The 72,089-nt window shown below is 36.3% G+C and overlaps 4 protein-coding genes across 10 annotated transcripts in view; 3 read left to right on the forward strand and 1 right to left on the reverse strand.

The window, feature by feature from the left end:
• Positions 1 to 247: 247 nt before the first annotated feature.
• Positions 248 to 2,828, forward strand: LOC127969414 (5-hydroxytryptamine receptor 7). 2 transcript variants are annotated; one of them, XM_052571337.1, is made up of 3 exons: positions 248 to 637; positions 794 to 953; positions 1,584 to 2,828. In XM_052571337.1, exons 1-3 carry the CDS (start codon positions 514 to 516, stop codon positions 2,335 to 2,337), a joined length of 1,038 nt encoding a protein of 345 aa, XP_052427297.1. In that variant the 5' UTR covers positions 248 to 513; the 3' UTR covers positions 2,338 to 2,828. The 2 variants fall into 2 exon arrangements, with proteins under 2 accessions (XP_052427297.1, XP_052427296.1); XM_052571336.1 differs by having other exon boundaries at positions 248 to 953.
• Positions 2,829 to 14,706: 11,878 nt separating this feature from the next.
• On the reverse strand, positions 14,707 to 38,745 carry LOC127969224 (kinesin-like protein KIF20B). Of its 4 annotated transcripts, XM_052571046.1 has the most exons (31): positions 38,622 to 38,745; positions 38,287 to 38,393; positions 38,106 to 38,195; positions 37,797 to 37,916; positions 37,547 to 37,685; positions 37,178 to 37,362; positions 36,994 to 37,051; positions 33,261 to 33,458; positions 31,578 to 31,689; positions 31,421 to 31,492; positions 31,198 to 31,347; positions 30,910 to 31,072; positions 30,556 to 30,816; positions 30,330 to 30,466; positions 30,012 to 30,141; positions 28,904 to 29,108; positions 28,766 to 28,827; positions 28,545 to 28,664; positions 24,870 to 25,906; positions 23,861 to 23,999; positions 23,644 to 23,766; positions 23,498 to 23,555; positions 23,271 to 23,393; positions 22,352 to 22,455; positions 19,095 to 19,265; positions 18,771 to 18,965; positions 18,356 to 18,430; positions 18,111 to 18,249; positions 17,862 to 17,998; positions 17,206 to 17,322; positions 14,707 to 15,170 (listed from the first exon to the last, which is right to left on the reverse strand). In XM_052571046.1, exons 2-30 carry the CDS (start codon positions 38,386 to 38,388, stop codon positions 17,218 to 17,220), a joined length of 4,710 nt encoding a protein of 1,569 aa, XP_052427006.1. In that variant the 5' UTR covers positions 38,389 to 38,393; positions 38,622 to 38,745; the 3' UTR covers positions 14,707 to 15,170; positions 17,206 to 17,217. The 4 variants fall into 4 exon arrangements, with proteins under 4 accessions (XP_052427006.1, XP_052427008.1, XP_052427005.1 ...); XM_052571048.1 differs by lacking the exon at positions 14,707 to 15,170 and having other exon boundaries at positions 16,980 to 17,322; positions 18,771 to 18,962; XM_052571045.1 differs by lacking the exon at positions 14,707 to 15,170 and having other exon boundaries at positions 16,980 to 17,322.
• Positions 38,746 to 38,817: 72 nt separating this feature from the next.
• LOC127969225 (ribonuclease P protein subunit p30) lies at positions 38,818 to 49,885 on the forward strand. 3 transcript variants are annotated; one of them, XR_008156240.1, is made up of 13 exons: positions 38,824 to 39,099; positions 40,084 to 40,139; positions 40,219 to 40,275; positions 40,356 to 40,421; positions 40,517 to 40,585; positions 40,708 to 40,797; positions 41,157 to 41,273; positions 41,351 to 41,380; positions 41,472 to 41,509; positions 41,606 to 41,685; positions 41,892 to 42,000; positions 43,144 to 43,242; positions 48,775 to 49,885. XR_008156240.1 is itself a non-coding variant. In XM_052571051.1 (12 exons), the coding sequence occupies exons 1-12, from the start codon at positions 39,030 to 39,032 to the stop codon at positions 48,777 to 48,779; spliced, it is 777 nt and encodes a 258-aa protein (XP_052427011.1). In that variant the 5' UTR covers positions 38,818 to 39,029; the 3' UTR covers positions 48,780 to 49,885. The 3 variants fall into 3 exon arrangements, 2 of the variants coding, with proteins under 2 accessions (XP_052427011.1, XP_052427010.1); XM_052571051.1 differs by lacking the exon at positions 41,892 to 42,000 and having other exon boundaries at positions 38,818 to 39,099; XM_052571050.1 differs by lacking the exon at positions 48,775 to 49,885 and having other exon boundaries at positions 43,144 to 43,260.
• Positions 49,886 to 51,538: 1,653 nt separating this feature from the next.
• LOC127969172 (polycomb group RING finger protein 5-B-like) overlaps positions 51,539 to 72,089 on the forward strand; it is a 20,579-nt gene continuing 28 nt past the window's right edge. The window contains exons 1-9 of the mRNA XM_052570945.1: positions 51,539 to 51,700; positions 55,158 to 55,434; positions 61,103 to 61,199; positions 61,715 to 61,770; positions 61,862 to 61,921; positions 64,347 to 64,492; positions 65,021 to 65,119; positions 65,458 to 65,547; positions 67,865 to 72,089. The exon at positions 67,865 to 72,089 is cut by the window's right edge and continues 28 nt beyond it. Coding sequence (XP_052426905.1) covers positions 55,323 to 55,434; positions 61,103 to 61,199; positions 61,715 to 61,770; positions 61,862 to 61,921; positions 64,347 to 64,492; positions 65,021 to 65,119; positions 65,458 to 65,547; positions 67,865 to 67,912 — 708 coding nt within the window. The 5' untranslated portion in view covers positions 51,539 to 51,700; positions 55,158 to 55,322 and the 3' untranslated portion in view covers positions 67,913 to 72,089. The remainder of the gene's footprint in view (positions 51,701 to 55,157; positions 55,435 to 61,102; positions 61,200 to 61,714; positions 61,771 to 61,861; positions 61,922 to 64,346; positions 64,493 to 65,020; positions 65,120 to 65,457; positions 65,548 to 67,864) is intronic.

Here is a 72,089-nt window from a genome sequence, read left to right on the forward strand (position 1 = left end):
GTAGTAAAGCCTTCAGGGAAAATAAATTGCTTTTATTATTATAAACTTGGACAAAATCCTTATGTAGATTGAAGTTGAATGTATTGTGAATTTGTGATGCTTAGCCTATACTCCCTTTTTCTCTTAGATACACAGTACACAGATAATGCTGTCCAGTTTGACATCCCATGACTACAGTCTTTCACAATCACGCCCATAAACATCTCACGTCATTACGCACAGTCAAGACGGCAGTAAAATACTCCAAATGCCGTGGAGAGCGCGTAGTTCGTTCTGTGAGCTTTAACTTGACAACTTGAATGGCTCTTCTCGTGTAAATGGGAGTGGTAAATTTTCTTTCTTTTATCACATATAGAGCCAGAAAATCGGTACAGCGTATGCGTATTATTATATATTGTGTATTTAACTGGGACTTGGATTTCTAATGGATAATGAGAGCAATATATTTTCAGAACCAATGATAGCTCTGAACAGCCAATATGATCTCTGACGAAGGATCGCGTGCGGGCACTCATGACTAGTTTGTCATCTGAAGTGATGGACGTGCGCTTTCTTAACAAGATGCACGACACCTCTACAACTTTGCCGACGCTAAGTTTCATGGATAACGAGACCAGATGCGGAGAGCCGACTTTGAGTTACGGACATGTTGAGAAAGTGCTAATCGGAGGGGTTCTGACATTGCTTACCTTTTTAACAGTTTGCGGGAATGTGTTGGTGGTCATATCAGTGTGTTTTGTGAAAAAACTGAAGCAACCTTCTAATTACTTAATCGTTTCTCTGGCCGTTGCAGACCTGTCGGTTGCGGTGGTAGTAATGCCGTTTGTCAGCATCACTGATCTCATAGGAGGACAGTGGATCTTTGGTCGTGTTTTCTGTAATGTTTTTATCGCCATGGACGTGATGTGCTGCACCGCTTCAATAATGACATTATGTGTCATAAGCATAGACAGGTAGGTCTCCCAGATAGGTGATGCAATAAAAAATAAATGGAAGCATAATTTGATTAAATTAATCAGTGGTAGACTTTATACAGTGTAAATGTTTCATTTAGTCTGAATGAAATTTTTATTTCATTTAAAATTTCTCAAGGTGGTTTATTTTTGAAAATGAGTTTTTGTATAGACTCATATCTTAACTTGACTACAAATAAGCTACTGAACATTTTCACAATTATAAACTAGAAAAATAAAGGCACAATTACTTTTAGTGGGTTCCTATACCTGTACGTTTCACAATAGAACAGGCTTTTAAACAGCCTAATTTAAACACATTTTCCGGAAAATGTAAACACTAAAATATTTATCTAACAAAAAAACAATTTATAAAACCAGCAAAAATGCAAAACAAATGTCAAACCATCAATAAACTATTTAATTTTATAGCTATTAATTCATTATGACCACTAGCCCTGGTCTCTTTTCAAGGAGTTATTTCAAGCCTAGATCGTACTATTCCTAAAAAGGACAAGGAAAGTCATCACGAAAGTGCCCACATTAATGCATTCTTTGACAGGGATGCACTTTAACAGTTCTTTTTTTATCCTTCTTTCATTTTTCCCCTGCTCCACTCCATTTTCTCAGGTACCTGGGCATCACTAAGCCATTGACGTATCCCGTCAGACAGAGTGGAAAGTGCATGGCCAAAATAGTGCTGTTTGTATGGCTTCTCTCTGCCTCCATCACCCTACCCCCACTGTTTGGATGGGCTCAGAATGTCAACGATGACAATGTGTGTCTGATCAGCCAGGACCTGGGTTATACTATCTACTCCACCGCTGTGGCCTTCTACATTCCCATGTCTGTGATGCTCATTATGTACTACCGGATATACAGAGTTGCAAAGGTGAGTGCTGCCAAACACACAATCGCTGGTTTTCCCAAACCCGAAGATGAGGAAAGCGTGAACTGCGTGACTGTGGTCCTAAAGCTGCAAAGGGAGGTGGAGGAGTGTGTAAGCTTTTCAGGCTTTCTCAAAAATGACCGTAAAAACATCTCCATCTTCAAAAGAGAGCAGAAGGCAGCGGCCACCCTCGGGATTGTTGTGGGGGCTTTCGCCATATGCTGGCTGCCCTTCTTCCTGCTTTCTACGGCGCGGCCGTTCATCTGTGGAGTGCAGTGTAGCTGCGTGCCTTTGTGGGTGGAGAGGACACTGCTTTGGCTGGGCTATGCCAACTCGCTCATCAACCCTTTCATTTATGCATTCTTCAACAGAGACCTCAGGACCACCTACCATAACCTCATCCGCTGCCGCTATCGCAACATCAACCGCAAGCTATCGGCAGCCAGCATGCATGAGGCTTTGAAACTAGCTGAGAGACCTGACCTGGTGCTGTAGACTGTCTGTACCCTTCATGTCTCTCTAGGGACTGATGCAGTCACAAGGAGGCTGATAGACGTTTTTGATGTATTCCTTATTGCTCTCGCAGAGGAGCTTTTCAGTCACTTCAATTAAGTCAAATTGCAATAGCTTCAATTACGTGAAATTGGAACAGTTGTAAAGCTTCTTGAAATGTTTATAAAATGCTTAATAAATTAGATCTTATTGCTGTAAAATGTGTTTGATGAAGGAGCAAAATAGTAATCAAAATCAAAGTGCGGTGAATACACAGTATCGTGTTCGTATTTCATACGGTATTCTTTGTTGTTTATTTCTGTGCTTATATTATGTGTGACCCTGCACCAAAAAAATCAATCATAAAGGGTCAATTAGGTTTATGCACCATCTGAAAGCTGAGCTGAATCCACGGATGTTTACTAGGACAGTACAATATTTGGCTGAGATACAATTATTTGAAAATCAAAAATCTGATGGTGCAAAAAAAAAAAATCAAAATACTGAGAAAATCACCTTTAAAGTTGTCCAAATGAAGTCCTTAGCAATGCATAATACTAATCAAAAATAACGTTATGTTATATTTATGGTTGGAAATTTAATAAATATCTTCATGGAACATGATCTTTACTTAATATCCTTCTTTGGTCACAGATTAAGTTAAAAAGTATGGTTTACTAATAAATACTGATAAACTTAAATTGTGGCACCATTTACTCACCCTCATGTCATTCCAGACCTGTATGTCTTTCCTCAATAAGTCATATTGGACCCCATTGACTTACATCATATGGACAGACATACATACATACATACATACATACATACATACAAATATCTTTAATTGACAGCTTTCGAACAACAAGCTTTTTTATTTTATTTTGGGGTGAACAATCTCTTTAAGTATCTAAGTATGCAATTTATAAAGCATAATAGAACACTAGAATAAAGTATAAGGTGTATGATCAATCATTAAAATATCTAGAACACATCACTTCATTGCAGTCCCGTCCCTTCTGCACTCCAATTAACCATCAGTGATCACCACTAATAATGCGACAACAAGCTGAGCGTATTATTAGAAGCAAGGCATTTATTGTCTTCTAGCTGTGAGAAAGACGGGTGGGCAGGTGCCTTTAATTTCTGTCAGCATGCTTGGCCTACAGATGGTAAACAACACATCAACATGTACTTAATGGCCATGCAGATTCGACATTGCTCGATATGAAACATCTGTATGCATATGAAGTTACAATTAACATTGTAAGAAAAAGTATTGAACATGAATGATGAGATTAAATAGGTTGTTAAAAGATGTGGTAACAAAAATATTAGTTTCGGGCCATATCAGAGAAAACATAGCAGACTGATCTAATTGTAAGTCAGTTAAGCTTTAGTACTATATAATAAAAATTATATTAAAAAAAAGAAACCTTTTTTTAGGTAGAAATACTTTTCCAAATACATTTTAAAGAAACTATTACAAAACATAAACAATTATGAATATAATAATATAAAATATATAATGATATAAAAATATAATAGGTGAAAAAGTACATTCACTTTAAGTGAGCCTGAGTTGACAGCAAATCCAAAATAAAAATAAAAATTTACCTGGACAAATAAATAGTTAACATTGACAGATGGTGCATAAAAAAAAAAAAAAAAAAAAAAAAAAACTTTAATATTGACTAATTTTCATTACTGTCCCTATGTATTCCTACCTTTAAAAAAAAATGCCTGGAGGAGAAAATATGGAAGTGTCTCATTAAGAGGCTGAGTTCAACAAACAAACTGCTGAGGTCAATTAATTAAATAATAATAAAAAAATTGTTTGTGCTTTATTATTTGGACTTTTGGAACATGAATTCACATTATGCTTTTATTGTTGGCCTAATACTCAATTGTATAAGGATTTGAAAGTAATGCTTTGAATGCATCCATCGTGAGGACACATATTGTCCTTTGTTCTAAAAAAGAAAAGGAAATTAATGTCATCAGCGGAATGTTTCAAACATCTAAGGCTAAAAAGCAAAGGATGTTAGGAGTTATAAACTAGGCCACATTGCAAAATCAAAGAAAAACAAGAAATCTTTTCCAAGTGTTTCAGAAAATCTATACTGGTCACAAGGTTTTGTTCTCATGTTATATACCTGAACTGAACATGAACGACTGTTCCATAAATTGTACCTCTTTATGAATGCTGTGACACGCTGCCCTGCTGAGTCTTTCAGTCTTGTTTTTCCATCTATGGTGGCACAGCATGAGGACTTGTTCCTGTCCATTTACCAGGGGGCTTTTTGGAATCAATGTACCTGCAAATGTATTCAGATTTAAAGTTTCAATCTGATATGCAATTGCGGTGTACTTTATTCACAGAGGACATATGTCAGTTTAATATGGTAAATTATGATGTTAGAGTCTATAGTCTATAGCTGAATTCTAGACATGTATAGCATCATTTTAAAATGTTAACTTTAACATTGGCAGTGACCACTATTCTATGAGCTTTGATATGGTTTAATGCTACTTGATAACATTGTTTTTTTATGTTCTCCATGCAGTCTGGCAAAAATAATCTGAATATCTGAACAATAACAATGTTTGCAAGGCAGCATTGTTTTAACATTCATCGAACATTCTTTTTTTTTAATGTTATGTTTAAGAAAAGTTCAATTAATTCAAATTGTAATTGACAGTGTTGGAACCTTTGAAGTATTTACATACTTAATTGCAATCGGTATTCTTTCTTTCATCTGTTGTCCTGGCATACATTTAACCATTTATAGCATATAATGATTTGCACAATGTCCTGAGTGTCCTTGCAACAGTCTAACAAAAACTAAGCCTAAAAACTTACTAAAACCTTTATTAAACATTATTAACATGTTTACTGCCTTGCAGGCATTGGTATTTGCTTTCAGAGATGCATATATAGAGTTTCAATATGCAGCTTAAATTAAAAAGAAATGTATGCATTTTTGCACAGTAAAGATAATGTATTAAATTAATTTTGTGGTGAGGTTTATATTATCAGACATACACTGGTATAGCAACATTAATTGCAATATTTTTTTCAATCCAAATACATTGATTCTTTTAAAACATGTTTGTAATAAGTGCAATCAATGAAGATTTCATTTAATTAAATGGCTGTATTATCACAGACCTTATACATTTTAATATATCCAATCATCTGTTACACCCCCTTTTAAATTTGGCCATCTGCAAATAAATAAATAAATATTTCAATAATTTATTCCACTACATCAGTGCAGGGAAGATTTCAAGGTGAATCTATTGACACCAGTTTAAGAAGCACCGGCACACATATCAGTTCAATCAGAGAGACACGTCCTTCAACCTACACCGTTTACAAAGGATGAAAGAGTGATGTTTTCCAGCCTGGTAAGATACTAAAGATACTGATCTTCTGTATGGCTATCAAGCTCTGGAAGCTACATTCTTCATGCATTACATTCTACTGACAAAAAAAAAGAGATTTTCTATACAAAAATACTTTATCCATCCATAATATTTGCTTATTTTTGGTGTGTTTTATCATAGACATATCACATAAGCACTCTCCACCAGTTTTTATGTCTTTGAATACAAGTGTAATGACATTCATTCTACCTATAGCATCACTATAACTGCAATCTAAACTTACAAAGGAAAGTAAGAATAACCCTGTCAGTGTTCAAACCCCTGTCTGCTGTTCTTCAGTACACCATCGGGCCCAATCAGATTCCACACAATAAGCCACACCATGTGAACATGATTTCCGCCGCTAGCTCTGAAACAAAGTCTCAAGACTAATAAATCACAGTCCTGACGGACAGTCCAAACGCACACACATTAAGCACCCTGCATCCCATTTTGGCAAAAAAAAAAAAAAAAAAAAAAAAGAAAGTTATGGTACCTGAGATTGAAGCTTTCCTCCTGGCTGTAATTGGCCAGCTGTCCTGACGTTTAAAATATCAGCCTTTGATACAATCAGACTTCATCTTTAACAGAACTAAACAATCAGTCAGGAAGAACACCTCTGAGATTTCATAGAGAGCAGATTACTAAAGAGTCAGGGATTAATAGATGACAGCAATTAAGAATAAGTATAAAGGAGAGAGGGACAACCTCTGTAAATGCTAATTGATTTGTTCAACTGTTATATGTTTCAGTGTTTAAATGTTCCCAATTGGAAGGAATACAATTGTCACAGAAACTGGCTAGGAGCGGTAGGGAATAAAGACGTGAGGCTTAATTGCTTCTAACAATGACTTTAAATAGAGAGACCATCAATATTCTGTCCATGCTTTCTGCTGATAATATCGTAAAAAAATAAATGTAATTGAAAAATAGCAAGGCAGACATGATTTTGATTTTGAGAGAGATTTTAAGACGCACCCTCAGGGATTTGATTCTGGAGCCGGGCCTGTGTGTCAGGTTTACGGTCTAAATTGGAAATCCTCAGAGGATCTATTCACACGTTTTTCAATGAAGTCTGAGAGTGCCATAAATCCTTAAAAAAGAAGAAAAAAAGAGGTTATCTTACAAGCTTCTACATTCAAACATGTATTACTTCAGTCAGAAGTGACTAAAAAATTACCATTAAAACTTGTCTTTGTTTGTGCAGGTTGTTTTGTTAAATAAAGAACCCTGTAAATCATTATAATCTTTTTGTAGGTTGTCTATGTTTATGTGTGAGAAGGATGATTGAAGTGAGAACGTGTGGGGTGCCAGCCTGGAACACAGGGTGAAAACTCCAATAAAATGACACAGTTGGCTTTCTTTTCAAGGTTACATCTCATTTGGGAATTCTTTAAAATTAAGCCCCCTGATGACATGGCACATTCAAAATCAGGATCTTCTTAGTCAATTTTATACCCACCACTGTTATGACCAATGCTTGGGTCAGCCAATTCATTCTCGCCGTATTTTTATATCTAAATGGGATGGACCTCACTGTAAGAAGCACAGTCATGTACTGCGATGTTCAAAAAATTATTCATAGATTCTTATGTAAGTCAATCTCTCAACTTCAGCAAAGGCAAATGCCACATTAATGCAGCACTGTGGCACTCCAAGAAATAAATTAGGCAATGCCAGATATAATTCTTTTTTACATCACTTCATTCATTTATATATGCTGTGATATGTAACAAAATTTGCTTCACGAGAGGCTTTATTGCAGATTTGTAATTGATTAATTAAAATGAGTAATTAAGAGAAGAAAATAGGTTAATAGTGGTTCGCTGATTGTGCATTAATTAATGTGAAACTGTTCATTTAAAAATCCCTGAATATTACCCTGAAGTGCTGAGAGACCCATTTTTTATGGCCACTGGTTGAACCAAAAACAAACTAGTTAAACATATATATATATATATATATATATATATATATATATATATATATAATATATAATATATATATATATAGTAATTTAAAAAAGCTTTGGTGCCTGCTGCTCAGCTGTTTCACAGAGATTACATGCTGACATTCGAGGGTGCAAAATGAAAACCAATTCTCAGAAACAAATTTTATTAATGTCCATGCACAAGTACAGTGTATAGCATACAGCCAAAGACTAATTAAATTTCAGAATTCCCTATTCACTAACAGACTTGCTTGTCTGGTATTGCAGTTGCTTGAGCAAGAAGAGATACTACTAGACATCCAAAAAGCAGTTTGCCACAGGAATGATGAGCAACTTGTTGTGCTGAGGGATCTTGCAATAATTTATACAGAAATCCCAGTCTGCAAAAAGTCATTTCAGGGAGGTATCCCGAATACCCCCCCCCCCCCCCACCCCCCTAAAAAAAAAAAGGAAGGAAATACATCTCAGCTGTAGTCACCTTCTCAGTGAGACTTTGCCTATCTGAATGGGAACACTTCCCTGCTCTTAGCCTCCCTAACAAGTTGTGGTCCCTAAAAGACATAGCATAAAATTTTATTTCTATAAGCTATAGGCCTATGTAATTATTCGGTAATTATGTTTAAATATGTAGATTACTTTTACTATTTATATAACCTGTTTATACAATTTATGTAAACTGCTTTTATTTATTTTCCATTGCAACTTTAAACAGGTCTAAAGAGTTTGTTGTTTTCATGTAGCCTTGGCAACTAGCCTGAATAATATGCAGATGAAGTGAAACTTGTCAACTCACCTCAACATGCCTTTTGCAATCATTTAACCCGCCATGGGCAATGCTTGAGCAAGACTGTCATTATGTTTTACATATATAAAACAGGGGTACACTTTCGTGTAGTCTGCCGTAAAATGTGTCTTGTACTTTTTTTTTTGTGTCACTTTCCCTCTGCCATGGTGCTCCTGTTTCTAGAGAGACATAACTGATTAATTTTGTTTGGGAGAAGAGATAAAAGCCCGCCCACACTGACAATTGATTGGTTGATTTGCAGAAACAGGCCAGTCAGGATGCTCTCTGTCTTACATGCGCTTCGCACACACGCACATCAGCACACACACGCAAGTATTGATGGGCATTTCGGCTCTTTTTTGTGAGCCGGCTCGTTTGACTCAGCTCACTGAAAAGAGCCGGCTCTTTTGGCTCACAAACGGCTCTTTAAAAAACAATAATGTTTTGACTATGATTGGTGTGAAAACTATTCTAATTAAATTATTAAATTAAATCATACTCACAATTTCTTTAAAATGCATTGATTTGTTATGAAAAAAAGAATACTATTAAACATTTGTATTTAAATTACAACTTTTGAATGTATAGAAACAACATTACAAAACAAATACAATCTGAATTTGAACAACATAAAAGAACCCATATTAAAGAAAAATAAATAACTGAAAGGATTAAACTGGTCCCTCTTTTTGGCATGTTACAGTATTGTTCAAAATAATAGCAGTACAATGTGACTAACCAGAATAATCAAGGTTTTTAGTATATTTTTTATTTCTACGTGGCAAACATGTTACCAGTAGGTTCAGTAGATTGTCAGAAAACAAACAAGACCCAGCATTCATGATATGCACGCTCTTAAGGCTGTGCTATTGGGCAATTAGTTGAAAGGGGTGTGTTCAAAAAAATAGCAGTGTCTACCTTTGACTGTACAAACTCAAAACTATTTTGTACAAACATTTTTTTTTCTGGGATTTAGCAATCCTGTGAATCACTAAACTAATATTTAGTTGTATGACCACAGTTTTTTAAAACTGCTTGACATCTGTGTGGCATGGAGTCAACCAACTTGTGGCACCTCTCAGCTGTTATTCCACTCCATGATTCTTTAACAACATTCCACAATTCATTCACATTTCTTGGTTTTGCTTCAGAAACAGCATTTTTGATATCACCCCACAAGTTCTCAATTGGATTAAGGTCTGGAGATTGGGCTGGCCACTCCATAACATTAATTTTGTTGGTTTGGAACCAAGACTTTGCCCATTTACTAGTGTGTTTTGGGTCATTGTCTTGTTGAAACAACCATTTCAAGGGCATGTCCTCTTCAGCATAGGGCAACATGACCTCTTCAAGTATTTTAACATATGCAAACTGATCCATGATCCCTGGTATGCGATAAATAGGCCCAACACCATAGTAGGAGAAACATGCCCATATCATGATGCTTGCACCTCCATGCTTCACTGTCTTTACTGTGTACTGTGGCTTGAATTCAGAGTTTGGGGGTCGTCTCACAAACTGCCTGTGGCCCTTGGACCCAAAAAGAACAATTTTACTCTCATCAGTCCACAAAATGTTCCTCCATTTCTCTTTAGGCCAGTTGATGTGTTCTTTGGCAAATTGTAACCTCTTCTGCACATGCCTTTTTTTTAACAGAGGGACTTTGCGGGGGATTCTTGAAAATAGATTAGCTTCACACAGACGTCTTCTAACTGTCACAGTACTTACAGGTAACTCCAGACTGTCTTTGATCATCCTGGAGGTGATCATTGGCTGAGCCTTTGCCATTCTGGTTATTCTTCTATCCATTTTGATGGTTGTCTTCCGTTTTCTTCCACGTCTCTCTGGTTTTGCTCTCCATTTTAAGGCATTGGAGATCATTTTAGCTGAACAGCCTATCATTTTTTGCACCTCTTTATAGGTTTTCCCCTCTCTAATCAACTTTTTAATCAAAGTACGCTGTTCTTCTGAACAATGTCTTGAACGACCCATTTTCCTCAGCTTTCAAATGCATGTTCAACAAGTGTTGGCTTCATCCTTAAATAGGGGCCACCTGATTCACACCTGTTTCTTCACAAAATTGATGACCTCAGTGATTGAATGCCACACTGCTATTTTTTTGAACACACCCCTTTCAACTAATTCAACTAATTGCCCAATTGCACAGCCTTAAGAGCGTGCATATCATGAATGCTGGGTCTCATTTGTTTTCTGAGAATCTACTGAACCTACTGGTAACTTGTTTGCCACGTAGCAATAAAAAAATATACGAAAAACCTTGATTATTCTGGTTAGTCACATTGTACTGCTATTATTTTGAACAATACTGTATATAGTCAGCATGAACTATCTCACTAGTTATGTTTTGTATAACTAGCATGAACACACACACACACACATACAATGCTGATCATATTTTTATTTTATGACAGATTTGCATTCAGAAATGCAAGCTGCCTTACTTTCGAGGGGCTGATGATCATTACAATGATTCCAAATGCGGCTGTGCTTCCGACTCATTTTCCTGCTTTTGTTTTGTTTTCAAAAGCTGTTGTTTTTCCTCTCCTCTCCTCTGAGTTTGACACTGTGTGTGTGGTGTGTGTGTGATGGCTTGGCCCCTCCCTCATGCCGTATAATTGGTTGAAACCAAACCTCGATTGACAGGAACAGAATGTGAGGCTGATCAGACAGTCGAAATATATATTTTTTGTTCTTTGAATAAGTCAATTATTTTAAATAAAATAAAATGCATCAATTATTTCATTATTACATAATGATTTAATTTCTATAGGCTATATATTTTTTTTTTAAATAGAGTCTGCTCTTCAGATATGCGAGCCAGCTCCCGTCGTTCACCTACAAGAGCCGGCTCTTAGAGTCGGCTCATTCGCGAACGACCCATCACTACACGCAAGGTCTCTCGCTCCCTCTCCCTCTCTGCTGTGCGCGTGCTACACGGTTTGAAACACATTATATGTTTTAGCATGCGCGCTTTTGCTCGCTCGGTCTAGATTCCGGGAGATTTTAACTAATTTGCGGGTCTCAGGGAGCCGCTTTCAATATGCGGGAGACTCCCGGAACTTCCGGGAGACTTGGGATGTCTGTATTGTAGTAATGTTGTCTCTGGTCGTCTGATCTGTGTGTGTTCATGCGTTCAGGGGGTGTGGCTTTGGACGGTGATTTGCAGGAAGGGTGGGACGTTCACTTTCAGTGCTATCAATCAAAAGGTAGAATTTTACAAGATCTCCTATTGCACCTTTAAAAATGAACGTTAATTTTGTTTTACTGACTGATTACCATTTTTTTTTATCTCTTTATTGAATAACTATAAGTACATATTGTGATTTCAGAGAGATTGGACATGTCTAATTGAAGAAAACATGATATTAGCACATCACTGCTGAATGTAATGTTATCTTAGTTAAAGTCAAATAAATGTTATCCATTTTTAATGTCTGGAAAAGTAAAATTCACAATTTTAAAACCCAGTATTTGTTTTTAAGTGATTAAAAACAAATACTGTCATTGTTTTTAAGTGATTATAAGCGTAAATGCACATGCAGTTATAAAATGTATAATTCAATTTCATTTAATGTTCCTTATGGTGGTTAGATGTGCTCTGATTATATTTAATGATTAAACAATAGTTTAAAACAAGACATGGTTTGTAAAATTGATTATTGAGGTACACATTCGTCCATCTTCCATGCCGCTTACTCGACGGGACACAGGAGTGTTGGATGATTAATGACACACAGCAGCGGTATTCAGAGTAAAGAGGTTAGGAGAACATTCTGGGAACCTTCAGGGGAACTTTCTGGGAACCTTCTAGAAATGTAAATGGAACATTCCCCTTAGGTTAGAGGAATGTTCTCCAATAATTGTTGTTCTATAGGTCTTCACGCCTGCACCTGGGGACCCAGTGTCCTGCAGAGTTCAATCATAATCAAACACCCAATCAAAGTCTTCAGGATCACCTGAAAAGTCAGGAAAAGTTTTGCAGGACAGTGGATTCCCAGGAGTAGGGTTGAAGACCTATGAGATAACTCACCTGTTTTTCTAACATTGCTTTTTTTCTTTCTCATAAGGCAGTTGCTGTTGTGATTTTACTGAAGCTGTGATCCAATTGGTCCTCTCTGCTGTGGTGGGCGTGGCCGGAGAGGTCATTCTGGTTTATGAATTCAGAACCAGAACAAGATCGTTGGGACAGTAGCGACAAACACAGATCCTTCAGATGTAGATTTCCTAAATTGACCTGCAGCCCTGCACATTCAAGTTACAAAGCATCTACACTTATGTTAAAAAAAAAAAAAAAAAAACTTCTTCTGTTTTTTTTTTTTTTGCTTTTCAGAGAATAATGCCTTGCAAAACCACTGCCATTAATCGGTCAATCTGTAAGCAGTATTAGAGTAAAATGTCATATGTCAAATTGTTTTAGAATTGTATGCATCTTTCTTTATTCATATGAAATAAACATGCTTTCATATAATTTAAAATTATTTGGACTCATTTCTGACCAATGAAAAAATAATATTTGCAAACAACACCATCATTCAGTTCGGTTCATTGTTAAAATTAGTTTAAAATATTTTGTCTGTTAGTCTCAATCATTGAAATTTGTTACATGAGTAATTATATAAAATAATATATAAAAAAAAAAACAAATGGATATGGGCACAGATGGAACTAGACATAATGTGCGAGTGCTGGCTAATAAAGACCCACTGATGAGGCTGATGCTTAAATGAGATGAGGCTTAAATGCATCATGGATGTGGGTTTTCTGGTAAAAACACATCCTTCCTGATAAGATTCAGAATGAGACATGAGACCTGAGCAGTGCAATCATCAAAATAACTAAAAACTGCTGGGTTGAAAACAACCCAATTTGGGTTATTTTTGCAACCCAGCGCTGGGTCAAAAAGGGACGAACCCAACGCTGGGTTATTTTAACACAGAATACACATAAAAACCATTTAACATTGTTTTTACAAATTATACACTTACAGTTTGTTTCATAGTCCATGAATCCAGATCATGCTTCAATGTTAACTTTAATGATCTCTTTAGCATAACTGATATGTGGAGCTGTTAGGCTGGTGCAGTGACCCTTCTGATAAGAGGGTAATGAAGCTCAATATGGCACTCCTGAAAAGGCTAAGAAGGCTACTGGAAGAAGTATGGGATTTTCACTCTGAAACAAATGAAGCAGAAAATGAAAGCTGACATGCTTGCACCAATTTCAATATTTAATGGCACATTTCATAAGTCATTTTGCCTGCTGCTGTCTCTAAAATCGAGCACCCTGACAGTGTTTACATTAGGGCACCAATGTGCCTTGTACATGAAGGCACTGCGAGTCCAAAATACTGTTTACTACTGTCAGACTTAAAGATGTAGATGAGCTTTTAGTCCTAATAGTCAAAGCAATTTCTCTGAATGAATGTTTCCCCCTAATATTTATCACCCACAAAAAAAGATATAACACAACACCCAATGTTGCCTAAAATGACTGTCTTTGACTCAAATCCCCAGCAGTTACAAGGAGATCCACAATGACATTTTATCATTTAAATTAAATTAAATTAGGTCAGACTAGATTGAAATGAGCCAGCAGGCACTAAATGTATCCCTCAACCTTCAAACGACCATATTAGCACATGGCACCATGCTGCGTTGCCCCCTCTCGGTTCAGTAATACAGACAAAGAGTGGTCAAAAACATAAGCACATTCCCTTAACGGACCACTGCCTAGAGAGTAAGCTGATGAACTGCGATGACACAGTGAAGATGTCAATCAATTCATCACACTGTAGCAGGCGCAGAGACCAAAGCAAAGCCTGACCAATCAAAATCCATTTCTTGTGTGTGACAGTGTTAAACTTAATATACCATAGAGCATTGAAATGCATTTACACACACTAAAACTCATGTTGCAATGTAACTGAATTAAAGTTGCCGTGAAGGTTATTTTGTCAGATTTTTGCAGGTTATTGTAGTCATCCTATAAAATGGAGACATTTTTAAGAGATGGGACACCAAAAACCACGACCGTGCGGAAAATGGGAACAACTCAGAGGACATTTACTGAATGTGTGCTTGAGTACATTAAGGACACCATACTTTTACAACCCAGTTCCACAAATGAACTCGCAAATGCAAGCAACCATATTCCGCTATGATGATGACATGCAAACACACTCACTTAAAAAAGGTTTTTTCAATGTCACATTTATTTCACCTTGCAAAGTGAAGAGTGTATTAGTGCAGGTGTAACCTTTGTTTGTGTAGACTATGCAATGCTAGAGATCAAGAGGTGCAGGTAAAATGTATTACTTACTCTTCTCTGATGACAGCCACCCTCCATTTACTGACAGAGGAAATAAATGACTATCATACAATAAATTGACCCCAAACATTAATCTGGAACATTCTCTTCATACCATTCACCTTGATTGTTTGGAAATGCTTTCCTCACCAGAGGCTTTTTTTTAAGGATATAATAATGGCAAATTCAACATCAATGGAGACAGTAGTGCTTTGAGCCTATATTTCTAAGTATAAGAAATAGTGGTGGGCCGTTATCTGCGTTAACGTGCTGGGTTAACGGGAGACTCTTATCGGACACTGAACCGAGCTCTCTTCTGCGAAGTTCTCCTCGAAGTCCCTCCTGCACCTTAACGAACAAATACAAAACGCAGTTTGAACAAACAAAAAGATGTGAAAGAGCCCAATTCAGTACTCGCGGTGCTCTGGTGTTCAGGGCTCAAGCAGAGAGAGGCGTCTCAAAACGCTTGAACACCCAATTTGCTTATTTTTGCTTTTGTCCCAAGAAATATATACAAAATATGTCAAAATATCCACCTTGGAAATTATGCTCGAAAAAAAACTGTCAGTTATTTCTTAAGTGAATGTAAACAGTTGAGGAAAAAAATGGGATGTGTATTATATTGGATGTGTTCATCGTCTCTTAAAGTGACCTCGCCTAATTTAGCTACTGGCTGCTGTAATGTTAATCCAAGAAAATGAAAATGAAAAATCACTCACTGCTCTTGACTGAATTACTTTGTAGTTTTAACAGTTAAACTAAAAATTATTCAGACACCAGTTATAATTTTTGATATAGCAAAACTGTAATAATGTGAGAAATGTTGAAGGTGTCGGAATAAATGTAAGTTTGATTGTATATTTCATTTTTATATTGAAGACAATTCAGTGCTATTTTACATTTTATTATTTGGTTTCTGTACTTTGACACATACAAACTTGAAAAAAACTTAAACATTTTGTAAATATTGTGTGTTCCTGTAGCTCAATTGGTAGAGCATTGCACTATCACGCGCAAGGTTGGGGGTTCAATTCCCCAGGAACACACGATAGGTAAAAATTGATAGCCTGAATACAATGTAAGTCGCTTTGGATAAAAGCGTCTGTTAAATGCATACATTTTTAATTTAATTTTGTAAATTTTAAATAGCACAAATAAAGAAAAATAAACGAACATACAAATTAAACAATTTCAAACAAGGCCCACTGGTAAAAACCTTCTTCAGGCCCTGCTCACGCTTGTTTCACACATACTCCGTCTGCAGTGCGTATGCAGTCCGTGTGCGTTACGTATGTGGTGCAGCACGGACTCGATGTGCTTTCACACAGGACGCGTTTGCAGTCCGCTACTCGTACGTTAACGATCGCTGCACTGCTGCAGACGCAACGGTCCTGGAATCCGTTAACACGGGTGCGTAAAAAAATATGCAACTAGGGATGCACGATAATATCGGCACAACATCGGTATCGGCCGATAAAAGCTTAAAATGACCATTATCGGTATCGGCCGATATGAATATTTCTGCCGATGAGCCAAACCGATATTCTCCAAGTGAAATAATTGACCTGTTTTTCAGATGTGAATGTCTGTCTACATTTGTAAAATAATAAATTTATGGTAGAATCAGTACAGAAGAGATACATGGATTTCTCTTCAGTAAAATTAAAGTTTAAATATATCAGTATATATTTGTAAATATATCAGTATATATTTGTATATATATCGATATCGGTATCGGCATCGGCCAAAATTATTTAGAAAATATCGGCATATCGAATATCGGCCAAAATCCAATATCGTGCATCCCTATATGCAACGCATACGCACTGCAAATAGAGTATGTGTGAAACAGGCGTAAGGTTGTTTGCACCTTGTGCAATGTGGAATTATTTTACAGCTTTTTCAAGCACTTTGTGATGCATTTTGGAAACAGGAGATGAGCCCCTTTTCTAATACACCACCTAGCTTGATAACCCCCTTCTCAAAGACTTACTATTTGTCAATTTTATTTGGGTAGCATACATATTCTGAATGCCTTCGGCAGAATTCGAATGAGCCATTTTAATCTAGATTAATTTCAAGATCACAGTGAGATTAATCTAGATAAAAAAAAAATTAATCTATGTCCACCACTAATAAGAAATGCAACCCGAATAATGCTTTTAAGTTGTTTTTTTTTTAATGAACAGCATTTTGTCACATTCTGTCATATAGTCACAGGAAATCAAAAGCCGAATTTAAAAAAGTGAATTTTTTAAAATTGGTTTTGAGTTACACAAAATATTTACAAACATTTCCAGTGTTGATGAAAAAAATACAAACACTTTAACAACATACAGATATTTAACAATTTATATTGAGAAAAAAAGCAAAACAATTATACTTGGCCATCAAATTAATGTTTGGACCATCTCTGGACAGTTCTTGTTCTGAGTTTTCTCTTGATTATGAGATGATCGCTCTCTTTATCAACATCATCATCATCACTGCCTCCAATGACCTGTAAAATGATTTAATTTAATACACATTCACCTGGCAGCATTGCTGCATCAATTTTTAGTCCTGAACAAAATACATTTTAAACTGTATCGCCGTACCACAATAAAACAAACACACACATCTCAAAATAAATAATGTATCACTGATTTATTTTACTCACATTCGACAAGGCTTTAGAACTTCAATTATTTCTAAAATATATTTCATAAATACATATTTATGGACTTTTTTTTTCCTCCAAAGTGTGACGATCTATTTCCTAGGTGTTCAGGTTACTCAAACAACAGATACCAATCAAATGTAATAGCTTACAGCTTAATTTACTCTGCATATTATGTTGGGATTGGAAACAAGTATTAAAAGTAACACTGAAATTAAAACAATCTTAAAAGCAGATTGACTATTAACCTTGTCTTTTTGAGGCTTTAAATGTTATGTAAATAGTTGTCATGGTTACATTATCCTCTAACATATGATATGCTTTTCAATCATGCTTCTGATTCACTCTTATGTGTCTAACGCACAGGAAACACTACTTACAGGATGAGAGGGTATGTCCAGCGGGGAAGAAACCTGAGTCTTGAAGAGTTTTCGTTTGGATTTCTTGGGTTTGTTGTTTTCAGAAGGATTCAGCGGTTCGGGAGATTTAACATTCACCATGCTCATGATCTTTTTGGCTGAGGAGGGAGTTAAAAGTTGGGTCATGCTGAGATACAGTATGAAAGACTTTTGGCAGAGAGCTCCAATAAATGCCATTGACTGTGTATAAAATTAAGAGGCAGAGCTGACCTTTGCTCCCAAAGAGGGTTGGAGAGCTCTGGATAAAGTCACCAATCTTCTGCAGGGCTCCGTCTTTTTTACCTTTCAGGCTGGCAGGAGAGTCTTTCTGCTTTAATTGACTTCTCTTTTTCCCCTGCACGGTGGGAGTCTGGTAAGGTGCAAAAATACAAAATTCAATTAGCTCAGTGTATTGTCGAATAAACATTACAGAGAAAGATGTGAGGTGTCACAGGTGTATTAATAAACAAAGTCACCTCAAGAGATTGTATGTTTTCCTTATTGTTCACCTTCAGCCGTAGTTTTTTTCGATTTTCTGACTCCACAGAGTTCTAGAATAGCAAACACATATAACAAAAGTTAGCATTATATGCATGTACGTTTACTGTGTGGAGACGAGCTGATATCGCGTTTGGTCTCATTCTGTATCACGTATCTTGTCGTTGTCTGCCCTTGTTTGGCCATTTGTTGTGGAGAAAATAATGAAAGTGTGTTCAATTGCCAGCAGCAGCAGCAAATCTAAATAATTCAAATTGTGTACAGACTATAGAAATTTCCCTGACATTTCCAGATGTAAAAATGCACACTTTTGAAATTTCCTGACCTAGAAACTGGATTATTTTAAATAGTTTAGAAACCACAACAAAATGTTAGGATATAGTGTCTGTTTACCTCCATCTCTGGGCTCTTTCTCTTTCTGGCTGTACGTCGGAGTTTTATTGTGACAGACTCTGCTTCTCCTGGTTTCCTGACATTCACTCGGTCAGGTTTAAGTGGTGTAAAGCTGATTTCTACCTCTGGTTTGGGGAAGCGCTCTTCTTGGAGACTCTTTGTGGACAGGATGGAGGAGTTGAGTACTGCCAACTGCTATGAGTGACAACCAACACATATTATATAACTACAGCAACCAATTATCATACAGACCAGAGTTATTTCCATCTTTGTACTGCTTTAAGGCTTCTTATTAGCTCTATACATTAACATCACTCTACTGACCTCTTGTGTTGGACTGAAAGGGTCGCCTTTTTTCTCTGTCTTCACATTTGATGTCTGTTTGGAACTGCCAACTTTCTGGGTATCAGATTTATGAGAAGCAGCCAAATCTTTTCCCCTTTGCAAGTTCACAGTGGTATCCTTCTTCTCAGCCAGCTGCTGCTTTAATATTCCCTGTGATCAGAATGCAGGGAAGTGAACAAGAAAAAAAAAATATTTAATTGTATTAAAATGTTTTAACATTATATTAACACCATAAAATAATATTACTAATGTAAAACATTTTAAAATCCTTTAGTTTCATCTCATTCGCAATGGCCTTATAATTCTACATCTTAACCACTAATAGGCTGTTACACTGATTAGGATGATCTATGAGGCTATATTTAGTTATTGTTTAGGCTATATTAGGTTTTGGGCAATAACATTTCTCAACTTGCTAAATAAAAATGTTTATTCCATTTAGTGTCAGTTCTAAAATACAAAATCTGGGTAGTGCAAATTGACAATTTTTGGTGGATTTTTAGCAAATACTGTATAAGAAGTATAATGAATTAATGATTGTCAAATGAATTAAGAGGTTTGCACATTCTACATTTCTGCAGTGATATTAATGTCATTCCTCATGTTGGCAGGTCACTTGGACCACCCAAAGATATTAACTTGGAAACCTGCAGTGTAAATAAATTACTACTCAAGAGCTAAATCTTGCCCTAAAGCCAGTGAAAAAGAAAATAATGAGGCAGCGAGAGAGAGATGGAAAGACTGATCCTATTAAAAGCTGCAGCCTGTCCTGTTGGTTACCCTCTAGGCGCCTTGCTACCTGAGCCACTTTCCATAAGGCTGCTCCACCCAGCCCCTTTCCCTGATATATCTACTTGCTCCTCATTAGGTTGCTGAAACATCAAAATAAATCATTTTCTACTGCTCAGGGTTTCTGCAGGATTTTTAAGCTCAAATGTAAGACTTTAAGACCTTTTTTAAAGTAATGAATGAAATTCATGAATTTAATGAACACATAAAATTAATACCATATGAGCGTAACAGGGCAATAGGACCATATAAAGTACCATAAAATTACTGTAAAAAGCATAATTTACAGTTCAGATACAAGTTTTATAAAATAATAAACTTTACATTTCAGCCTTTAAAGTCAAAAATATTATTATATTAAACAATTATCAATAAATTATTATATCATTTAAATTAGATAAATTCGGTTTGTGTGATATTGATAAAAAACTAAAATTACAAATGCATTAATATTATTTTGATATTTTAAAAATAAAATATTGAAAACTGATGTTTGATATTATAAAACAAAAAATGAAAAGATACCTTAAATGTGAAATTAAAACTGACAGTGGACAGCAGTAAGTCACTGTTAATATGGGAGTCATTATGATTGAACCAAATCATTTAAAACAGTTGATTCCTTCGGGAACAAAACATTCTGTTGCTCAAAGACGCAAAACAGCACTGTGGCTGTGTTTGAAATGATTTTACTTTGTTGGAGAAATGGAGCAAAAACAGGAAATATTGTGTCTAAAATGTAAGTCTCCTAATATTAACTACTTGATTATTGAACTTTTGTATAAAATAATTCTAAATGCATTTTAATAGACTGATTAATGCATGCAGTGAAAGAACGGACTCTAATCTTAACGTTAGCCTTTTGAAGTTTAATCTTCACATTGAGCCATATTGCAATTCAGGTCTTTCCGTCCCTAAATTTAAGACCTTTTTAGGGCTGGGACAACGCGTTGAGGTCATCGATGACGTCGACGCAAAAAAGACATCGATGCAAAATATGCGCATCGATTCGTCGACCTGTTTTTATGTCTCTAAAAAACGTTTGCAAAACGTTTACCTTATGTACGCTGAATATACGCGATGGCCGGATCAACATTCTGTCCAACGTTATATAACCAATCCAGGGATTTTTCTGCATTGATCTTTTTTTTTGGCGGCTGTCAAAGCCTTATTTGATCAGTGAGTGATGTAGAATAGAATGACTGCTGAAACCGTCAGTATTTCGGGAGAAGTGGATAAATTCACGTGTTGTAAACATAGAGGTTGTAAATCCAACAGATCCGATTGTCTGAACTGCGTCTACGGCACAAACTAACACGGCGGCGCCCATCGCGCATACAGCTAAACTAACGCGGTCGTTATAAAGGTGTTTAAACAACAATATACTTCCACTTGCATGTATTTGACAATCGGAATATCAGATATTTCATGCCATAACTAACACATTTGTGAATATTCTGAATAAAAAAGGAAAAATTATATAAAAGCAGATCATCATTCATTCAGCGCTGTTGCTGCTGCGGTGTGTCACGTGACAAGCAATGACACGTCACCATGAAAATGCCGCCCCCCCCGCTCACAATATAGTTCCCACTTCCCTAGTGTGTGCGCGCTGGCTTTAGCGGTGCATTCAAGGGCACTCGTAAAACTGATGTTTGTTGTGACTGCCAGAGTTGTATGCAGGGCGACCGCAGAGAAGTGAAATCTATATCATCTATTTCGTTGCTTTTTTCGATATTAATATCTTGAAAGTTCATATCTAGATATAGATACGATAACGATATCGTTCAGCCCTACTTAAAACCCTCAAGTTTACATTGGTTTCTGTATTCTTTCAATTGCTCTAAACAAGTTTTTTGGGTGACCTTTTTTATTGAATGCTAGACATCAAGTTGTTGTTATTTTCATCTGAAAGAAGAACTTTTTTTCAGTAAGCTAGGCCCTATGTGTTCAGTAAGCTTGTTTCAGTAAGCTATGTTTTCAAGGCTTCGAGGTTTTATTGAATGCTATCTCTATACAAGTGCAAAGTAAAGCATTCTTAGTCAGTCTTTTATTCTGTAATTTTAAGAGCAATAAACATATATTGCAATGTTAAGGAATTCATGTTTTTTTCATTCAGATATGTAAATCAACATGTATAAATTGTTAGTAGTCAATTAATGGGGAGATAATCGAAATCGAATCGGTCTGGGAAAATTAATCGTTAGATTAATCGATGCGTCGAAAAAAAAAAAAAAAAATGAATCGTTTAAAAAAAATAATCGTTTATCCCAGCCCTAGACCTTTTGGAATCATAATTAAGAGTTTCTTGTACAATTTAATACTTTTTAAGGCCTTCAATTTGATACAACTAAATGTAAGACTTTTTAAGATCCCACAGAAACCCTGCTGCTGGAAAAACCCATTCATGGAAAAGTCGGAAGGATCAAAGAGTTCCAACTTCTTACTTTTGTGTTTTCTGCAGGTCTGCAACCTCTTTGTTCTTCCTGCTGAGGTTCATCAGAGACACCAACACTTATTTTCTGATACATCTCCTGGAGTTTTGTATGATCTGAGAAGAACATACGTCTGAGGTTAGCTTCAGTTACAGGTAAACAGTGTGACCTGGTACAGAAATTTTGTTAGATGACACCAATACCAGTAAAATTTTAGTCTTCAGTATCACATAACACTTCAGAAATCATTCTTATATGCGGATTTGGTGCTCAAGCAACATTTCTTATTATCAGTGTTGACAAATGTGTGTCACATTAATAATTTTGAGTATATTCAATTCTGTTACTTTTTTTCTTAGATGAATAGAAAGTTTAAAAGAACAGCATTTATCCGAAAATGAAAATCTTTTGTACCATTATAAATGCATTTACTGTAACTTTATATCAATTTAATGCATCCTTGAGGAAAAGAAGTCTTATTTTCATCCAAATAAATTAATTAACAAATAAACAGAAAATAGTGGTCTATATTCAAAAATATATATCAGGTACTTTAAGTAAACAGTAAGTGAAGAACAAAGAAATAATTTAAAAGCAGTTTATTTATTTTGCTTGTAAATACTGCTGTTTGATTAGCATTACATTTAGAAATAGAAGGTGTTCATATAATACATATTATAATGCATAATAAAAGAATTGAAATAGAAGACTAAAAAGTCAATATTGTTGTTCAATTAATATTAACACAGTAGAATAATGACTAATAAATGAATACTGCTAATATTGGAAAAAGCATATTTTCATTCTTGTATGTACTTGGTATTGAAGTAACTTCATGCTTTGAATTCCCTAAACTGAATCTTGCTGACTTCTCACAGTATGTTGTCTAGCAGAGATTTATATAAATTACAATTAGAATAGACTCAGCCACCTTCAGTTACAGATTCAATCTCATTCGGTCTGGCCTCCAGCAATTCCTCCTTGCCTGTCTGTTTGAAGTCTTTATTTAAGTTCACACACGTCTTCTCAATCAGCTTTTGTTCTGCCAAAAGATCTGCAAACCAAATCAATCTTACTGAGCCCATAACGTAAGCCGATTTTGTTAACACCAACTGGTACTGCAGAAAAAATGTTTAAATGAAAAGACATATAGGTTACCCTGACAGGTAGTTTGGAAAGCCTGAATGTTTTCTTCTGTGGTATGGTTAGACTCCACCTGTGAGTGAAAAGATGTGGATTAATCCAGCATTTAAGACCTGATAACATCACAAACTGAACAAAGCTGAGAGAAATACAGCACTCACAGTCTGCGGTGGCTCAATATTTTGCTCTGTACAGCTTAAACTGTGTCCAGCCTGATCCCTCATCTCATTTGCTTCACATAGCTTCTGCTGAAACATTTTCTTTTCCTCAATTAAGATCAAAATCTGAAGGAATAAAACATCATTAAAAAAAAAAAAAACACACGTTCAAATCACTTTTACAACACTTACGAAAGATAAAGGCAGTAATTTTTCCAACCTGTTTCTCTAACTGTTCTTTTTGCATGTTAGCCTCCGATAACTGATCTCTGACATCAGATCGCTCTTTGTCCACCTTCTGCAAATCACAACTCACGGTCTTGATTTTATTAAGTCCATCGTTCACAAGTTCTCTCAACCTATAAAGAGACCAAAAGATCGGACCAGCTGTTCATCAAATCATTTTTCTCTGTCCCATGCTTAAGCAACAATAAATAAATAGTTGAAGAGAATGAGGCCATCCTTAAAAATATTTTGGTTTGCAGCAACAGTAATAATAAAAAAAAAAAAAAAAAAAAAAAAAAAAAAGGGTCGGTAGGTCGGTCTATATTTTTTTTTTTCAAGTTTCAATGTAAAAAAAAAAAAAAAAAAAAAAAATTGTGATGGTGATGACGTAGGTATGAATTTAAACAAATTAGCATATCCGTGCCTTCGGGCGCATCATTGCAAACCTAATTTTGATGCAGGCTTAATAGACCCGTATGACTTTGAACAGTGACCGTGAACATTTTGTTTACTGCAGCCGCAGCCATCATTACCAAACGCGAACCGTTGACTCTGACAGTGAATGAGACGAAGCGAACGCACATGGCCATAATGTGACATCCGTTAACCAATAGTGTAAACATATATGACGTCACTGTTTTTTTTTTATTAAAGAAGATAGCCTTCATTTGTATATAGGCCTAGGCAATTTCTATATTTACAATCCTTACTTAAATATAATAGTATTTTATTGATTTTGTATTAGTTGTTTGAAGAGTAAAAAAAATTAATTGGTCGGTCTTAACGCAAATTTACAATCGGCAAGTCGGTCAGACTAAAAGCAAAATAAATAAATAAATTGAGTCGGTCCTAAATTGACAGGGTCGGTCGGTTTATGGCAAACAAGAATATTTTTAGGATGGCCTGAGGAGTACAATTTAGTGCATCCAAAAAGACTTACTCAACAGAAAAGAGGATGTACTCCTCAACTTATCAAAAAGTTTGGATGAGAAATAAGAACTTACTTTGAAATCTCTTGGGCCTTAGTCTCTAGTTTTGCATCTTTATGAGCCAGAGCTTCCTCCATCGCAGTTATTCTCCTCTTGGCCTCATCTCTTGCCTTAGAGATCTCATTCTCTACAATCGTTCTCACTATGTTCAGAACTTCCTCGTGCTGGTTCAGTTTGCTCAGCATTTGAATGAGTTTTTCCTGCAAAGTTTTCCAGCAATCATCTCTGGAGTCTTGCTCTTGTTCTTCTATCCTCCCCTGCTGCTGATTCAGAGCAGTCAGTTCTTCCAGGAGCTCAGAGCTGCTTTTTATCTGGGCCACAACAAACTTTTCAGCTTCATAATGGCTCAGTAGTCTCTGGTGCTCTTGTGCCTGGGCATCACGCTCATATTTAAGCTGACTGTAGAGCTCCTCAAGCTGGCACATGTTTGCTCTGGTCTGACTGGCCTCCTGCTCCAGGTCATTGATCTGTCGGCTCTTCTCATGCAATAACTCCACCAGCTTCTCACATTCAGCCTCCTTTTTGTCATACGAGAGCTGACAGGCACCGAATTCCTGATGTAAATGATCTGCCTCTGTCATTAAGGATTCAACGGTTTTGGACTGACTGCTAGACTCTGCTTTGGCTGCATCAAGTTCTTCTGAAAGCTCATTGGCAATCTTTGTCTGAGTGTTCAATTCTGTCTGCAGAGTTTTGAGCTTTGAGCTCATCTCATTGACTGTCTGCTGAAGTTCATTTAGCTCACTGGCAAGAGTCTTGTTCTCATTTGTGACTTTGTTGACCTCTGCTCTCTCCATCACCACAATGGCTTCATGTGCATGAGTCAGCTCTGCCAGTCTATCAGAGAGATCACACACTTTTTTCTCAAGTGAACAACGCTCAAGTTTAAGTTCATTCAGCTGCTCCTCTTTCATTTTCAGTTTTTGCAAAAGCTGCTCAGTTTCCCAACTTGTCATTTCCTCCCCTCTAGGTTCACCATCTTCTTTCAGCATACACTTACAGTTGTTTCTGAAATGTAGGATTTCTTCTTTGATATTATTAATTAAGGCCCTCTGTACATCGGGAATGAAAGAAAAGAAAAACATTACAGTCATTACAGTCCAAATGTATAACTAAATAAATGAGTACCACCTCATAAAAGTAAACTATTTATGTTCCCTCGAACACAAAGAACAATTCAATAATTTTCAAAAGCTCCTTTGAATATAGTGATAGTTTATAGCAACAGACAGTTTCAATGTAGGGACTGAGAGCTCTCTGCCTAAATCTAAAATATCTTAAACTGTGTTCCGAAGATAAATGGAGGTCTTACTGGTTTGGAACCACATGAGATTGAGTTATTAATAATTAATAACTGCATTAATAATTTTTGGGTGAACTATCCCTTTAATAACACATTGTTAAAATGTTAAGTTGCAACTATTATTTAATGAGTTAACATGAACTATGACTTGTATATTTTTTTTTTTTACAAAGATCAATAACTTCTGTAGCAAATGTAGCTATTGTGAATGTTAAAGGTTAACTAATGAGATTGTAAAGAGATACCTATGGGTCTTTATAGTTCTTTTGCACTTTAATCTGTGCAAAACTTTTAACTTTATATATTTTTCTTTATGGTTTTATTTAAATGTTCAGTTATTTTTGTAATTAGAAAAAAAGTCATTTAACCTATTATATTATACTATATTTTGAGCACTTTTTAAAACTAAATTTCAATAGCATGATAATATCGTTTACGGTGATAAAAGCATGAGCAAGCAGGAAAATTTGATACATGCATATCCCTAATTAAGACACTAAAATAAACCTACTATGAGCTACTTTTATTGTGTTAAACTCTAGTTGGTTGTAAAGAGTTAAGACAAGATACCTAAATTCACCATTTTAAATTAAGTAAAAGACAGAATGTTCATTTTCAGTCAGTCATACTTGTAGATCACCACTCAGATTCAGATTATTCCATAAAAACAAACCCTAACTGAACTGGAATCTGTCAACATGCACTACCACTCAAATATCTGGGGTTAGTATGAAATGTTACTTTTGAAAGAAATGTAATTTTTATTCATCAAGGATGGATTAACTTGACCAAAAGTGGCAGTAAAAACATTTGTCTCACAAAACATTAATTCAAATAAATTATATGACTGAGATCTATTTATTAAACAATGTGGAAAACAACATGATTTCTACAAAAAAATATTAAGTAAAACAACGGTTGTAAATAATGTTTTTGAGCAAAATCTCACCATATTAAAATTATTTCTGAAGTATCAGTTGAAACACAAATCTGGAATAATGGCTGCTGAAAATTCAGCTTAGCAATCACAAGAGTAAAATACATTTGATTATACAATAAAATGGAGAATAGTTATTTAAAATTTTAAAGGGGGGGGGTGAAATGCTATTTCATGCATACTGAGTTTTTTACACTGTTAAAGAGTTGGATTCCCATGCTAAACATGGACAAAGTTTCAAAAATTAAGTTGTACGTTTGAAGGAGTATTTCTGTTCCAAAAATACTCCTTCCGGTTTGTCACAAGTTTCGGAAAGTTTTTTTCGAGTATGGCTCTGTGTGACGTTAGATGGAGCGGAATTTCCTTATATGGGTGCTAAGGGCGCGTCTGCCGGAAGAGCGCGCGTTCCCGAATAGCAGAGCAGAGAGAGGCTGTGCACAGACAATCACTCATCATAGCGAGAGCGTCGCGAAATGTCACAAAAGGAGTGTGTTTTTGGTTGCCAGGGCAAGACAACCCTGCACAGATTACCAAAAGAGAAACAGCATTAAGGGACCAGTGGATGGAGTTTATTTTTACAGAGCATCAACTGAGTTGTGCAAGTGTTTGTGTTTGTTCCCCTGCATTTCGAAGATGCTTGTTTTACAAACAAAGCCCAGGTTGACGCTGGATTTGCACATCGTTTATTTCTTAAGGATAATGCAATCCCAATGAAAAAGGGTCACGATGTGTGTTGGAACCGCAGGCGGTGAGTAAAACTGCTTCAAATATCTCTGTGTTATTAACTTAGCTATCGGCGTGTGAGCACATCAAGTAAACAACATGCGATGTTGTCATCAAACTGCACGAGTAAAACTGCTTCAAATATCTCTGTTGTTTACTTAGCTATCAGCGCGTAAGCACATCAAGTAAACAACATGCGATGTTGTTATCAAACTGCACTTTCCACATGTACAGCTTTAAAAAAAAAAAAAATAGACGACAAAGTGGAACTTAGTCATTTTCCAAAACCGCTAAGCAAATATATACAGTTTCAGTACATACCACATAAAGAAGCCTTTGCTGATGCTGCTCTTGTTAAATTTCAGCCTCTGGATCTTTGTCACAGCTTCCAGACGCGCTCAACACAAAATCCTACTGGCGCTCGTGATTCTTTAGCTCCGCCCACACATCACGCCTCTAGGCGCTCGTGTTTTTCCGGGAAAAATCGGTACAGACTATCTTTCTCTTATGAATATAATAAAACTAAAGACTTTTTGGAGTTATGAAGGATGCAGTACTACTCTATAGGTACTCAAGATTAACAGGATATTGAGTGAAAACGAGCATTTCACCCCCCCTTTAATAACATTTTACAATATCCCTGTTTTACTGCTTTTTTTTTATCATGAAAATAAAGCCTTGGTGAGCATAGGAAACTACTTTGAACAGTAGTGTATTATAAACTTACATCTTTAGTAGCTGCCTCTACATTTTGGTCCAAAGCAGTCTGTAATTTAGAGACCATGTCATCTTTCTCCTGGCAGATTGACATAAGTTCCTGACATCTCAGTTTCTGGTTTTCATAATTCTAAAAAAGACAAACAAACATCAACACAACACAATAGTCCATGTAAACAATCTATTAACAATAATCTTAGATGTTTAAAAGAAAACTTTAGTTCAAATTACTCTATTTGCTTGGTGAAGCTGGTCATTTGATTCCTGCATTTGAACACACATTGCTTCAAACTCTGAAATTAGAAAATATAATTAGACTTATGTCATAAAACACAGAGCTTTCCCGCCTTCATGGTAACAGAAACAAACCTTTAGTTTTAAGACTGAGATGTTGTTGGCTTTTGAACAGCTCCTCTCTCATCTCCTCCAGCTGTGTCCTAAGATGAATAATTGTTCTGGGTGATTCAGGGACTTTTGTCAAGCAATTTTGTACTGCCTCTGCATCCCCTTTTATCTTAGCTAAATCATCTCGCATTGCCTCGATCATACTGTCCAAAAGCTCGATCTTAGCCTCCTAGAATGATAGAGAAAAAAATACAAAATTTCCAGTGACATTTCAATGTCAAATGTGCGCCATGATACAGATACAGATTATAGAATTACCATATTTTCCAGACTATAAGTCACACTTTTTTTTCATAGTGTGGCTGGTCCTGCGACTTATTTATCAAAATTAATTTGACATGAACCGAGAGACAACATTACCGTCTACAGCCGTGAGAGGGCAGTCTATGCTGCTCATTGCTCCTGTAGCCTATACTGAGCAGCATAGAGCGCCCTCTCCCTGCTGTAGACGGTAATGTTTTCTCTTGGTTCTTGGTTCTAAATACCGTATTTTCCGGACTATAACTCGCACTTTTTTTTCATAGTTTGGCTGGTCCTGCGATTTATAGTCAGGTGCGACTTATTTATCAAAATTAATTTTAAATGAACCAAGAGAAAACATTACCGTCTACAGCCGAGAGAGGGCGCTCTATACTGCTCATTGCTCCTGTAGCCTACACTGAGCAGCATAGAGCGCCCCCTTGCGGCTGTAGAAGGTAATGTTTTCTCTTGGTTCTTGGTTCTAAATAAATGCAACAATGTGACATATGTTTTTTTCTTGACGTATTTTTGGACTGATGCGACTTATAGTCCAGTGCCACTTACATATGGTTTTTTTTCCTCGTCATGACGTATTTTTGGACTGATGCGACTTATACTTAGGTGCAACATATAGTCCGAAAAATACGGTAGCTATTTTTCCGTTGTGCCTACAAAATGCATCAATATTTATATAGATCAGTCTAAAGTCATAAAATCATTATGAATACAATAAAATTAAAATTGTCACTGAACCAAAAAAGCAGAAATAACAGCTATATTCACATAGGTTTTTACAGTGGACATAAATGCCTCCACCCCCCTCTGCAATTACCTTTGCCGCATTCTCATCACTGCTAACAGCGACAATTTCACCAACAGTTCTGTTGACCAGATTCTTCAGTATCTCAAGCCTCCTTTCTGCTCTTTCCTCAACAATTTCTTTCTCTCTTTGAAGACGTTCACTGAAACATTGAAAAAAAGCAACATACATTAATGCATCTTCAGAGAAATTCATAAAAATGAATTGCACCCACTGACTACGGTGCTAGTGTCAGATTCACTAAAAGAATTAAAAGAGTGTCACAAAAACGGTCCAAAACAAATCTGTGCTGAACACAGTTTAAATGAATAAATGTAATGTTTGACTTACTTGTAGTCTTTTTCCATGTTAGAAAACAGCTCCATAAACTCTGCAGTGACTTCCTCACGAATACGAGATTCCATAGTTAATTTTTCAGACTCTTCTTTGGACAGCTTCTCTTGGAGCTCTTCAATTTTCAACTGAAGCTGTGTCATATTAGCATATCATATAGTCTAAAATAACATTGAAAACTGAAACACGAGTATTGAAACTGAAAAAAAAACACCTTGAATACCTCACACAGCTCTTGACTTTCTGTAACCTCTAAGACAGTGTTGTCCTCCATGCTCTCAATGTCACTCTCCTCATCGTCATCCTCACCCATTTCTTCATCATCCTCATCCTCCTGCACATCCTCTAGGCTCATTTCCCAGCCCATGAGGGAGCTTCTCCTGGTCCAATCCTTCTTGTCAGCATTATTGATTATCATGGATACATCTCTGGCAGATCTCTTGAGTGCAAAGCTAGGAGCTGGTTTAGGGTTGAGGACCACCACCTATGAGGGCAAAAAGTAAAACAACAAAATGAATAAATAGCAAGAGAGTAAAAATGCAGTATAATTCAATGTCAAATTAAGGTTCCTGCAAACCTTCTGAGCCACTGCGGAGAACTTGAGGACATTCAGGGTTTCATCATATACTGAGGCACACTGGTTTATGTTGATGATCATGCAGGCTTTTCCACGGCCACAGAAAAAACCCTGCAAATAATGTGTGAGTTTGCTCTCTCTGAAGGGGATGTGCTGATGAAACCTGTGCAAAAAGACATATTAGTTGAGTTTCTAAGCCCAGGAAATTCAAAAGACTAATGAAACAGAATACAAATGCATCTAATGCAGCCTTCAAATTAGCTGTTTTAAAAGTAGCCATTTTCTCACTTGGTTTGTGTTTGGTTGAGCCTCAGAGCACTGATGCATTTCCCTAGCGTTAGCAAGGAAGTATTGATGTTTCCAGCTTCTTTTAAACGTTCTCCTCTGTTCTGAGTCTTTGCACATCGCTCAGATCCAGCCAAATCACATAATGACAGCCTTTAAAAAGAAGCTAATTAATGAATAAATCAATGATTCCATGTTAAAGCATTTTGCTATTGAGGTCACCTACTCGCTAATTGTCTGAACCCGGGGAACACCAACATCTTCAATACGCAAGATCCGAATGGAAAAAATACTGTGGCTATGGAGAAAATGTTATATCATTTCAAAACATAATACAATGATCAAGTTAAATATGAATACTATTGCAATTCAAAATGAAGCACCTTCTGCTAGAGACATTGTTGAGTTTGGTGGATGAAAAACTTTGATTTTTTCTTCCGATTTTCACAACTTTTAATGCTTCCTCTGCACTATTAACTTGAACCCATTTTAGATCTGGAGGAAAAACAAATTATTCAGACGAAATCAAATAATCAAAAACATCAAAAATGTACTTATAAAATTTATAAAATATTTAAACCCCTTAACTGTCACCCCGTCCCGAATACGGGACGCCTACGTTGACTATACTATATCAGACATCCCAAGTCTCCCGGAAGTTCCGGGAGTCTCCCGCATATTGAAAGCGGCTCCCTGAGACCCGCAAATTTGTTAAAATCTCCCGGAATCTAGACAGAGCGAGCAAAAGCGCGCATGCGAAACAGATACTGTGTTTCAAACCGTGTAGCGCGCACGGCAGAGAGGGAGAGGGAGCAAGAGACCTTGCGTGTGTGTGCTAATGTGCGTGTGTGCGAAAAGCATGTAAGACAGAGAGCATCCTGATTGGCCTGTTTCTGCAAATCAACCAATCAATTGTCAGTGTGGGCGGGCTTTTATCTCTTCTCCCGAACAAAATTAATCAGTTATGTCTATCTAGAAACAGGAGCACCATGGTAGAGGGAGAGTCCCACAAAAACAACACATTTTACGGCAGACTACACCAAAGTGTGTGTACCCCTGTCTTATAGATGTAAAACATAATGACAGTCTTGCTCAAGCATTGCCCATGGCGGGTTAAATGATTGCAAAAGGCATGTTGAGGTGAGTTGACAAGTTTCACTTCATCTGCATATTATTCAGGCTAGTTGCCAAGGCTACATGAAAACAACAAACTCTTTAGACCTGTTTAAAGTTGCAATGGAACATAAATAAAAGCAGTTTACATAAATTGTATAAGCAGATTATATAAATAGTAAAAGTAATCTACATATTTAAACATAATTAACGAATAATTACATAGGCTTATAGCTTATAGAAATTATATTTTATGCTATATCTGTTAGGGACCACAACATGTTAGGGAGCCTAAGCGCAGGGAACGGTGCTCCAATATATCTCAGTTTTCCCATTCATATAAGCATAGTCTCACTGAGAAGGTGACTACAGCTGAGATGTATTTCCTTCCTTTTGGGTTGGGGGGGGGGGGGGGGGATCTTCGGGATACCTCCCTGAAATGACTTTTTGCAGGTCGGGATGTCTGCTATATTACAATCAAATCTAATCTTGACAAACTACATATAGTTGGAAAGGTCTAAGACTCCCAAATATATATTTTACCAATATTTAAATAATAGGAAAAGTAATAGATTAATTTATGACAAGAGTGCACCCTCAGAAATCTACATTACAAAATGAGTTTTGACCTTTGTTTAAAAAAAAAAAAAGACTTCCTCGTTGCCTTTTTCTCTATCACATTTTGGAAATCATCAGAAGTTATATATCACTTGAAAAGATAAAATCTCCAAATTCATCCTTTTAAAACCCATTTTAAAATCAGACATTGCATTACCATGTAAATGGCACATCAAAATCATGTTACAAAATGTTTTCAGTCATGAATTATACAAATTTAGGTTTGTATCATGAACATTCAAGTCTATCTTCAAAAACGTGAGTGACAGTTAACAGGTTAAATGTAAACATTTATTTAATTATAATTATTTTCAAGCCAGAAAACTGTTAGTTACCTTTGACAAAAGCATTGCCTTTAACATCTTGGGCTAGCCGCAAAACATTCCTTCTGTGAGAGCCATTTGGAACAACATCAAGCAGATCGTGGATGTTTTCATTGTAGATTTCACAAAAGGAGACCCACACAGAGAATTTAACATAAGAGGTCTCATCCAAACAGACACTGTCCCCATTCGAGTCACTAGAGGTGGAGCCTGAAAATAAAAAAATAAGAAACATATCCAATGTATAGTGTTTGTCAGTGGTTAAAGCAAAACAAATAAAAACAAATAAAAATAATATTAATAATAATAATAATAATAATAATAAAAAATTCCTCAGCCTGAACTTTTTTTCGGGGGCAGGGGACGGTGCAGCATATGCAAAGCATACAAGACTGTGGCACCTTTAACATTTCAAAGGATACTATGGCAAAGTTAATCCTTTCCTTTTTTTTCTCATGAATATATATAAGACCTGAAAGATCAGGTCATATGGTATTTTAAAGTGTCTTAATATTGTGTTGGAGTTCCCTACAACAGGTTTAAATGCATCTAAGGTCAGAAAACATTGTCATTTTCCCAGAATATACATTTAATATTAGAGTCATTTGCCAATGATCCCAAAATGATTCATTCGCAGCAAGTTCTGAGCAAACCCCTCCCTTCCATAAGCCTACTCTGCTCTCATTGGTCAGCTTGCCAAGCCTGTTGTGGTTGTGAGTCCTTGAGCCAGTTTGCCAGCGCTACCATTGAAAAAGCACCTTTACATAAAACAATAATACAGTGTGCCAATCCATTCTTATAATAATGACAAAATACAAAAACACTTACGCAAGTGAATCAATAATGGTGGGTACGTTACATGCACACAACAAAAGGTTTGAATTGCATTTCTGTGGTATCTTTGAACACAGCGTCTTCACAGACTTATAGTGTAAAATGTTTGTTGGCAGGTCAGACTCTATTTTGCGGGCAGGCATGGATTATGCAAATGTGTTACCCAGTGACATACAATGGTAGCAGGCAAAAGATTCTAAAATATATTGACTCATTAAGGCGACTGATTCGACTCTCTCTTTTGAGAGACAATAGCTTTATTTATCATGCACTTTTTTGATTAACAACTTTGCAGATTGTTTTTAGTTAAGGATAGCTACGTTATAAACTGCAAAAGAGATATTTTTTCAAAAACCCATATGACCTGCTCTTGAAGAATGAAAGCAATATCAAACACTTCGAAACTAGGGGTGTGACAATAAACTTAGCTCACAAGATGAGACAAAAAACAGATACTTAGTTCACTAGAATGAGACAGTATTTTAATAGAATATTTAAGAGATTTTCAATAACTACATACTTGTTTTTAAATTACAAAAAGTAAACTATGTCGTTGTATTTTGAAATATTTTAACTAACCTAGGGCTGTAACTAATGATTAATTTGTTAATTAATTATTCTACTGATTATTCTGACAACAGAGTAATTTAATAATTTTTTGTAACACAAATAGACCCAAGTGAAAACCAGGCTTTAGTATGAATATTTTTTTATATAAACCAACGATGAGACAATAATAATTGGTTCAAATACAATATCAAAACCAAGTAATTATATGGTTTTATTGAATAACACTTTTAGAATACATAATGTAATATGCCTCTGTATAATATGGACATAAATACCTGCAGAGGGCGCCAATGGCCTGGAGAAGTTACACTTTACAGCGTGAATAAATGATCCATTAAATTGTAATATTTGGCCTTAAACTTTTATTTTGAAATCGCAAAATACAATAAATGGCATATTTAAAAATAGGTTGATGAATTCTCCTGTGTTGGAAAAAGTGTATAAATGATTTATGTTGCAAATCTAGTGAGATAATGCACACTGTTTTCCCAGATAAATGTTAAGAAACGCCCCTTTCACACATACAGTATTTACTGGTAAATTACCGGTAATTTATCATTAAGATATCACGTGTGAACAGGACCTTTTCAAAAATCCCCGTAAATTTGTTCTGGCAATTTCGTCATTCTTATAAGGGTTGACATGACTACACTGAGCTGTTTACAAAGCTCTACTGCTTTTTAATTTGTTTTTCTATGTAAATATGCACTAGATGTACATCTTTAACCATTGCACCTTGCAGCTTTTTCAACGAGTCACACTTCTCCATTCATCAGGGCTACACCGCTTGCACGTCTTTTTTTATAAGAGTAAAAAATTCTGATTGGCTAGTAATTTTAGTTTGGTTTGGTTGAGAGTGAAGCTGTGCTCCTCTCATACCATCGGTATGCAAACTCATGCACTCAAAAGTGATATCAAAACACAGATCTGTAACAGAGAACTGGATTGCTCATGTCATGAAAGTGAAGCCGCCGCACCGCCATATCGGTAATCCCAATGTGTGTAAACGTTCTATTGAATTAATAGGAAACGATATGATTTTAATGAGAAAACATAACATTACAAGTAACCTTTTCTAAATCTGAAGTATCTATATACATTCTTATAATGAAAACACCCTAGGCATGTAAACTGTTATTTTGTTTAATGTCTGGAATTTCCCCTTCTTATTAAAAAGCTAGTTTCAATACAGCAGTGAACATCATGGACATGATAAACATCAGACAGAAATGACCTCAACATATATAACAAATGACAAAGTGCTCATCCTGAAATCTGAAGAAAGATTTATGCTATGTATAGCTTTATTTGCCTTGTACAGTTACTCATTGTTTATATAATTTTGTTTTTATTCGTATAATTTTGTTTTTATTCATAATTCAGCGCTAAGTGCAAATGTTTCAACAATGATTTCATTAACAGGATTCATATGGAAGCAGGTAATGATTTAAACAGTGGTTAAATTAATTATTAATTTAGCTTACAACATTTTACATGGAAACATTAATACTAGTAAACATATCTGTGCGATCTTGGAGAGTCTGAAATAGATGTTTCTCAATCAGGACATTAAAAATATACACATCATAATTTATTCAGAGAAATAACTGACTTGGCTACTTACAGTACGGGTTTAAAGACTCTTTATTTCCAAGATAGTAAGTTAAGCTTTTCGTTGTAGTATAAAAGCAATATAGTAACTGAGGCTATTGTATTATTCATTGTAATATATTCATATCCATTTCTGATACCAATAGGTTCATGTTTAATAATTCCTGAAAAATTATGTTACGTACATAATATATATATATATATATATATTAACTGTGTTGGATCAGTTACCTGTGTCAGCAGTGCGCAACAGGCACACCCACGTAAACGGTTTAAATATATCGCTTATCCAGCACAAAAATACTATAAACCTTGCAGATAACATCTGAAGTAAAAATGAATTTACATACACATAACATAAAAAAATAATTCTGCTTGACTGATCGGTTCAAATCGGGGTATTTTAGGTCAGGAGTTTGCATGTGACTCAATGGTGCTCTCTGCCGGTAGGTAATAGTAAGATGGCGGATTAAACACTTCCAGTGGATTCACTGCCTGTTGGCAGTTTAGAACGCGATGAGCGATCCAGTCATATATAGATCAGTGTATCAACAAGTATTTATTTTTTTTGTTAAATGTAGGTTTTTTTTTTTTTTTTTTTACGCAGAAGATCTGGCATGGTGCCGGAGACCTTTAAGCCCTGGTTTATGCTCCTATTTATTGACAGAATGCTGAAAACTATTTTTTTCAAATGCAGAGTAAAAGACATAAAACATTCAATAATACTTACTTTCAAATGATGAACAGCTGGAGCTGGACATGCTAGACAGGGTTTTCTGGGGGTCAATCTGATAAACAAAGAAACAGTCAAGAGGCAAGTATTAGTATTTACTTTTCTGTGCTAAAAAAACTGTACAATAAAAAATATATATAATAAATAAATAAAAGGTAATATATATATAAAAATAATTCACATCTTTAAATCGGCGAAGAAGGTTTCTCTTATTTGTAGCTTCCTCATCCTGCTGCTCTTTGGTGAGTCTTATAAAGTCGACACATCTGTGAGGCTTGATGTTATTTTGAGAATAATTTCTGCCTTCTATGCTGTTAAAGATCACATTTAATGACCTGGGCAGAATTCCACCATCTGAATCAGGGCCTACAACATAAAATAGACTTAAATGTATGCATGTTTAGACAGCTGAGAGTAAAGTGACATCCGGAAAGTAACGTACAATCCCTGCCAGACCTGAAACTCGAACTCGCAACTTTCGGGTTACAAGTCTGACCCTCTAACCATTAGGCCATGACTGCCTCACAAACAGCTCATACAAAATTCTTACCAAAAAAAGTAAACGTCTTCCCAGCATTAGTAACTCCATATGTAAAGATCAAGGAATTCCCTCCATCCAAGACATCTTTCACAAGGCTTTTGGTTGTTCCATCAAATATATCTCTTTGTGTCGCTTCTGGACCGTAAACCTAAAACATGAATTCATCGAACATATTACAGCAGAAACATGCTTAATAACATCACTGAAGACTGTTTGCAATAAATGGCAATGCCAAAGGTGACTGTGGATGCCCTCATACCTGTGAGAACTGAAATCGTTGTGCCAGCTGTGACCCAAATCTCTCACTGTGTCTGGCTGTCAGAGATGCTCTAGGTGCCTTCAGAATCACGGAATCTGGAGGCTCAATTGAGATGCACTCCTGTTTGTAGAGAATACAATAACAACACTTTTTTTTATTGCATTAAGCACATTAAAAGTTCACCTCAAAATGAAAATTCATCATTCACTTTTCATCCTCATGTTGTTTCAAACCCATATCCACATAATATGGGTTTGAAAATTGTTTTTTTATAAAAATCTATGAAAATTGTCAGAATTTTGCTGGCACCTGTGATTCTCCTTCTGTTCTCTCTGCAGTAGTGAATGGGCGGACACGGAGAAAGACCTGCAGATGCTCTTTTTCCAGCAATACTGAATCCTGTTGAAAACAAATATGAAATACTACTTTACAGCCTTAATTCGAGGGCTTTAAAACATGAAATATGATTGATAAAAATAAGTAAAGTTACCCTTGATAATTTAGAAAACTCGACGAAAAGATCTTTCCTGAGGTCCTCAGCCGTTATAGAGCCAACTCTCCCGGGCTTATGACTTAAACACGATTCCATCATCAAGCCTATCAATACGTTTAGCTAAAAATGTTATCATGAGATAATGCAATTTATGTGGCTAAGAACAAACAACAACAAAAAAAACAAACAAACGTGAAACAACAATAACGCGTCGACTATTGAACGAGCTAACGTTTATTGCCTGAGATTGTTTCCAATTCAATAAAGCAACAGCTTTGGACACTATGTAAAAATATCAACAGTGTGTTTTCATTCTCGCCGATTTCACTTACTTTTCGCTCTATTGATATATAACTGTATCCGTTTACATCGAGAACATGCTTCTTTTCTGCCTGCCGTTCTTTCTGTTCAAATCGCCGTTCCCTCTGTTCAAATCGGACCAATCAGAGAGTTCGCTACGACGTAGCTTCGCACTCAAAGCGGAAGTAAATTGTACTGTAGTTCTAGTTGACTGACACGATAGGCGAAACCAACGCAAAAATGGCAGATGCGAACTACATTACCCATAAAACACAACTAACTCACGTGGACCATGCTTCTAGTTGAAACTTTAAAGTGGAATGTGTTTGTGTGCATGTGGGTCTCAGTACAATCGTTGAATTGGTTTAGATTTATGTGATAAGAAATAAATTTTATATAGATTTGCGTTTGTAAAAATAGTTGAAAAAATAACTGTGTTTATGGATCTAAACATCATCAGCAATAATGATAAAAACAGACTCAAAAGCATCATAGAGACAGCAGCTCACCGTAAGTAGCAGTAATAGTAGTTATATTTGCTGAAATTATGGTTAAAACCAGTAGGTTAACTATCTACCACTGGTCCGATTTTCACCAAAATTGAATCGTATCATCTTCAGACTGAGCCACCTAAAAGATATGGATTTCGTGTCGACATACAAAACGATTTTCATTTAGCGCATCAACGAATTTGCTGGAAGGATGCCAACATGCATTTGAGTCTGTATCTCAGCAAAGCTTTGACATTTTTGCACCAAACATTGTATGTGTCATTGTCACCTCACACTGACCATTCCAAACTAATTTGGTAACAGCGCCACCTATTGGTTACACGTGATAAGCCAATAAATCGTTTTGTTGTGTTTATTGTTTTCAAGCCATTTTGCCTAAAATAATCTTAAAACGGTTTTAATTACTCATTCCTGCCATTCGTCTGAAGCTTGCTTCTGTAGTGCTTGGCCCCGTTATTGCTGCTTGCAGCTATATTTTTTATTCTATCTGTTTTCTTTTTATTTATTATATTATTTAAAATCCCATGCTACGTGTACTGTGTTAACCTAACTGAGACTTGTTATAGCACTTATATATCATTGCTCTTTTTGTTGTTTTTGATTGCTTCCACTGTCTTCATCTGTAAGTCACTTTGGATAAAAGCGTCTGCTAAATGAATAAATGTAAATTTAAGATGTTCTTTAATATTGCATTTTGATTGTGAAGGCTTAATCCATACCTTGCCAAACTAGTTAATGTTTTTGGAAATTCTGTAATTCTGTTTTGGCTGGGGTCTAAGATGGTAATTAGCTGGTTGTTAGTTTGTGTGAGCTTGCACTAGCAACAAAACAGCTACCAGTCCAGTTGGTCAAACCAGGTCTGCTACCTCATGACCAGTTTGGCCCAACTTTGATCAACTAGAAGCAGGGTAAACCAATGCATATATCTGATGTACTATTGACAAACAGTTAATTTAGTTAACTTTCACTCTTTATATTTTAGTTAGCTACTCAACAGTCGCAATAAACTATGTGGTTGAACCACAACAGAAGAAACAGGTATGATATAAAGTAGTTAGACTAGCCTGTGCACTTTAAGAAGTTCATTTGATGATGCTCTTCTTTTCTTGTATAATAGGAAATTCCTAAGCCACAGAGTGTGTCAGACATATTTGATAAATTCCCAATAGTACAGGTAAATTACTTTAGCATGTTTCTAGATCATACTTAACCATAATGGATACTGTTAATGAATATTGTGTGCTTTTTTTATAGGGCAAATCTTCTTCCATCAAAGTACTGAATCGATTGACCATCATAGCCTCTGATGCTTCTCATTTTGTAAGTTGCAAGTTTATAATGAAAAAACTGTAAGACATTTGCTAATGTTTTGTTTATATAATTATTGTTATTTTTTTTAATGTAATTTTCTTCAGAGACCAACCAATGAATACAAAAGCTTCGACCTTGTTGCAGTGTACCCCAAGACAGAAAAACTATTTCATGTAAGTGAAATTAAAATTCTGAATTAGCTTAATTGTATTCTATTTAGTATTATTTATTTTCTGATGAAAACCAACTGCTGTGATGATAACGTTTCTGTATATATTTTTTTTGTCTGTGTCAGGCAGCCTGCATGACTTTTGATGTGGACATTATCTGCATTGCAGTTGCTGAAAAACAGCCCTTCCATTTTAAAAAGGCTCCAGTTAATGGGGTGAGTTATGGTATTTTATATTCATACCTAACAGCATACAAGGTGAATTTAAGCGGCACTGCTGCATTTATAAAATAAGTAAAATTACAAAGTTTTGAATTTAAGTTCCTAAAGGAATATAAAATTAATGTCCTTGCAAAATGTTGAGTTGCATGGACCACTTTAATGATACTTTCATGGTGTTTTACATAATTTCCTAATCTTGACAGAACATGTATTCCACTTTTTACTATATATTTAAAATGTCACTTTTTAATACAGGTTTGAAACAACATGATGGTTGATAAATGATGGTAATTTAAGGATGAATTATCCCTTTAAATTATGTATCATCACTGTTATATTGTTGGTCACTTCAGGCTATTGACAGGGGGGGTTTCTTTGAGACCTGTTATGCAGCAGCCATTAGAGACACCACTATGAGGAGATACACCATCGCCAATGCCATCAGCCTTATGGAAGTCTGTAAAGGAAAAGTGTGTTGTCCCTTTTTTACAAATAAACACCTTTAAAATGTTTTAAGCTATTTCTGAAATATTTTTTTTTCTCACAGAATATCATAGTGTCCAGTGGAGCAGAAAAGGTAAAAAGTATTTTGTAAATTGATATATAATTTTAGTGTTACTGTATTGTGTAGTCAGTATGACATTGTTGTCTTTTGTTTTTTTCCTTAGCCTCTTGAATTGAGGGGTCCGTATGACATTGCCAATTTGTATCCTTTTGTGTATGAATAAATCATATTAACATATCATGTTACTTCTAAAAGGCACTGTATCTATGTTGATATGTTCCTTCATTGAGATTTCAGAGGGCTTGTGTTCAGCCTGTCTGAAGGAGATGCCAAAGCTGCTGTTTCTACTAATTGTCGAGCTGTCTTGCTTCATGGAGGTAAATAACTGGAAAGAGCTCAACTATTTCCCATTTGTCCAGTACAGGCTTAATTCTATGCCACGTGGTCTTGTTGGTTGTAAGATTGCTAGTTGACTTGCTGAGTATGCATTTATACTGATGGGCATTTCCGTCCGTCTCTTTGATATTAGTTGTAAAGTGTTATGTGAATGTTCATTGTTAATTTTCATGATTCTTTATAACAGAGACGAGAGCCACTGCATCTGGTGTTGTTTACACCATGAAGAAACCAAAAACTCCCCAGAAACAAGAAGAATCTCCAGTATCTAAAAAGGCCAAAACTGAATTTTCATAGTCAGTATTTCAGAATTCATGTGTATTAATTTTTTTTAATTGAAGATTAGTATTCCTTGAATCCTTTTTTCTCAAAATATTGCAATACACTTTAAATTGAAATATATTTAAAAAATTACCTTTTAATCAAGCTTTAAAAGAATTGCAAACAAAATGTACAGATAAATTTAACTAGTACAAAATTGCTAATTTCACATTAAGTGCATTCTGTTATAAAATCAGATTTTTAATATCAGAAGTCCATCAATCATGCTCAAATCTTATCTTAGCAGTAGATCTATTTCACGCAATGCATTTCCATGTGAAGAGGAAGCTCTATGTTCCATTAAGTTTCTCATTCCTTTCTGCCTTATCCATGTGCTTCAATTTCCAAAACACTTGTGTGCTTCAATTTCCAAAACTCTTGTCAAACGTTGGATAACTTTTCCTTTTGCAAAACCCAATAATCTCATGCAGTGCTCAATAATATACTTTCCTTTGATATCAGATTGTAATATGCAGGCAATTTAAAAATGCAGGTTTTTGAGTGCATTATGCCCAAAGCACACCTAAGGTGGTCAAGTATTGCATCTACTTTTTTTAATCCTTAAAGTTGTCAAATATGTTTTTAGCTCCATTCTGCCACTCAGAAACATTGTCCATTGGTGCCTTTCCATCCTGGTGAAGACAAAGCAATGATAACCAAACAATATTGATCCTAAGCCTTTACAAAAAACATCTTGGCTGCTAAAAATAATTTTAGAGGGCTGTTTTCACACTAGCAAAAGTGATAAGCATTGCAAGTACCAGAACATTGAACTGTGCACAGCTTAAATAAGCATCTTAGTGAATTGATTTCCTACATGTTACCATTTATAAGTATCTGATAGCATTCCAATTAATAATCAACAAGATAAAAGTATATAGGATAAGCATTACATTTAAGAATACTTACACGATTCTTGAGTTTTAAGTCACCTCCGTGCAACAGAAGAAGCTGGATAAGCTTGAAGCGATTCAGTCTGACCGCATCATGTAGTGGTGTGTCACCCTCCTGATGCAGAATGACATTTAAAGTTACCATTAAAGTGTTAATTAACTTTATTTACTGACTGTGTTGCCATATTTCTTACTATGTCTTTTGCATTGATGTCTGCGCCACAGAGTATGAGATGTTCAGCACATTCATGGTGTCCTGTCCTGACTGCTACATGAAGGGGGGTGCTGCGAAGCTGAGGACGTCAAGTGTAACCGATAGAGACAGTATGTCAGACCACACCAGCTGTATTATTAAAATAGAATTGCTGTTAAATAACTGCTTTTACCTTGTCCCTGGAATCCAGTTTTGCCCCATGATTAAGTAGTGCTTCCAGCACAGGCAAACTGCCACCACGACAAGCCCAGTGAACTTCAGTTGCTTGAAGCTAATTAAGTACATCCAAAATAATAAGATGATCCATTCATATTATGCAAATTAGATGAATAGAATAGATGTACAGAATCAATCACGGAACTGCTCATTTTGCTTATTTAAATATACATCCAAAGTAAAAATAACACCTAAAATATCACCTCTTCCATAAAAACTAATAGGTTTAGTATAATCTTTTATCATCCATTTTGTTAAAATATAAAAACAAAGCAAAACTGAGGTGCAACCAACATGTGATAGTAATATCGATAAGGGTAAAAAATATATATTTATGAATTAATTCATAATATTGTTGAAATAATTTTAAATGTATTTTTAAACAGTATGAAATTATAATGTTAATTAAAGATGTATATATTCACTTGTACTCAAGGATTAAGAACATTTTCACTACTTTTTGCTTGATGGTTACACCAGTTGCAGTTTTAGTCATTAAATTGTAACTTTTCTTGAAGATTTTATAAAATTGTATATTACTGTATTAGATATTTGCACATGAATTTGAAGCTTAGGTTTAACATGTTTTCTAATTCTTCATCTTGTACACTCTCTCAAGTATTAATGTGTGTTTGTATTCATAGAAATAAGTAGTACATAGTCAACGAAATGCACAATTATACTTAAGTATTAAGTAAATTATTCAATACCTTGTCTTTATTTTCAATTGAAGCACCGGCCTCCAGCAGTGTTTGCACAATCTCCACATTTCCTTGTGAGCAAGCTCTGTGCAAAGCTGTTCGGTTGAACTAGTTAAAAAAATGTATTAAAAATAGTCAAAGGGTGGGACAATTTTACCTGCTCTCATAACCAAAGTAACGCATGTGATGAAACCTAGGAAAGAAAATAGCCTAATAAACCAAGACAACTCCCTTAATATCTTAATAGAGACAGTCAAAGCTGATTATGATGTTATACGTCTTCATATCACTTCATAAACAATTCCTGTATATTTGTGTGTGATGTGGAGTGATGCTGTGTTCTGTGTCTTGGGCTTCATAGCTGTAAGTCATCCTTGGATAGACGGGGCTCTATGCCAGCACATCAACTTGCCCAGGGTTTAATTTATATATATATTTAGATTAAAGTGCTGTCAGGCGCCTTTTATTCAATGTGTTGGGTAAACACTTACATTATCACAGGCGTTTGGGTCTGCACCTCTGGCGAGGTAACTTTTGATCATTGGCAATTTGTTATCCAGTGCTGCCTTCAGAAATTCATCCTCATCAACAAAATCATTCTGTTGGACAATGAGATGATTACTTGAGTAGCTGAAATCTCAATAATATTTGCTTTGAAGTATGCTTACCACTATCTCTTGTTTAGGTTGTGTTTTGTAGACCGGTGTACTTGTTTTTATCTTCTGACTTTCTTTAATCTCGTGGAGGTCATTAGTACTGTTGTCAGTCTGCAAAATCATTCAGATATGGCAAAGAAAATGCACTTCTAATAACATATGCTACATGAGGTATACAAATGAATGCTTAAGAAACCTATATCTTACATTAAAACCATTTAAAATGACTTCACTGTCACACTGAAGATTACAGGCTTTCAGATTATGTTCAACAGAGCTTTTGGATTCTTCAGAAGGATGCTGTGCCAGAGTGTCATCCTGCTCTTTGTTTCCACTTGTGATATCTGTATCCTAAAATAACAAATTTAGATCAAAGAAATAACCACTCGAAGGGATAGTTCACCTAAAAATCATATTCATCTTCATGCCATTCCAACCCTTTATGACTGACTTTCTTTTATGGTACACAAAAGAACAAATTCATTGAATGATCATCAGAAAAAAAACAGGTTTGGAATGACATGAGATTTTTGGGCGAATTATCCCTAAAACAGCAAACATTTTGTATAAATAGCCCAAACAGGTTATCTATATATATACAGTCTATCTCTATTCAAATTTATTTAGCAATTGAAGTAGTTTGAAGAGGATGTTGTTTTTAAATATTTCAAATAATACAAGTATAAGTATCATAAGTAAGGCCTGCTATTATCAGTTTTTAAAGTTAAGGAGCCCAGTACCTAAAATTCCAAGATGCACAAAATAAACTGAAGTCTTGAGACAAAATAATTAAATGAAACTATTTAAAATGCTTAACGGAAATCACTAAAACTGCTTTTTAAAATAGACATTTAGAAATAGACATATAAGCCATTACCAGCTCATCGTCCTGTAGGATTCCCATGACTTTCCTTGAAAATTTCTTGTGACAAATTTAAAGCATCCAAGCCAAGCATCACTTATATATGCATTGGTGACAGTTGGAGGACATCATGCTACTGTTGTTCAACTGACTCCTCCCACCTGAGAAGTTTCCACGTCACTGTGATGTCAGATGCATTTCGAAGGGGGCTGAGGGTGAAAAAAACATTTTCAGAAGTCAGATGCTTTGGGAACATTTTAAGGAATGGAAATTAAACCTGGGACAGCTTGATGCGCCGCCATAGAGCCTCGTCTATCCAAGGATGACTTACAGCAGACCACGAAGCCTAAGACACAGAACACCACTCCACATCCCACACAAAGATACAGGAATTAGTTATGAAGTGAAATGAAGACTTATAACATCATAATCAGCTTTGACTGTCTCATATATTAAGGTAGTTGTCTTGGTTTATGAGGCTATTTTCCTCTTAGGTTTCATCACTTGCTTTACTTCTGTTACGAGAGCAGGTAACACTTTCGCACCCTGTGACTATTTTTAATTGAGCAGCCCATGAATCACTTACAGTAATAAGTCACATGTGTGGTTGTCTTGCATGGCAGCTGCTATTTTACTAGTTTCCCACATGTCCAGGGCCTATAAAACTATGATATAAGGCAGTAAAGATGTGAAGAATTTATCTATTAAAAATTAATATTGGTAGCATTGTATCATGTCTAATTGAGTGTCATTTTCAAGGTTTTCTTAAGTGCTATGAGAGGTTACATACAACATATTTTAACAAGCAGAATGTTAAAATGGTGTTAGAAAGAGAGATATTTCCTTCTATAAAAAATAATATTTGTTTGCACCAAAGATGAAAAAATATTGCCAGTGGTATAACATGCAACATTAGGGTGTATTTGTTAATGCATTATTTGGAACTTTAAGAAATCAAGACACTGGAAGAAGTTAGCAGTGTTGCATATGGATTACAAAAATAAACATTCTCTCATTAGCATTTCAAATGTAAAAAAAAGAAAAAAAAAAAAAATTGAGATATATACACATCACAATGTTTGTGAGATGGCTTTCAATCTGGGGGCATCAGTAGGGTTCTTAAGAAAATTTGAAAAAATAAAATAAAATTATAATGAGCATTATAATTGCTGTCAATTATATTGCTGCCAAAGGCTGTAAAACTGCTCTGAAATTTTGGATTTTGCACTCAATACAAAATGTAACTTGATGTTTACTCAAAAAAGAGGGTTGATAATTTAGTAATCTTGTAAGTACATTTATAAGAATGCATAATGAAGACATTAATCAAAATCAGTTCATTAATGAATCAAATACAATTTTCCTAAGCAAAAGTTGATGAATTGTGAACCACCTGTATTATTAGCATGGTCTGGAATCCAAGAATCTACAGACCTTCAATTCTGTCATTTATGATTCATGGAAACTGCATTTTAAACAGTTTAATCATAATATGTGCATTGCATCTAATATGGGAATTATTCCAGTGAGATAATAATGAGATTTTCTGTATTGCAATATCTTGTAAATGGTATTTAGACCATAGGTCAGTAGGAAATCTGATATGTGAAGCTTCCATGTTGAGTTTTATCTGTCCTCTTGTAAAGATGATCTTTAACTAAACACATTGCCTTAATATTTATCAACCATTTCTGAAGCTTGTAACAGCCTCTACCTGCTCTTTTTAGACCTCAGGTCTGGCAGTCACATGTAACGTTTTGTTGTTGTTGTTGTTTTTTTTTTTTTTCTTTTTTCTTTTTTTTGTAAAGACATCTTGAACTTATCTATGGCTTAAAAAATGTAATCAGTATTTTTGTTTGTCAAATATCTAAACAATTAATATGAAAATATGTTTTAAAACAAAACCTTATTTTAAACATAAATTATTTTTGCAGTGTTGAGTGTGCCTCTAATCTGAAGGTATGTATCACATGTTCATGCTTTGAGTTTCAGTCAGGTGGTACTGTGACTGATTTATCTACTATTTGGCACGTGTGTGTTGAACTTGTCACCACAAAGCTCTGGTACAGCATACCGCGAGCAATATTAATATGCAATATGAAATACTAACCTTGTGCTGACACATTTTTATGCACTAGGGCACATCAAAGATGTGCGAGGCGAGTTTTCAAACCTTTCATCACACTGAGTGATAATATCATATGAAAATATTACTCAGTGTTGATGCATGAAAGCTTAGCAGTCATGTTACAGAATAAAAAAAATTTAATTAAGCATTGAAATAACTGGCAGTGCAATTCATCTGCAAGCATTCAGTGACCTTAATATTTACTATGATCACTTAACAGAGTGATAATATTTTTATGGCTAAGGCTACTTTTTATCACATTTTATCCTAAATACATAAATACAGATAAATATTATTTCACTATTTTTGTATAATTTTCAGTATTTTCATTTTGCTTCGTTTTTGAATATGTAAGTATGAAATTCATTTTCACACAATAATAAATAAAACTGTGACCCTGGACCACAAATCCAATCATGAAAGTAAATTTGCAATATTGAGATTTATACACTGTCTAAAAGCTGAATAAACAAGCTTTAGCTTTCCATTGAAATATTGATTGTTAAGATATGACAATATTTAGCAATACATATTAATAATAAAATATAAGTTTTGTTATATTTACAGTAGGAAATTTACTTTAATATCCTAAGGACTTTTGAAATAAAAGAACAAATCTATATTTTTTTACTTATACTCATATTTATACATATTGTTGTCTATTGCTACAAATATACCCATGCTACTTACAGTGGTCCAGAGTCACAATTGTGTTTTTGGCCTGTCCCACCATAGAGGCCTTGACCTTCTCGACTGTTTTCAGCAATTAAAATCATACCACAACGGTATTCATATTTTCATACATGAATATGTTCATATTTAGCTGTGTCCCACATTTTTCAGGCAACCATTTTACAACATTTATTTATTTGTTTCCTATCATTCACTCCTTCATTCATTCATTCTTTTGAACCATATTTATGGAAAGTGCCCTGTAGTTCTTTTATAATAATATGTACAAGAAATGTTGCATTGTATAATGTGTCTCAAATTTCTCATGTAAACCAGCTTTTCTATGTTTTATGTAACACGTATGTATATATTCATGCTATCCAATGGATGTAATTGTGTTTTCGCAGTGTGATTAGTGTGACTGATTTGAGGTGGTGCTGAGTGAGCAGACAGCAGTGGGACTGGAATCTGTGGGTGCCTCCTAATGAGCTGAGCCACTGAGAACCCAATATATCTGAACCTTCTCCACAGACTGCCAACAAGTTAGTTAGGTAGAAGAGTAGAACATATGCTCATTTTTATTTAATCTATACTGAAAATGTTCATCATTTCTAACTGTTCAGATCCTGAGTTTTGATTATAGTTAATATTTAACATTCATTTGCATGAAATTGATAATTCATCACTACAGCTATTTTATTAAGTACTATACATTGCTCATCATAGTTGTAAATAGTAATAATCAGTGTATTTTACATGTAATTGTAAAACTGTTTTAACTTATTTGAAGGAATTTGATTCATTCTCACATTTGTATCTCCATTATGTATTTGTTTTATGCATTCATATAGATTAAGCTGCTTCTTGTCTAATTCTTGTGAATTCATATCTGTTGTCTATTAGAAGTGGGACAAAATTGGCAAGTCATTAAGTTCAAGCACTGACTGTAGTTTTTATAAACTATTTATGTATATATGCAACATGTTGTTACAAATGTAACATCTGAGAATATGATGAGCACAATGAACATAAATGTATATGGTTAGATGGGTGTAGAAGCCCCCTTAAGAACAATGCAGATTTAATTTTAAATTTAAATATTAAAAGAGGGACAGGTTTACACCCCCGTCTCATTGTGTGGCCTTCTTGGGCATCATTATACATGTTTTCACCATTTGTAATAGCTATGCATGAGTTCCTCAGTGTCAAAATATGGATTTTGGAAAGGGTTCAAATATGCAGAAGATGCTGGAAAACCAAATGTTTAGGAGATTAAGGAATTTCCTGAAGAACAGCAGGCAGTTGAACTGCTCAGGACAAACAAGGGACTCATGAACAACTATCACAAAATATAAAACCAGTCATGGACCATCCAGGAAATGACACATAGTATTAAGATTCAAGGGTATGTAAACATTTTAATGGAGTCATTTTTATAAATTCGGTTATAAATTTTTCTTGTGGAGTATATGTAAACATCTGTTATGTGAAATAGCTTATTCAGGACAGTACTAAATAAAAAATAACATGCAATTTTCATGATCCCTCTTATTTTCTTTTAATTATTAACATTTTGCACATTCTGTAAGGGTTATGTAAATGTATAAACACAACTATATATATTCACACACACACACACACACACGTTTGTTTTTGTGAAAATTGGGGACATCGCATAGGCATAATGGTTTTTATACTGTACAAACTGTATATTCTGTGGCCCTACACCTAACCTTAACCCTCACAGGAAACTTTGTGCATTTTAACTTTCTCAAAAAAACGTCTGTATGATTTATAAGCGTTTTTTAAAATTTCTGAAAGTTACAGCAGTCAAAAGTGCCTATGGCTCGCTATGGCTGCTGTTGGAGGGTTTCTGTCACTTTAGAAAGGATCATCATCTTGCAAGGTGAAAACTGGAGAGTTAGACTGCCTGTTAAATAGGGTTTGTAAGATAATAAAGGAAATGACCACTGGGTGCCAGATTATCACCAAAAACTGGAGGTATCTGAACGTACTCTCTAAATTTGATAAGTGATTTTTTTCAAATATCTAATTTAAGTTTTTTTGTCCTGTGCTTCGGAATATACTTAACTCATGAAATATGCTTAAAAATGGCACTTTATACTCCTGTGATAAGAGCTTCAAATAGGACTAAGCGGTGACCTCGAAATTTAGGAAAATTGTAGGTTATTCTCTAAATTTGATCTTCACTGTATATATTTGTATACTATTCTATTTTACATTTTATTTGAACAAAATATTAAATAATAACCCCATGTATTATAATTAGTATTACATTTTATAATAACAACATGCCACTTGGGTCATTCTGTGCCAATTGAGCTAATCTTATACTACAAGGGTCTAATTTTATATTTTTGTTTCAAAATAAAAACTTCTTTTTTTCCCACAAATTTTTACTTCACATATCTAAAAACACTGATGTGCCAGACACCAAAATGTTTGGTATTGAACATAATAAAATGTTATAAGCCACCATTTTCCAGAGACACCAGATTCGATGGTTTGACCAAATCTCACAAATGTTGATATTCAGATGAAATGACAAAATTAAAATAGCATAGCCATTCATCAAAAATGCTGACATGGGATTTTGTGCAAACTATGGTTAAGAGAAAAAAATTAGGTTGGGGCGTAATCTTGCCCCAGGCGGCATCTTAACCCATCTTGACCTATTTCCATGTTTATATATATATATATAATTTTTTTGTATATTAAAATTTTACTAGCATTAATATTGTTTATTTAAAACTTTAAAATAAATGTAAAACAACAACCTCATTATTCTAAACATATGCTTATTTTTCTGGGGTTTTCTACATAACATATAACATAGGCTACTGATTGGTCATTTGAGGGAAGATGTTTGTGTATAAGTTTTTATTTATTTATTTTTTTAGGCTAAGTATAACATAATCATTCATGCCGCTCCTTGTCTGAAATAAACTGCAAGTCACATGTTAACGGCAGGTACCTTTCTTGAATAAGTTCATAATAACGAACAGGGCTGACTGCCACATTTGTATCTTCATTGGTAAACTGGTTCTAAACTGTTACTGGACTAGTTGGTAATTGAAAGTTGCGCCCTAGTTTGTGTCCAATCAGAGACAACCTGCCATGCAATGAATAAAACAGCAATGCGTAAACAAGAACTGGAAAGTCCTCCGCCCCCTTCCCCATATAATATCAAATGAAAGCAGTTCCGTATTCTGTGGCGCTACTACAACCATCACTTTCAACAGCCCAAATTCGTTCAAGCCTGATTGTAAAAATCAATGCGCACCATCATCATGGACCCATGATGTGTAGAAGGTAAGAGATGTGTGTCGTTTTCACGCTCTCCCCTCATCGTAAAGTTTCGGGTGGGATGGGAATGTAGTCTCGTGTCATATATCAAGTTCGTCAGCATGTCTGTGTCTCTGTAGGATACTAGTTGTCAGGTTACAGCTGGTTATTTAGTGTGCACTGGTGAGCGATAAAACACTCGACTCTCGTTTACGGAAAGTGACACTTGTACAAATGGCAGCAAGTTAAAACGAGTGCGGCACTGATCGCACGTTATTCGTTATTGAGGTATACGCAGCGCATGGTTTTACAGGAAGATGACGCACAGAATGACACAGACGATGGCCAAGTAGGGATAAACCGACAATTTTGACTTAATATATATATATATATATATATATATATATATATATATATATATATATATATATATATATATATATATAAGGTTTCACGATAAGTGACGTAGCTGACGAGGACCAACTACATTTAGAGTATAGATCATATATAACAAAGCCACGTTGGAGCTGTTTGACAGCACTTTTCACTTAAGTCTGATCTCAACATAAGATAAGGGACGTTTTAAAACAAATAAAAATACTGCTCACAGGCCCAAATTTTATGTCGGTTGATACTTATTAAACCAAACAATACAAGTCTCCCCCCACCACACAAATACATAACTTTTTTTTTTTTTTTTTTGTAAGGAAGTAGTTACACATTTATTGAATGAGTTATATATGTCATTTTCGAAGCTGCGGTACTTTAACCCAATGGTTTCGTTTTACAGATCGTGGGCGGGGCTTAACGCTTATGTGTCATGGTGCACCTGTAGATAAATTCAAGTTTCTGAAACATTAAAGGTACACTCAGTAAATATATTTAATGGTAAAATATTAACTTTCACATTAAACATAAAAGCATCTAAAGCAGCCAAGACGATATGTGACCCCGGACCATAAAACCATAAGTATACAACAAAATATGTCAATTTCATCTCCCTACATCTGACACACCCGCTTCATGAGCTGATGAGTTGAATCAGATGTGATAATTGAGGGAGACATACAAAATATGCAGGTCAGGGGGTACTCCAGGACAAGTTTGATAACCATTGGTCCAGAGCATGGATCAGTATATGTACAACAGGGATCCTCAAATCTGGCCCTCATCCACTTTCTGGGGTGTATTCCAGTAAGCACAGTTAACTTACCATCAGCTAAACCCTGAACTTTCGGTTTTACCCCAAACCTTGCTTACTTACATAAACCTTGTTGTAGTGTTTTATAATTTATACAGATAACTGTTATATATTCCAATAAAATAAATATAATAGCCATATTAGAACAATATATTACCTTATTACTTATATTAGCGCTTCACCATTAAGATATAATAAGGTATATTACATATTGTAATATTATATAATCTTGTGCGATATATGTCACACCCACTGAAGGCTCGTCAGTAGATCACATGTGTGCCGATATTATATTATATTATATTATATTATATTATATTATATTATATTATATTATCATCTCACACATAGATCGGCATTTTCTATAATGTTTAAATTATAAATCAAAATACATATCTGATATGACTTAATATATAATAAGCATCAAACAAGCAATATAATTAATATAATTAATATAATTAATACATTCCTGATGTACAATGAACCAACATAAAGACAATGAGCATAAATTAAAAAAAAGAAAAGTCCAAACAAACAGGTTATGCCACAGATCAAGGATAACATTTACAGTAGTCACCTACCGTGTACTAGCACAAACCACCAAATCCTGTAATGACCATTATATGTGTCATATAAGTAGTAGTAGTAGTAGTAGTAGTAGAAAAATATACCTGAAATGAAAATGAACAGCTTCACTGTGCTTTTATAAAAAAAATAAAAAACTTAATTAGGCCAGTAGGTGTCGGTATAAAATCCAAAATCACTGGGTGCGTTTACATGGACACTTTTTGCTTCCATTGGAATTAATTCATTCTTAATTCATACATCATTACGCTATTTCTACGTCACTGCGCATGCGAAGTACTTTCCAATTTCGGTTTTCAATCCGATCAAGTGTTTACATGTCCTCTCGCTCGGATTACAAAAGGAATAAACCATGCCTCTCAATCCGATCAAAATTTTTGTCAGATCTGGCCAATTGACGTGTTTACATGTGACTTTTTTATTCTGATTGTGCTTCTAGTCCTATTATGATCGGATTAGTAGGGTCCATGTAAACACAGCTACTGATATTTTTGGCATGAATAAGGGTGAGCATAAACAACAGCTACTACTTTCTGCGGTGCATAATTAAACCTGCACTAAAAGTATCATGGGAGCAAAGTGTGCATTAATTGTACACTTGGAAATCCTTCATTCCGAGAGGCCCTTTAAAGTGGCCAGTTTTAGTACTTTAGAATGACCCTTCAATATGGAGGCCATGATTGTTCTTACTCCAAAGTACCCTTGACTATGGTTAAGGCTAAAACGGATACAGCAAAAGCTACTGACCTGCACACATCAATACAGTGTGATTTTTTTTTCACACTCTACAACAATACAGTAACTACAGTTATTGCATTTTTGTAAGGGGTGGGTTTAGAGTTGGGTGTAGGTGTAGACGTTAATAAAACAATCTAATAGGTAGAAAATTTAACTTCTTGTTAGCTTCTGATTTTTGCTGAATCCCTTCTAGCCACAACCCTTGACTATTGCTGAAGGTCACAAGACTGTGATAATGACAACATGGTGAATATTCATATAGGACAGTCCCCAGTACGGTCTGGTGACTCAACACTCTGCACTTTTATGTCTGTCTAAAACACACCTGCTACAGACCATCAGCTTGTTAGACATTTCTATGTGTGTTCCCTCTCTCATCTTTTCTTTAAACCCTGCCGTTCACATTTAACCAACACATCTACTATTAACTACTAATAAACATATTTCTTACTTATGAAACTTATTTAAACTTAATATGAATTTTGTGTCATATATCATAACAAAACACCTAGAATTATTCTGTTCATAGCTTAACCCAAACTCTCCCACCACATCTAGCTTAAAAATCATGAAGATACCACCTCTTGGTCAAATGACCATAAATTATAGTGTTTGAGTAGTTCACTTTCATTTTGGAACGCCCTAACAAATGGCATTCCCTTCCAAAAGTGTTCTTCAAGCATGCAATAGCATTTGGAATTTGCCTTGTGTCAGCTAGAACTGGAATTGAGAACCACTGATTTTTTTATGGTGACTAAATAAAAAAATTCCTACTGAAAGAGTACGATTTCAAATGCAGTCTTACGCATGCACTTTTAACAAACAAAGATTATAGGCTAATGTTACACAGAAAGATATAATATTCAGAAAGCAATAAAAGTGAAACATTTTTTTCCCCAACAACTTTCATTGATTTTATAATTTTGATAAAAAGCATAATTGTTTTATCCACATCCACAGGTCTTACTTAAGGGCATGTTTAATTTTCCATGATGTCATGAAGGAAGAGAAGGCCTGGGGCCCTTCAGCAGAATACTGCAGTTGAGCCACAGAGTGACTGAAGCTGCATTCCACTTCATCCTTACACCGTCTGTTTTCCTTCATCCATCCTTTGGTAACTTGACAATGACATCACATAGGAAACACCTTGTGAGGGACTTCAACTTTTTCATCACCTGTTATATTTGTAAAGGGTACTTGATTAAGCCCACCACTGTGACAGAGTGCCTGCACACCTGTAAGTATCTACAGTCTCTATGAGAATTTAATGAAAAATGAAAATGATGATTTAGCAGTGGTTTTCAGCCGGTGGGCTCTGACACCAAAAATGATCTGTTCTAATAGTTTCACGGACAGCACAAGGAAAACCATTTCCATACAAAGTTAGGATAGAATAAGGAAATAACTTTACATATCTGTAATTGTTATAAGTTTAATATATGAATCAATGTGTCCAACCAAACTATTGTACTTTAGTGTAGAACCACCTTTTTCACCGAATACAGTATAATTGTTATAAGTTTAATATATGAATCAATGTGTCCAACCAAACTATTGTACTTTAGTGTAGAACCACCTTTTTTTCACCGAATACAGTATTTAGACCAGTGTTTGTTGCATGTATTTAAGCTGATAAATCCCTCTCCTGCTGTTGTTAATGATTTTAGGGACAATTAATTTTATAATGCTTGATTAGGCACATATGTTTTTCCACAGAGAGTATGTGAACATCAGGATTTAGTGTTAATTAATTTTCAGAGTGTTTTAATGTAAATTAATTTCACCGTCAAGTGTAAGTGACTTCCTTTTTGCATTATATTGGTACGGCAAACCAGATGTGAAATCTCCCTAATTTTTAAGATACATGGCCAATACACTGTCTTTGTCATCTGCAGATCAGTCACCATGACAACATATATTCTCCACAAGCATAAGCTATTTTCACACAAAATATTTTCTTGATGGAATTAGTTTGTAATTTGTGCTTTATTGTTTGATTGTAAAGTAAACCATGAGAAAGTTAGAGACTAAAATGTATTATTATTTATATTATTTGGTATTTACTTTAATAATTTCTTTGCTTATATTTAATGTTAATTAATGCCATAAAAGTAATTTCATATCTTGAATGTACTTGTCACGGATTTACGCTGCCTGAAGGAATACGGAGTCGAGGATAAACGGAATAAGGTTTTTAATATATCCAACACAGGGGATATCCAACATGGAGCACAGAGGTAGACACACGTAAGTAGCAAGTGATCACAAGTGAGGACAAGTGAGCACAAGTGAGAAGACCCGCCCAAACAGAACTGAAGGACAAGGCTTATGTACAACAGATAATTGGGGAAACACAGGTGGATGGAATCATTAAATTAACAGGGACATGGAACACATGAGGAAGATAATGGACACACCTGGGAACTAATCAAACACGGAAAGACAGAAACTGGGTCACGGGCAAAAACACATTAAATGAGTCCAGGTGTGTGACAGTACTCCCCCCTCCCGGTAGGTGCGTCCTCGCACCGTAGAAACAACAGGGGGAGGCGTAGGTGGGAACTTGGGAGGAGGTTCCGGTGGAGGACGGACTTCCAGGAGGGGGCCAGCAGACAGGGACCACAGAAGGAGGAGCCAGGGAGGAGACGACGGAGGAAGGAGCCAGGGAGGAGACAGGAGCAGGAGGAGCCAGATGGTCCACCAGAGACCAGCCAGGACGGAGATCCAAGGTGGGGTCGACGGCGGGAGGAGCCATGGTGAAGGAAGGGTCGACGACACCAGGGGGCCGACAGGCGGAGACTGCACCGGTGGGTGAGGAGCCCAAGATGGAGCAGCACAGCCGCAGAGCCAGGGTGACGTCGAGGATCCGGAGGGCCTAGGTGGAGCTGAAGGCTCAGGCGACCAAGGCAGAGGCAGGGTCCTGGCAGACCGCTGTGGAGCCGGAGTGACCGAGGATGGAGGTGGAACTGGAGGGAAGGAGGAGCCTGACAGAGCCGGAGGGATGGAGTGACGAGGTGGAACCAGAGGAGTGGAGTCCCGAGGCGGCGGATGGTCGACGACTGACCAAGGTGGAGCCGGAGGGACGAGGGAGCCCGGTGGAGCAGGTGGGATGACAGGCCACGGTGGAGACGAGGGAGCTAAGAGCCAAGGCGGAGCCGCTGGGTCGAAGGACCGAGGAGGAGTCCAGGGCTCGGAGGCTGGAGGCGGAGACAGGGCCTTAACACGCCAAGGCGGAGCTGGAGACTGGCAGTCCAGCGGCGAACCACCGCGCCCCGATGGCGCGGACTGAGGGTGAGCTGCGGGACTGACTGGCACCAGCAGGGATGACGAGGAACTGGCTGGTCTAGGAGGAGGAGAGAGGAGAAGGATGGGAGGAAGGACAGGAGGATCAGGACTGGACGGAACCAGCGAAAGAGGAGTAGAGGGACCAGCAGGTTTGGGAGGAGGCGGGAGAGGGAGGCTGGGAGGGAATACAGGAGACACAGAAGATTCAGGGCTGGGCGGAACCAGCGGTGAAACAGAAAAATCATGGCTGGGCGGAACCAGCGGAGACACAGAAAATTCAGAGCTGGGCGGAACCAGCGGAGACACAGAAGATTCAGAGCTGGGCGGAACCAGCGGAGACACAGAAGATTCAGAGCTGGGTGGAACCAGCGGAGACACAGAAGATTCAGAGCTGGGCGGAACCAGAGGAGACACAGAAGATTCAGGGCTGGGCGGAACCAGCGGTGAAACAGAAAAATCATGGCTGGGCGGAACCAGCGGAGACACAGAAAATTCAGAGCTGGGCGGAACCAGCGGAGACACAGAAGATTCAGAGCTGGGCGGAACCAGCGGAGACACAGAAGATTCAGAGCTGGGTGGAACCAGCGGAGACACAGAAGATTCAGAGCTGGGCGGAACCAGCGGAGACACAGAAGATTCAGAGCTGGGCGGAGCCAGCGGAGATACAGGAAACTCAGGGCTGGGCGGAACCAGCGGAGAAACAGAAAACTCAGGGCTGGGCGTAACCAGCGGAGAAACAGAAAACTCAGGGCTGGGCGTAACCAGCGGAGAAACAGAAAACTCAGGGCTGGGCGTAACCAGCGGAGAAACAGAAAACTCAGGGCTGGGCGTAACCAGCGGAGAAACAGAAAACTCAGGGCTGGGCGGAACCAGCGGAAATGGAGCAGAGGAAATGACTGGAGGAGGTAGGAGTGGGAGACTGAGAGGGTATACAGGGGAATCAGGGCTGGACGGAACCAGCGGGGAAACAGGAAAATTAGGGATTACCTCCATAGACCAGTCCATCAGATCCAGAACTTGCTCCATATGATCTTCAGAGACTGCATACAGCTCACCCTCAGTCGCAGGAGTGTGGGCAGGGCTTTCCTCCACGCCCTCGATCTCCACGAGGACTCCCACGATGCACGGTGTTGCCGGCTCACACACCTGGTCAGTCGCGCTCTCGAGTTCCGGCTCCCTGTCAGTGGATGGCTCGGGCTCTGCGGCTGCGGTGGGCTCTGGCTCCGTGCGGCGTGATGGTGGCTGGCTGGTCTCTGGGTCGGGAGTGGGGCTGGCGAGGTCCTCTATGGGGCAGACGGTGAGAGGTGACCCATTTCTCGCCAGAGTCCACTCCACGTATGCGGCGAAATCCTCTCGAGGACCATCTTCGGACGACAACGCTCTGCATTTGGAGTTCAGGCTGGTGTTGTAGAAGGTGCAGAGCGCACCGTCCGGGTAGCTGGTGGCATTAGCTAATAGGGAAAACTGTCTGGTATGGTCCTCGAGAGAACGTCCTTCCTGCTTCAGCAGGAGGATGAGGAATTCGGGACGATAGAGGGGATCCATAGACACTAAGAAAAGAAAAGACTGTGAAAAAACAAAAGCAAAACGGAGGGAAGAACACGCAGTTTTCTATTTTCTCTTTTGGGTTCGGGTCTTCTGTCACGGTTTTACGCTGCCTGAAGGAATACGGAGTCGAGGATAAACGGAATAAGGTTTTTAATATATCCAACACAGGGGATATCCAACATGGAGCACAGAGGTAGACACACGTAAGTAGCAAGTGATCACAAGTGAGGACAAGTGAGCACAAGTGAGAAGACCCGCCCAAACAGAACTGAAGGACAAGGCTTATGTACAACAGATAATTGGGGAAACACAGGTGGATGGAATCATTAAATTAACAGGGACATGGAACACATGAGGAAGATAATGGACACACCTGGGAACTAATCAAACACGGAAAGACAGAAACTGGGTCACGGGCAAAAACACATTAAATGAGTCCAGGTGTGTGACAGTACTAGGCATTTGTTTTAGAATAAACTGTATTTTAGCCACCTGCACAACTTACACTATTATTACATACAGTGATGACCTGATTGTGTCGTGACTCGTGTATCAATGTCAGTGTGTAATATGCGTTGGCAGTGGCTATTTTTTTCCCCACTCACTCATGAGGTAAAGCAGTTTGATACAGTTTGTGTGTTGATAGCTTTGTATGTGTGTTATAACAGAGCAATAAGGTAATGAGTGTTGCTACAATTTTACTGGTGGAAAATGATATGTGTTTTACTGGCCAAGCAAGCTTTATCTAAATTACAGTTTGTAAGACTTGGTTTTAATTGTAGTCTGTGGTCATTCTTGCAGGGAATTTCAACTGTGAAGTTTAACATTAAAAAAAAAAATAATTTTAACAATAAGAAACTGTAAAAATTAACAGTAAAATGTAATTGGTAAATGGGAAGTTATCTGACTATATACTGTATGGTGAAAATCTGTAATAGATATAATAGGACATTAAATACGGTAAAGCAATGTAAAATATATAGTTTTTAGAAGTAAAAAAAGAACATTTTATTACTTATAGCAGTGGTTCCAACCCTGGTCCTGGAGGCACCCCAACACTGCATGTTTTGCTTGTCTCCTTAATCAGAACACCAGATTCAGGCCATCAGCTCAATATTATAGACTCCAAGACCTGAAATTGGTGTGTCAGAGTTTGCGTTTACACTTGGCATTAACATGAGACCTGTATCCACAGATGTTGTTTACATACACATTGAAAAGACAAGTGTACACATGCTTCTGATCGGAATGTTATCCGATCAGAGTGTCCGGGTCCAGAGGTAGATGAGGACGCATTGTGATTGGTCTCAGTGTAATGGAAACGCAATCCAGCCATCATGTCTGCATTCGCAGGTCGACATCATGAAAAACCCTGCCCCCTCTCTCCCAAACGGTCAGTAACCCCTCACTGCGAAACACAAGATCCAGGGGGCATGGTTGGATCCACATCTACAGGTGGAGACTGGTAGGTTTAGGGGTGGAGATGGGTGGGTTTAGAGATCAGGGGGTAGAGACGGGTAGGTTTAGGTATATGTCAAGTGGGAGGAGTTGGATCTGCATCCAACCATGCCTCCTTGATTTGTGGTCTGCAGTGAGGACCATCTGTAAAATGTTGCATGACTGAAAATGCTTTTCAACAGAAAGCCCGAAACTTCTGGTTGACTTTGCACTGGTCTATTCTCTGCAAACTTATTTAAATATTGCGCTGGAAATACAGATCTGAATGGATATCCAGATAGAGATGTCAGCTGTTGCTGCCAAGTGTAAACTTGCCATGTTCTGATTGACTGATGGATCGATTTGCTTAATCAGATCATGGTGATTGCATATTAATACACATCACAACCAGAGAAAGGAGACATGCAAAATGTGCAGTATTGGGGTGCCTCCAGGACCAGGGTTGGAAACAACTGACTTATAGGATGATGAAATCATAGTCATCTTACACAAATATTGTTACTGTATTTTTACAGTGAAGTTGCCACTGTTGCATTTTTTTTTTTTTTACTGCAAATTTAACAGAATTTTACTGTTATTTAAGTATAATTTTCTTTTTTTCTGCTTGTATATAGTTTGTAAAAGCTGTATAGTCCAGCATTTTGAGGACAGCAATGATTGCCCAAAATGTGGTATCCAGGTTCATGAAACAAATCCCTTGGAGATGTTAAGGTAAACTACACTGGTCCATAATATCCTACTATTAATTCAAAACCCCTTAAGCAGATCCACTTCAAGTGGTCTGGATCAGACTCAGTGTTGCATTGTAGAGCACACAACAATACAAGCCATGATGAGGATTAATGAGATCAATCTATTTGATTTTGAAGAAATCTGGAACAAAATCTAGCTTTCCTTTAAAAGGTCTGAAATATTTGTTACCCACAGATGCCTGGTTTTGGATGTGGGGTCATAAAGTGGCATTGAATTTGATATTGGTTGGGAGGCATTCCAAGCAATAGCCAGACTATGTTCTGGAGCCAGGGTGTCAGCTGTGAGACTAACCCTGCACAGTATTGCCTCTCCACACCAATGATACATTTCCACCCCAACACCAGACAGAATGATAACATGATAACAAGAGCACAGGGCAGCATTAACCTGAACCTGTTAACAGACGTGACAGCGACATTAGCATGACTGGTGTTCTGGTAGCTCACATTTCTGTGTATTTATTTTCTCCAAAGGCTGGACAACACTCTAGAAGAAGTAATTTTCAAACTTGTGCCTGGTCTTAGAAAAAGTATGCATTTTCCCATTTTAAGTAACTCTTGTGTCATTTAGAGATACCATATTTCAACTGACATTTAGTTAACTTTTTAATTTTCTTCCAGAGGAACAGCTGCAAGAGATTGAATTCTGGAGAAGAAACAAATCGAAAGAAAGTCCTGATGGTAAATGACTCAAACCATTTTTCACCATTTTAAAGGAATAGTTCACCTGAAAATGAAAATTGTGTCATTCATGTACTGTGTTCACTTCACACCTGAAAGAAAAGTGAGAGAATTTTAGAAGAATGTTGTCTCTGCTGTTTTCCATATGAAAGTGAATAGAGACCATGAACTGTGAAAATTACAAGTTCTGAAAATGACAAAAAGCATGGTAAAAATATTCCAAATAGGATAGGGATAGTGCACACAGGTTATATTATACTATTGTTATGGTACATTTATGCTGTCTTTTTTCCTGCTTTAAAGCTGTTCAAAATTAATATTCTTTGTATAGAAAAAAAGAACAGCAAGAAAATTTGGTCTAACATCTTTTGCGGTTTACAGAAGAAAGAAATATGGGTTTGGAATAGCAGAAGACTCAGTAAATAATGAGAGACGTTTCGGTTTTGGCTGAATCCCACACATTAGGCTCTTCATGGCTATGACTCCTATGGGCCAGGTTACTCTGCTGTATCAGCATTTGAACTTCTTTTATCATCTTTTGGTATCACTTTTGTTCCTTATCAAGTAATGTCTTCACAGCTCAAATGAATCTACCATACTCTGTTCCACTGACCTTGACTCAGAGGTGGTGGGTATAAGTTGTGAATCATCAGTACAGATATATCTGTCACTTTACTCCCTTGACTCCAAAGAGAGCTATAACAGAGTCACTCTGTACAACTGTTTTATACAACTGTAAAGATAAACACTGAAATTTTAAAACTGATTGACTGGTTATATGGCTTTGTAGAAAGCTTGACTCGTATGACCAAATTTAGACATCATGTGAGTGACGTGACATTCAGCCAAGTATCGTGACCCATACTCAGAATTCGTGCTCTGCATTTAACCCCTCCGAAGTGCACACACACAGAGCAGTGTACACACACACACACACACTGTGAACACACACCCGGAGCAGTGTGCAGCCATTTATGCTGCAGCACCCGGCGAGCAGTTGGGGGTTCGATGCCTTGCTCAAGGGCACCTAAGTCGTGGTATTGAGGTTGGAGAGAGCACTGTACATGCACTCCCCCCACCCACAATTCCTGCCGGCCCGAGACTCGAACTCACAACCCTACAATTGCGAGTCCGACTCTCTAACCATTAGGCCACGACTTCCCCTTGTGGCGTTTTAGACAAACACCTTATTTACAATAAAACAATGTAAATAAAATGTAAACAATTGTGCTATATAAATAATTGTAAGATAAAGGCAACTATCTAGTTAAAATATATATTTTATTTTATTATAAAGATTTAAAATCTGCCATGGTAGAATAAATATATGTCTTTTTCCTTTTTTTCTCCTTTTTTTTTTTTACCATCAGTCAACCTTAAACACCTATTCTAAGCATTACTGCATTTTCTTCAGAGTAACATCAAACTAATTTTATTAAGTAACACACTGGCCAGCAAGTTATAATTTTCTGTCATGAGGATTTATGTTAAATGATGACTTAATTTATGCCTTAAGACTATATTGAATTATGCGAAGACACACAAGAACATGTTGTTCATTTGTTTTTCTACATCATATCAGTAGTAATATTACATGGCCCTATTTGTTTGGGATGCCCCATTTAGTTAAATGATGTTTTGTGTGATTTGTTGGAATGGATGAGTTTTTTTGTTTGTGTATTCTACATAAATCTTCTTAATCTGTGGCTCTTATGCTCAATTTATGAACCAAAATGAATGAGTTTCATAATACTTGGAGTTTCCAAGGCAACTTTTAAGTGTTTGCAGCTGTAAGCAGTTCTTTACAATGAGATAATTAGCACATTTATGATTTTCCCAAGAGCATAGTTTTGAATGTTATCTTTTTCATATGAAAGAAAGCCTGAGAAAAGATGCAGATGCTATTTTGCATTAGCATATCTATGAGTCTGAAATGCTTATCTTTTTTCCCTGCATTGTCAGGGGAACACATAATGTGGCACATATTTATTTATTTTATTTTATTTTTAATGAAGTGTATGCAATTTTCACATAAAATCCAAATAATATTATTTTCACATGTAGATTGATACACATGCAGGGATTTAGCATTTTAAACATTTTAGGGAGTCAGAAAAATGTAAAAATAAATAAATAAATAATAATAATAATAATAATAATAATAAAAAAAAAATAAAAGGCGAGTAATATTTATTTATATAGTGCTTTATATGATACAAATTGTATCAAAGCAGTTTATCACAGCAATAAACAAGAAATTAACACATTAAATAACACATTAACACAATACTGAATAATTTATCAGTTATGTAATAAATTGTATTTCAGCTGTAAAGAAGCTTTATAGAAAATGATAGTGTTATTATTTAGCTCAATTTATATGACAATCCTTTAACGTGAGCGGCTATGTTTTGTCTTTTTCCAGAGGATGGGCCTATATGTAAGAAGGCCAGATTGGATGAAGATGATGATGTTAGATGTGATAGAGACTACCACAGGAGTGATCCGCAGATAGCCATCTGTCTAGACTGCTTGCGTAACAATGGACAGATGGGAGAGAACATTGTTAAGGTTACCCATCTTGAATTATGTTTCCTTCTCCTATACTTTATGCATGCCATTCCATGTCTTCTTCTTCTTCTTCTTCTTTGGTCTTCTTTCTTTGTTGGCCTTGCCCCCTTATTCCTTCTAAATGAAAGGTGATCAAGGATCAGATGTTTACCCTCAACATCAGTTTGTTTGATATTTTAAAATTAAAGTCGAGGCTGATCCTTATTCTTTTCTAAAGCCTGGTATCAATCAGTGTCAATCATGTCCAAAGCTCAATCCTTTCTATCAGCTCCCGCATTGCCTGTATCTCCCTTTTTGCAAATAGTTATCTTTTACTTTCATTCTTTTCAGTAATATAATGAAACGTTCTTACAATTTAAAAATGTTGGTTTAAATGTATTTTAAAGTGTCATTTATTTCTGTGATGGCAAAGCTGAATTTTAAGCACCCACTATTCCAGTCTTCAGTGTCACACAAATCAGTCTAATATTTTGATTGAGTCACATTTTGGAAATTTGTTCAAAGTTGTCTTTTTGCCTTTTTGTCCAGGGCTTAATGAAAAAATTTATTCGCTGCTCAACAAGAGTGACTGTTGGAACAATCAAGAAGTTTTTAAGTCTGAAGTTAAAGCTTCCCAGTTCTTATGAGGTAACACCTGAATATCTTTACTATTTTTTCTGTAAGCAAAAAAAAAAAAAAAGACAACGATTTGGTGGATATTACATATTGCCTTTCCATTTTGTTTATATTTCACGTCTATGTTTTTATGCATTTTGAAGACACATTTATACTAAGCTTAAAGTATATAGTGTGATAAAACCTATATCTTTATGTCTTTTACTTCATTGCATGTGTTTCAGCAATTAACCACCACCTCATGTTTATCATATTTCTGCTGTTTATGTTTTTCTTGTTTCATGTTTGCTTGGCTATTTTGGTCTACCATACAATGAAATTTCTCTGATGGTCACTAACTTTTTCTGCAGCTAGATGTTCTATGCAATGGTGAGATCATGGGTAAAGACCACACCATGGAATTTATCTACATGACCCGCTGGAGGCTTCGGGGAGAAAATGTAAGCTATGAGAATACCAGTTTCTCATTCTCTCCTCTCTTCTCATGGGTGATATCTAAATCCTCTTTTACACTGTGAAGAGCAGTGTGGCAGACTCAAAGCAGGTTCATAACAAGTTGTGTGACTTCGCATTGTATTTACAATTTAAAGCAATAAATTTAAGACAACCATAAAACTTTACTTCATAGGGTAATGCCCACCTTAATAAGGGTCCCTGTATACCCTGTTGATAAGTGTATGACTTTCCATCTGTGTGTAAAAGCCACCGCTTAGGCTCTATTTTAGTCAAAGTACAGCTCATATCACCATGATTTACTATAAAATCTGAAAGACTTCCCTTATAGCTTTCCTAGATCTTGGGAAATGGATTTTAAATAAAATCAGATTTCAGAAAGGATACACGTAATCAGGTTTGGGAATCTGCCATAAAAAAGTCACAATTTTTTTTTTTTTCTGACAAGCTCCCGAGGATATAAAAGCTGCATGAGGTAAAAAATGAAAACCCTTGTAATTTGAAGTGGGTCACAAAGAGCTGGCACCTCATCTCCTATTTTTCTGGAATAATACAGAAAACTCCTTCCCTTGCTTTCTATAAACAGGTTTCTGAGAGTGTTGTTTGAGTGTACTTGAGAAATAGGATGTGTGTGTTAGAGTTTTTCATGTAACCCATGAGTACTGCTGTGAAGGTGTTCTTGCATTCTGAGTACAGATAGAAAATGTCTTAATATTTGTTTGGAACACAAAAGTTGTGGCTTTCTTGAAAAGAATAACTCAAAATATGATAAGATTACAACCATTACAATAGAGTGCTGCAATAGATTTCCATTATCAGAAATTCAGATATTTTTGAAGCATTCTGAGATCTCTCTGACCCTCCAATAGAAAGCAAGGATCCTTACATGATCAAAGCTCAAAATAACGTAGCAAGGATATCAAAAAATAGTCCCTATGTCATCAGTGGTTCAACCATAATTTTACGATGCTACGAGAATACTTTTTGTGCTCAAATAAACAAAAATAAGAGAGTATCAAATACATAAACAACATATGCTGTTCTGTGTCAGCAGCACCAGATGTGGATATGCTTACGTTGTTCATGCTTTTATTGAATGTAAACAACGTACCCACGTACATACTAGGGTTGTGCCGATAGACGATAGTATCGTGTATCAACGATAGTCAGAGATATCGATGTAAGCAGATGTCTCTGTCGATATTATGATATTATGCGCATTCTCCTATTGATGTATTACATAATAATAATAATAATTATTATTATTATTTTTATTTTAATTGGGACGGCTTATTATAATTCGGCTATCAAACTTTCCAGTTATTTCACATTTCACACACACACACACACACACACACACACACACACTCACACACACCACGCACAAATGAGGATTAGAGCCCGTTGCCGGTGAAGAAGTCTCAATCCACAGACAGACATCGTCGGTACATCGTCTGCAGATGGTATCGTCTGGTAAGGTATTTTATTGCACTTTAACAAGGAATCTGAATGGCCTATATATGTGCAATATTTAAACGAGCCCTCACTAACTTAGTTTAATGCCACAGTTATGTTAGAACACATCTCATTCTCATTTCTGTGGCATTGCGTCGGTCTCATCATGAGGCACGTGGTCCAGGGCGCTGTATGACTGAAGCATCAGTTCATTTCAACTTATTCCAAATATATAAACTTACCTGTTTTAAGTACTTTATATTTAACGTGTTCATTTATGTCCAATGTTAGTGTTAAACTGTTGGAGTTTAAATTAAATCTACTATTGATTTTCACAGTTGACTGATTTTGCAGAACATTTAGACTGATAACTTCCATGCGCAGATGCAGATTTGTCACAGGACACCCTATTAAACAGTTGCGTCCAACTATATATGAACTAGCTGTTTTAAATACAGTATTTTTATATATAACGTTAGTTTATCAGTATGTTTGAAAGTATATTTTTTAGATTATTGGTGATTCCATAGGCTCTTTCTCACGCACCTGCGCGGTTTAAAACACCAAATAGTTATGCTATGACAAGAACAAAGAGTCTCTCTCTTGCTCCACCCATGCAAGATAATTTGATGTATCGTTGATCTCATGGGCTGACGATATGACGATTTGAAAAATGACCAAATCGCCCAACACTAGTACATACGTTGCATACATGGTTTACGCATGTTATACTTTCCAAAATGCCGCTAGCAATTAATGACAGATTTTTCATATTTGGGTGGACTATCCCTTTAAGAGGAACATTCAAGAACAATTGCATACTCATCTACATCATGTCTCTTTCTCCAGGCCTACCCAATGGTACTTGAATATCGACCCCGCATTGACTTTGGCTAGGTTGAAATGTCCTGCACTAATTTCAGTCTATCAACAGACAGCGAATTGAATGGACATGTGCAGTTCTGAAGATATACTCTACCTGTCTCTTCTGTTTAATTACTTTGGCTCACTTTATAGGGATCAGTTAGTGCATAGAAACTTGTGACACTTATTGTGTGCAACAGAGATTTGTGTGTTGTGGTTCATTTCCCTAAGTGACACAAAAGTCATGTTTATGGGCCTTTACCAATTTGCATATGATGGTATCTCCTTTTAAAAAAAAGTCACAATATAAAAGTATATGCGGCAGTGCCTTTTCCCATACATCATCTTATAAAGAGCTGTGGACAGATGTTTTGTAAAAAAGAAAGAAAAAGAGGTGTTTTTGAAGATTTTTTCCTTTTGTGTTCTACAGAAAGAACAAAGTCATACAGGTTTTGAAAAACACGAGTGTGAGTAAATGATGACAGAATGTTCATATTTAGTGGTTTAATATTATAAGTCTCCTGATTTTTAAAGTGTTAACATCCTCCTAGAGTTTTGAACTGGTCTGTTTTTGATTTTGCCCACTTAAGGGATTTTATTTATTATAGGCCATACCTCTGTGCTCACACAAATGCCTTTTTTTTTAGGGTTTTGGGACATCTCTGCCTCATTTTTTTTTTTTTTTTTATTAAATGTGAAATTAACTTAGCTAAACATGTTAAGTAGAGGTTTTACAATGTCTGGCATCCTAATTGAGAAAAGAGTTGAGACTTACTGTCATTTGTCATTATTTTGGCTTATGGTTGACAGGCAATGAGTTAAAAACTTTCTCACAATTTGTAGTAGTCTACCCCCCCCCACCCTAATTATAGAAACGTGTATAATGTGTATAATTGCTATTTTGAATATTGATCCATGCCTGTCTGTTTTATGTCACAATACAATTTTATGTCGGTAAATCCTACATTAAAAAAATACAAAGTAAAGGAAGTAGTTTAATTAAAGCATTTACTTGATCACATACACAGGCTTCATTACAGTGTATTAGTCTAGTTGTATTACACAAAAGACACTATACATCATGACCACATGGGATACATGCTAAAAACTTTTTGTCTTACCTACAGCTACACTTACAAACAGAGGCAATGTGGCAAAACTAAACTTGAATATCTGTGCAAATTAGCATACCTAATTTCTCAAACACAATTCAGAATGTTTTCCCCCCAGTTTTTTTGTCTTATTTATGTCTTCACAAATCTCCCAAAAATGTAATTATGTAGAATCACATGAATTCTGTTTGGAAGAAATCTTAAGCAACAATCAAGTTCCTTAAAAAAAGAAAAAGAGAAGAAAAAGCAAATATTATTTTACTATTGTTTTCACTTTAAAGAAGTGAAAACGAAAAGAAGTGACTTTGAAGTATAAAATAATATGTTTAAGTGGAAGCCGAATAATATGTGTTTATAATAGGCTCTTGAATGTCTTTGTGCTGCAATGATCAATATGTATTTTTATAGAGAGCCCTTGTAGATATTAAAACAATGGAAATGTATGTTATATGTTTAACAAACATCAAATGCTGCTTAGAATAATCTATTCTATTATTCAGTGTAAAGTCCCTTAGGTGATTCCTAGAGAGATTAGAAATGTGACAGTTATTGTATTTCTGTGTCTTTGTTCAGAAGAAAAATACACTCATGATTATTGATGTTGTTGGGTGTGTGATTTTTGATTTCATACTTATGTTTTGGCAATTAAAACTGATAATATGACAAAACACATCGATTATTATATTGCATGTGTTCAATTCTTTCTCCTTCCTGAAAATTGTCTCATTGTACTGTGGTGGGTGCGGCAGCACAGCCTCATATTTTCTCTGTGATTTCATCTAAGGTTCATCTGCCAAGGATGGAATTTCTCTATACAGACAGATTAAGTGATTCGATTTTCATTATTCTCTCTCTCTTTCTCTCTCTCTCTCTCTCTCTCTCTCTCACACACACACACACACACACACACACACGCACACACACACACACACGCACACTTGTATCTATGGTTTATTGGGGACTCCCCATACGAATAACTCTATTTTCTATCCTCTAACACTAACCCTACCCCTCACACTGACATTTTCTGAATTAAAAACAAAAAACATGATGTTTTTTAAGACATTTGGTTTACAATGGTAAACTTTGGTAAACCATGTTTAATATTGTACATTTTGTCCTCATAAACCATGTATCAACTGCATGCACACATTTTATTTAGAAGGTTTTTGAGGGAATGTGTTTGTGTGTCCATCACTCTTCACTCTCTCAAATTTAAATGTCATAGTCATAGAGCATACACAAAGGTCCACCAGACTCTGGCTTAGCTTTGCTTTCTGGGAGTTAATACTCTGGAAGATGCACCTTTCTGCAGAGAGACAATGTCTGGGCTCTGCACTCAAGAAACTGGATTTTTACCACTTTCTCCAACAGGTCAGTGACAACACTTCTGGATTTACACTCTGTGCTATAGCCAGCCATTCAGTTTTTCCAAAAGCACTCTCTTCTGTCTAGGAAAGTGTATGTCTCTTCACCTGTGCCAAATGCGTTCTACATCTGCACAATGGAGGATTATTACTCTTCTTGTAATAACCTAGAACACTGTCTAAGACTTGATGGTTGCTCTGTCAATTCTTCGTCATCAGTTAGGAACCTAGGTGTGCTACTTGATCACAATCTTTCCTTAGAAAGCCACGTTTCTAGCATTTGTAAAACTGCATTTTTCCATCTCAAAAATATATCTAAATTACGGCCTATGCTTTCAATGTCAAATGCAGAAATGTTAATCCATGCATTTACGACTTCAAGGTTAGACTATTGTAATGCTTTATTGGGTGGTTGTTCTGCACGCTTAGTAAACAAAGTCCAAAATGCAGCAGCAAGAGTTCTTACTAGAACCAGGAAGTATGACCATATTAGCCCGGTCCTGTCCACACTGCACTGGCTCCCTATCAAACATCGTATAGATTTTAAAATATTGCTTATTACTTATAAAGCCCTGAATGGTTTAGCACCTCAGTATTTGAATGAGCTCCTTTTACATTATACTCCTCTACGTCCGCTACGTTCTTAAAACTCAGGCAATTTGATAATACCTAGAATATCAAAATCAACTGTGGGCGGCAGGTCCTTTTCCTATTTGGCGCCTAAACTCTGTAATAACCTACCTAACATTGTTCGGGAGGCAGACACACTCTTGCAGTTTAAATCTAGATTAAAGACCCATCTCTTTAACCTGGCATACACATAACATACTAATATGCTTTTAATATCCAAATCCGTTAAAGGATTTTTAGGCTGCATTAATTAGGTAAACCGGAACCGGAAACACTTCACATAACACCCGATGTACTTGCTACATCATTAGAAGAATGGCATCTACGCTAATATTTGTCTGTTTCTCTCTTGTTCCGAGGTCACCGTGGCCACCAGATCCAGTCTGTATCCAGATCAGAGGGTCACTGCAGTCGCCCGGATCCAGTACGTATACAGACCAGATGGTGGATCAGCACCTAGAAAAGACCTCTACATCCCTGAAACACAGCGGAGACCAGGACAACTAGAGCCCCAGATACAGATCCCCTGTAAAGACCTTGTCTCAGAGGAGCACCAGGACAAGACCACAGGAAACAGATGATTCTTCTGCACAATCTGACTTTGCTGCAGCCTGGAATTGAACTACTGGTTTCGTCTGGTCAGAGGAGAACTGGCCCCCGAACTGAGCCTGGTTTCTCCCAAGGTTTTTTTCTCCATTCTGTCACCGATGGAGTTTCGGTTCCTTGCCGCTGTCGCCTCTGGCTTGCTTAGTTGGGGTCACTTCATCTACAGCTAAATCATTGACTTGATTGCAAATAAATGCACAGACACTATTTAAACTGAACAGAGATGACATACCTGAATTCAATGATGAACTGCCTTTAACTATCATTTTGCATTATTGAGACACTGTTTTCCAAATGAATGTTGTTCAGTGCTTTGACGCAATGTATTTTGTTTAAAGCACTATATAAATAAAGGTGATTGATTGATTGATTGATTGGAAACTTTGCGTACCTTTCTCTCTTTTTCGAGAACCGGGCTTAAATTATGAATGTGAAGATGGGAAATGCAAAAATTTTGTGGTGACTGGGGCTTTTATCTCGGTTTTTTTTTTTTTT

Source organism: Carassius gibelio, chromosome B12, assembly GCF_023724105.1.
Source record: "Carassius gibelio isolate Cgi1373 ecotype wild population from Czech Republic chromosome B12, carGib1.2-hapl.c, whole genome shotgun sequence".
In the NCBI taxonomy this organism is placed as follows: domain Eukaryota; kingdom Metazoa; phylum Chordata; class Actinopteri; order Cypriniformes; family Cyprinidae; genus Carassius; species Carassius gibelio.

Excerpts from the sequence above, each read along its gene's own strand:
- LOC127969225 (XM_052571050.1), top strand. The coding sequence starts at position 39,030 with ATGGATCTAAACATCATCAGCAATAATGATAAAAACAGACTCAAAAGC. Across the intron at positions 40,798-41,156 it reads AAAAGGCTCCAGTTAATGGG|GCTATTGACAGGGGGGGTTT; the intron begins GTGAGTTATGGT and ends TGGTCACTTCAG. Across the intron at positions 41,274-41,350 it reads TGGAAGTCTGTAAAGGAAAA|AATATCATAGTGTCCAGTGG; the intron begins GTGTGTTGTCCC and ends TTTTTCTCACAG.
- LOC127969224 (XM_052571046.1), bottom strand. The coding sequence starts at position 38,388 with ATGATGGAATCGTGTTTAAGTCATAAGCCCGGGAGAGTTGGCTCTATA. Across the intron at positions 23,556-23,643 it reads ATATTGAGCCACCGCAGACT|GTGGAGTCTAACCATACCAC; the intron begins GTGAGTGCTGTA and ends TTTCACTCACAG. Across the intron at positions 18,966-19,094 it reads CTTTCAGTCCAACACAAGAG|CAGTTGGCAGTACTCAACTC; the intron begins GTCAGTAGAGTG and ends TGTCACTCATAG.
- LOC127969414 (XM_052571336.1), top strand. The coding sequence starts at position 514 with ATGACTAGTTTGTCATCTGAAGTGATGGACGTGCGCTTTCTTAACAAG. Across the intron at positions 954-1,583 it reads TGTGTCATAAGCATAGACAG|GTACCTGGGCATCACTAAGC; the intron begins GTAGGTCTCCCA and ends CCATTTTCTCAG.